This window comes from Tauraco erythrolophus, chromosome 6 (assembly GCF_009769465.1).
Source record: "Tauraco erythrolophus isolate bTauEry1 chromosome 6, bTauEry1.pri, whole genome shotgun sequence".
Lineage (NCBI taxonomy): Eukaryota > Metazoa > Chordata > Aves > Musophagiformes > Musophagidae > Tauraco > Tauraco erythrolophus.
The window spans coordinates 57,369,142-57,441,230 of record NC_141470.1 but is presented as its reverse complement, the minus strand read 5'-3'; the positions used below and the strand labels follow the sequence as shown (position 1 = coordinate 57,441,230).

General features: G+C 41.4%; 1 protein-coding gene across 1 annotated transcript; it reads right to left on the bottom strand.

Annotated features, from left to right (window-relative positions):
- Window positions 1-36,700: 36,700 nt before the first annotated feature.
- TUNAR (transmembrane neural differentiation associated intracellular calcium regulator) lies at window positions 36,701-65,829 on the bottom strand. The gene is made up of 4 exons (XM_086614122.1): window positions 65,791-65,829; window positions 58,239-58,327; window positions 45,630-45,636; window positions 36,701-36,886 (listed from the first exon to the last, which is right to left on the bottom strand). The coding sequence occupies exons 1-4, from the start codon at window positions 65,827-65,829 to the stop codon at window positions 36,701-36,703; spliced, it is 321 nt and encodes a 106-aa protein (XP_086470248.1).
- Between the last annotated feature and the right edge of the window lie 6,260 nt (window positions 65,830-72,089).

Sequence of the window (72,089 nt, the reverse complement as noted above, 5' to 3'; positions counted from 1 at the left end):
GTGTTTCAGAAAAGTTTATAGTTTATCTAAATTTCCTGGCCTTGAGGATCTTAGTGTCTCTAATTCAGGACTGCAATGAAGTTAATTGCCTTGGATATTCTTTTTAATACGAATGTGATGCTCAAATATAGCTAGTAAGAGACCTTGTGTTACTGAATTAATGTGTATAACCACAGTGCCTGTGAGCCCTGGGCATGGGACAGGGAATGGGACAGGCCTCCAGCAGAGTTCACGCAGGCTGTGTGCAGGCTCCCAAGTTGGTGTTTCCCACGTCCCTTTCAGCTCTCCTGGTTCTCTGCTTGTGCAGGTTGAGAACCCTCCCAATCCCTGTGCTCAGGATACTTTTTCCCTGTGGACTCATGGAGGAAAGGGCAGGGAAGAAGGCAGTGTCTGGTGGTTACCTGGTTTGTCCCATCTTGGAGGTGGGGTTCTGCAGAGGCATGCCAGGACATGTGCAGCAGCTGCCTGCTCTCTCCTCTACCTTTACAACATGGCACAAAGAGCAAAACACTTTCCTTGCTTTGCAAAGCTCCCAGGCTGCGTGTTTTGGGAATAGACTTTAATATTTACTTGCTATTACTCCATCCACAGAAGACTACTCTTCTCTGGGGAGCCGCCAACAAGCCTTTAATGCAATATTCAAGCTCATTAACAGCCTGCATAGACAACCCAAAAGAAAGAGGTCAGCTTCGAATATTTAAATGTATGATGTCTGCACCTGAGGAAAAATGCAATAACCAGAAAATATCCATGCTCAGAAACAGTCTGTTTGTTAATAGGAGCTACGCTGATGGCACAAACAAAACGTAAATGAATATATTCTACATTTTAAAAGGCTAAGCTCAAAGTGGAAATTTTTAGCCAGAAAGCCAAACGCTTCATGAAATCTGCTAGGGACTACTATTGCTATTGATTACATGCAGCAAATACTAAACTGGAATGATAATGGACATGGACAGCACTATAAAACTTCCAGACAGACATACAGATAATAGTTTACAGGTGAGAGACTACTCAACTGCAAAAAGTTAATTTAAGATAAGAAAGAAGAAGGCGGAAAAAAATCGAAGAAATTATCATAAAATACTAAATAAGAAAGAAAATATAATAAATCAGTCAACTAAAGTCGCAGATCATGGCTTTGTCCCCAGAACAAAGTTCCCTTATGTGACGCCACTTAACTAATTCTTTCCATCTGATAAGATCACAGAATTGGAAAGGGTTTCAAGAGGCCCTCTCCTCTACTCGTACTCTGCAATACAATCACTTTTGACAGAAGGTTTTTCAGTCTGTTTTTAAACACATCCTGTAATCAAAATTTCATAGCCTTCCCATGAAATCCTACTGCTTCACTAGCCTCACTGCAAGAACGACTAGCACATCTCTCTCTTCCTACAATGTAAGCACACAGAGACTTGACTGTCCTCCTGTACTGGGTTTACATTACAAGGTTTTGGTAGCAGAAGGGCTGGCCTCTGTGAGAAGACAGCAGGAGCTGCCCCCACGGGGGACACAGCCAATTCCAGCTGGCTCCAATGGACCCACGGCTGCCTGAGACCATCAGTGATGCTGGTGTTGCCTTTATGATAACATATTTAAGAAAGGGTGAAAAACACTGCACAGCAGTTGTGAAAGGGAGGCATGAGAAAATGTGAGAGAAGCAGCCTCACAGACATGCAGGTCAGTAGAGGAGAGGAATGAGGCTCTTCAGGCAGCAGAGCTGAGATTCTCCTGCAGCCCGTGGAAAAGACCATGGTGACGCAGGTTGTCTCCTGCAGCCCATGCAGGACCATGGTGGAACAGATACCCACACTGTAGCCCATGGAGATCCCACACAGGAGCAGGTTCCTAGCAGGACCTGCAGCCTGTGGAGAGGACCCAACACAAGAACAGGTTTTCTGGCAGGACCTGTGGCCCATGAGGGACCCACACTGGAGCAGTGTGCTCCTGATGGACTGACTGAACCCTATGGGAATGACCCACACTGAGACAGTTCTTGAAGGACTGTACCCCTGTGAGAAAACCCATGCTGAAGCAGGGAAACAGTGTGAGGAGAACACTCATATGGAGCGTTATGAACTGACCACAACCCCAATTTCCCATCTCCCTGCACCACTTGGGAGGAGGAGATAGAAGAGCTGAGAATGAAAGAGTGAAGTTGAGCCTGGGAAGAAGAAATAGGAGAGACTTGGGGAAAGTGTTTTTAGTTTTGGCTTTGTTTCTCACTACCTTAATCTATTTTTAATTGTCAACGAATTAGATTAATCATCCTCAAGTCTGTTTGCCCATGACGGTAATTGCTAAGCAATCTCCCTGCCTTTCTCTCAACCCATGAGCTTTTTCATCTTATTTTCTCACCCATCCCATTGAAAAGGGAGTGAGAAAGCAGCTTGGTGGGCATCTGGCAGCCAGCCAAGGTCAACCCATCACATCTCCTTACAGCTATCTTTTAAGTATTTAGAGAATATTCTTCTGCCATGTTGCAGACCAGACTTACAGTATCTATCCTCATAGGTCTTAAATGAAGTGAATTTAAACTGAAAGTAGCTTTAGAAACATAGACCATTACTTAGAAGACCATAAGCGGTAAGAGTCACAGATTGCCTAAGCCTTTCCTTAGCATTATTTAGCATAAGTAAAGCTTATCAGAAAGAGAAGACCAGGTAAAAAAACCTCAAAAGCAAAAGTTGGGATTTTCCAGAAGCACATTTTTTAAAATGAGCTTAATTGCAAAAAACAACATGATTATACCCACTTATCATGCATAAACTAGAATGGTTTTATGTTAGTGGTATGGTAAGCAGGAAGAGCTTCTCTCTGAAACAGAGTTCCTTGGGGACTGAGTTCATACTCATACAGAGGTCAGCTGCAGAAATTATTAGATCTTCTCAGAAGCCTTAGTTTTTGAATATTAGGGAAGTTGGCAAAGTTTTCATCTCTAATATACTGGTGATCATTTAGTGATTTCTGAAGTAGACATTAAAATTTTCTAAATTCCTTACTTTGAATTCCTTTTAATCATCATAATTTGTACACATTCATTTCTTAATTTATTGTATCATATTATTCTTCCCTTTTTCCTATTGGAGTTTCTGATCAGGATTTTAAGATAAGGCTTTTTTTACTCTTCACAGCTATAAAAGCCCAGTTTTGAGGGTTGAATTTCTTCAATTCTCCTGCTTTCCACCTCATAGCAAGGAGTCAATACTCTTCTATCTTCACTGTTTTTAGGCTAAGCAGATCCTATTGGTCTTTTCCTCAGATGGCAGCACTCAAAAGTGAGTAATGTATTTGAAGCTTTACCAATAAAGGGTACACTGGAATGAATTGTTTCACATATCTTGCAAGTTTTACTCTTGCAAGTTTTACTCTTGACTATACATCCCAGGATGACATTTCCCATTTTTGTAACGATATGACATGTTTGACCAGAGGTCAGTTTATGACCATACTAGACCAGATTTTTTTCTTCAAAACTGTTGAAGAGAGTTGCTCCCCATCCTGTATCAATGGGGATGATTAATCTCATTTTTATATAATGCCTTTGGCTTATTTTAATTCTATTCTCACTTCTTTTTTAATTTAATCCTATTTTTAAGTCCATTTTCTAATTTGTCAGGGACATTTTGAACTCTGTTCTTATCATCAAAAGAATTTGCTGTCCTTCTTGGTTTAGTAACATCTGTAATTTTAATTTAGGAATGAATTAGTAGAAACTAGTACATGGCAAGATGAATCACTGTTTGAAATCCCCTAAAAGAATCAAGATTTCACTTCATGCCACCTCTAAACTGTAATGGAGGTCACATAGATGAGAATTCAAGGTCACTTTGAACTGATGCAATAAGAAGCTGTTTACTTATCTCCAAAATCTTTGGTGTCTCAGGCTAACCAAGGGTCTAGCATGTGTGAAGGTCTATCTCTTTACCCCAAGGTAATGTGCAAATAACACCAAACAAGAGGGTTTGATTCTTGAGTTTATTCACTACTCATGCTATTGTCTATGCTTCATTTATTTTATATTATTGTATTATTATGTTATTATTTATATTGTTCCATTCCCTGGTAAATTAAGTCTCCCCTTGATAAAACATTTGATTCAGTAGGCATGTATTACATTAAGCAGAGGATTCAGCTAAGTTCTCTAGGTGTTCTGTCTGTCCTTTCCATGAAGTGACAAATGGAGTTGTTTCTAAAAATGGTCATTAAAAGTTTTGTCCATAATGCATATTTCAGTAGCTAAGTTATTCAGCAATATGGAAAAAATGAGTCATTACTCAGAGCTCTAAATTAAAGGGTTATTATCTAATACAGAAGTTCTGGATCAGTTTGGAATGGCTGTACCCGGTCCAACAGGGCCTGTGCTTGCCCATGCTGGCTCCTCCGTGCTTCTGGCAGCCATCAGTCAGCAGAGCTGGAGCTCAGGAGGCTGTCTACATGGCAGTGGGAGGATGGAGCATACTCTTCAGATCCAGAGCTGCCGGCAGAAAGCATCAGGCTCTGATTTGGATTTTAGCTTAAACCCCACAAATTTATACTATTTGATGCAGAGAGCCCAATCTGATGATGCTTCTTTGAAGTAGTTTGAAAGAATTTTGGAGCTAATTTCTGTCCATAGAGAGATTTCCAGGACTTCCAGCTACACAAGGTCAGATGTTATCTGTGCATCAAAAAGATTACACCACAGTGCCATGATCCTGAAAAGCCTTTTATCTTTGCTCTACTCTTATGGCCTCAGTGGATTTAGCAAGGATATTGGTATAGTTAAAGCTGAATGCATGTAAACAACCTCTTGATTTCAGAACCAAAAGATGAATGTACAAAGAGGGGCAAGGGGAGATAATCATGTTGTAACTGTATTGCACCTAAAGAAGTTAGTACATTTTCTGCATTTTTCCACTTTCCCCAGTGACAGAATTTGTCTTGCAATTGGATTTTAATTGAGAGAGCAAGTGAGGATGCTATTAAAACCCTTGGCTTCCCTGGAGCCCCATGTTCCCAAAATTCAGCTCCCCAAAAAGCTGATCTCTTCATCAGACTACAAACAAAAATCGTTTCAGACTCTTTTTTCAGGACTGAGCTAATAACACAACTTGGCATAACTGTATTAGGTCGTGTGCTTGCATTTTTGTTCAAAGAGTATTTTGTCGTTTGAACGTAAGAAAAAAAAAAAAAAGAAATTCAGGGTAGGGAAAGCCGTCTTTGAGCAGCAGACCTAATCTTGGGCTGCTTCTGCCCCCTTGCGACCACTGTGACATGCTTGCTGCAGCTCTTTTCTGTGTAAATATATCAAATTTATTCTTTTTTCACATCCTCAGTCCTTCCCCAAACAGGCTCCTAATGTGCCAGGAGGTGACTGTAGCTACACAAGCTGAGACACTCCCATGCCTGGGCTCTCTACCCAGAGCAAGGCAGAACACTTTAGCCCTGTAGTTTTACTTACAGAGGAAGGGAGGGGAAAAACCACCCAAAAACCTCAAACCAACAAATAAAATAGGTTTCTGATTTAACCTGAAAATTCTGGTCTTCCTCAGCTGCAAAACTGAGGTTTTGCAGTATAACATAATAATGAAAATAATAATGGATCGTTTGTGATAATATAATATAATATAATATAATATAATATAATATAATATAATATAATATAATATAATATAATATAATATAATATAATATAATATAATATAATATAATATAATATAATATAATATAATATAATATAATATAATATAATATAATATAATATAATATAACATAATATATAATATACTATAATACCTGTCTCCACAGACACCCTGGGAACATGATGTTGCTCAAAGTCTCCTTGTTAATGTTGCTTATGTTTATAGCAACTTCCAAACACAGCGCGATTTAACAGACATGCCCTTAAATACCACAAAGCTCACATAAAAATGGAGCACAGCTAACCTGCTCTGTTGTGACTCATTCCAGTGAGCTTCCATCACCAGTTTTGAATATGTGTCTGCTCAACAAACATCAGGGAGCTCCTGCTCTCACCATCTTTCTCCCCAGGACTTCTAGGGAAAGGCTGTTTTCCTCGGGTTTTGGGCCGAAGCCCTCAGGCTTTGTACGCAGGTGCTGCAGGGCTGCTCCCTAACTGCCTCAGAACATCATACGCATATATACACATACACATCAGGTTTCCCACCTTACACAGCTGCTTTCACATATATGAATACAAATACATCAAAGCTCAGGCTATTTAAAAAATATTGATGATTCCTTCTACGCAGAAAGTGGGGAAGTAAAAAGTGAACATTTTTTTCTCAGGTAGAATTTAATTATTTTTTCTTGATTACTGCTGGAGATGACTATCATTTCTCATGCCCTAATTTATGACAGCATATATCTTCAAAAGCAAGACAGGCTCTTTAAATTGATAGTTAGCAGTCTCAGGGCCTTTAGGTAAGCTCCTCCCCTCCCAGCCCCCCTCCAAATTTTAAATATATGGCCCCAAAATCGATAATGATAATGATAATATCACACAATGATTGTTTTATTGTCATATAATCTTCTCCAGAGCCACCATAAACTAGGAACTACTTATTGATATGCAAGTCATATTACCAAAATCCCTTCTGCATGATAAAACCAAGGAGAATAAGGATGGAGATAGGGAAAGGGAAAGCTCAACCACCCCAGCACGGTAACCATCCACCTTCAGCAGCATGGAGGTCTTCCACAGGGACCATTAAAAAAGCTGTATTTGGAGAGAACAGATACTGTGATTAAACCTACTCATCAAATGTTGCACACAACCATCCTTTTGGGACCTCTGCAGGTACTTGAAACCTAGCCTTGTTCCGTTTTTCCTCTTACTGTGATAAATCATTACAGACATTAACGCAAAATATTATGCTTTGAGATTGAAATACCAGCATCATTATCCTGGCTGTCCATACATGAATTGTGTACTAATTGTATTATTCATACAGCATAATTCACTGCAGCTGGGTAAGTGTAGGATTTATATTTTGGTAGTGCCTTAAAATAAGTTCAATTATTGATTTATAGCAAGTTTTTCTTAGTGATTAAAATTTTAAATTCATCTTCTTAACAAATTGTGCTCCCAAGTGGTATCATTATGCCTCTTTGCAAACGAAGAGAGGGCAGCAAGAGGCTGAATGTATTCTTCCTGTCCTCCAGGCCCCTTCCCTCCAGCCAAGTACCATGGGCTCCCTCATTCCCCCCACCCCGGGGTGCCATCGGGGGAGTGGGGTGCTCTGCAGGGTGACCTCAGCGCCAGCAGGTGTCCCTGGCACGTCAGAAATCACCACCCAGACTGGCACCTCGGAGGAATAAGGGAACTTTTGGATAAGTTTGAGCACTGTTTCCCGAATGGGCACAGATATGAAGAGCATCCTCCCTCCCTGCCTCCCCTGGAACAGCCTGGGACAGAACGGAGATGTTCTGTGTGCTCGAGAGGGCAAGCTCTGTACGGCTTTCCAGAACTGATGCAGCTCGGCTTGCTACCAGTGTTCTTTTGACAGGTATTTGAACAGAATTGCATCTGGGAAAACATCCTGATGGGATCTTAGAATATGACAGTGACTGTGAGACACTTTTCAAAGTGAGGTAACCTGGCTCTCACCTGCCCACCCTCAGCGGCGGCTCTGGGAGCAGGCGTTGCTGGTCCACTGGGAATTTCCATGCCAGCCTCCTGCACAGCATCTTCCCTTGATCCTTGTCCCTGGGAACAAGCCTTCAAGCCTAGATGCACGAGGTCAGAGCAGAGGTCCCTCCAGCCCTGCAGCTTGTCTTGGAGTCACCAGTAGTGAATGTTTGAGGAAGAAATGTAATTATAGAGAAACACAAGTAATCTTTGCTTTTTCCTATCCTCCCAGCTCCCAATTCTCAGGCAAGTGTTTCTCATGCCTTCAGAGGTGCCCTTTCTGTGTCTTTTTATGCTTTTCTATTATAAAAACTCCCCACAAACCAAATCAAACCATAAAACACTATTGTCTTTAATGGACCTGTACGGTGCTACACTATAGTGATCAATGGACTTCATGAAATAACATAGATTCACCACAGGATGGATTTATTAAGTTTCCTGTTCCCAGCCCTGCTTCACTTTTCCATTCCCTGTGAGAGCCTGGTTGTACAGAGCACATCCAGCACAGTTCAGGTGAAAGCCTCCAGGAGAGGATGAAAAGAAAAGAGTGGGAACAGTCAAGAGTTTCCTACTGGCATCAGCTGCTGGATCAAATGGCTCCTCTCTGTTGCAGGTGGATTTTCCCTCCCATGCACCCACCTCCCTGCTCCCAGCCCAGCCCAACCTTCTCATCCCCCTCTCCCTGATGGAGGTCTGTGTCTCACCTGTTCAAATGGCCACACTGGAAGTAATGCAGAAACATCAGCCTTTTCTAGCACAAAGAAAAGACTTTGGCGGACTGTTGAAGCACTAAGATCTCTTGAGTTCTTGCGCAGGTTCCTTCAAATGTTTATTTCTCTATTCCTGATTTCCTGATTAATTTATTTCTAGTTGCCTATCTCAAATTCTTTCTTTCAAATCCATTGACAAAACTCATTGCTAACACACCCTACAAACCTACTGAGATTCATTTTATAATCGGGATACAATTTAACACATCATATTGTGAATATAAATCTTACTGTTATGAAATTGTTTATTATTTTATTATAAGAGATTTCTGCAGTGTATATACCAAAATATTTATAGTTAGAAAAACTCTGGTGCTGAGTCGTTATTAATAGATTGTGTTTCAGCATTTATAGATGTGAAAAATGCATTAGGTCACTGAATCTAGCAGTAAAAATGTAGCTTTACTCATGAGGCCTTAAAAGGAAAGCAATTTTTTAACTTAACAGCACATAAGTGAAGCAGAGGTGTTTAGAGTTAAATCATAAGAAGAAGTTGTATTCTCTGAAATGATCATTTGAATTTCTGTATCATTTTCTGCCTGAGGATTTCACAGTGAAGGACAGCCGTAGCTCTGTGGAAACTGACCAATGCCAACTGGAGGCATCGCTTGGTGTTGCACACTCTGTTTCTTTCATTTGACAAAGAATTTAATAGTCAACTAGATGTGCACAGCCTGTCGATGCACTTATCATAATGTGCACATCTGAATCTCACCCAGCTACGCCCCCCCCCCTCCACCTCCCCCCCTCCCCCACTTAAAAGGCAATAATTCCTTGAGCAAATTAGATGCCTCATGGTGAACACATCATTGCTACCCTCAACTAACTCAGAGTTACCATGAGAGATGAAACTGGGCTATGGACCTCTCCATGGCACCTCATTTTGTTTGCAGCCCTTTGCGCAGTTCCAAGAGAAGGATGAGTCAAACAGGTTTAAAATTTGATTGCAACTCATGTCCCAGTGGTAAAGGTTTCAAAAAAGAGACAGAAAAGAAAGAGAGAATGTGGGATTAATCCTTACTTCTTTAATATCTAACATATTTCTTCTGTTGTTAGGCTTTTAGAGGTGCTTCCAGATCACGTTATTCCTTTGGGTGCTGTAATGGCATTTGGAAGGAAGCTCTAATGCATAAAACTTTCAGCAAGGATGTTTTAAAACACAGAGTGATTTTGCACCATTTGAAAAGAGTATCATAGGAAAGATCAAGACATTTTCCTAAAGAGGACTAAACTTGTAAATCAGAAAATGTTATCTTTATTTCTTTAAATCTATATATTACACAAACATTGCTAGAACCAAAGTATTTGTAAACTGGCTTTTCCAAGAATTCCAAGATACAGTTGCTGTTTAGTATTAATTTTGACATGTAGCAAATCCCCAGACAGAGAATGGCTCAGCAACGAGATGCTTTGGAAACAGCAACCCTTAAATGTTTTAGGCATGTCCTCAATACTCACTCTATAAAGGAAACAGACAGGCATATTTGTGCTCCAATAATGCAGCTCGACTGGTATCCAGAATTTTTTTTTGTTGCTGATTTGGTAGAGTGCTGCTTCGGCAGCGAAATTAAAAAGCAGCACAAGAAGCAAATACAAAAATCAGGGAGTTTTTGGCTGAAATCATTCTAGAGAAAATTTTCACTGCAGAATTCCCTTGGTAGACACACAGGCAGCAAAATGTACACAAGAGCACGAAGGCAAGTCATCAAGCAGAAAAAGCCCTCCACTCATGTCGAAGGAAACAGAGATGTTGAAGAGTCCTGCTGGGCAAGTAACAGCCCTTTATGGAGTCTTTCCATTTTAGTTAAAGTTTGAGTCATGGGGATATGGGCATACAGGACCAAAACTTGCTCTTAATCACAGGCAGACACCTCAATAAAGCTCAAAGATCCATCAAGCACAAATGTAAAAAAAAAAATTAGGAACTGGGTTTACAGTAGATACATATTATTTTATCATGAAGACAAGCTTTGCTAAGGCAGTTGGACAAAGGAAGGGCCTCCACTGTAGCAAGAGTTTGGCCATAGCAGAAGTCAAGCGAATCCATGTGAGAGAGAGAGGCATTACTAACAGCACAGCTGCAGGAAACGTTTCTGTCAGAGCTGGCATATTATTAGGTACTCCTAATCCATCATGAAATAGGAAACTATAGTGTTCACACAACTACTTGTTTTGTGTTGCTGTGGCTAAGGGAAAAGAGAAAGCATGGGTGGATTGTTCGGTGGATGCATAGCGCAAGTGAGATAAAAAATCTGATTAATATTTAGACTTAGAGAAACAAAGGTGGTTTGGGACATAAACCGAGCGGTGTTCATGATTAACAAGAAAGTGTTGATGCTTCCTTCAGCGAGTAGATGGCAGCAGTACCATTCTCTGCATAAGCACTCTCCTGTAGACTAGGCTTTTATAATGGGTGAACAAAGAAGAATGGAATTCCTGTTCTGGAACAGGCAGCTGGAGGCAAAAGAAAGAAGCAAAGAAAATAAGCGTAGTTCCTCTAGCAAATTCAGCTCAAGGAACTCAGAATATTGCTATTTGGTATGTAATCAAACATCCATTAAAAGCCTATTTTTTCTTCCAAATAGGACTTCATTATTTTCTGGGCATGAAAAGAATGAATTTTGCCTTAGGTCTGTCAAAAATGTTCTGACCATTAAGAATCTGTATGGAGTAAATAAGAACACATACAGTGTTCTCATACAATGCGGAGGCAATCATCAGGCTGCCGTGCCTGTGCTCTTTCATTTCCATTACTGCACATGGCTTTGCCTAGGCCAGGGATAAGTACATGGCTGACACGCATGAGTCTGTCCATAGCATAGCAACATTTCTGTAGTTTTCTGAATGATATTTCTTTCTTCGATATTCAACTAGATTTGAGAATTTGTCCTGCCATTCTGTCTCCAAAGGTTGGCCCTGCTATCTATGTGTGAATGCTTTTTTCTGCTTTAACAGTCAGGAAATTAGTAGCCTTCAGGGGTTGGAAGCCTGATTGTTGTCTCTCCCTGAATTTGGAGAACTGAAGCTGTGACTCCTCGTCTCCAGCTGTCGGCTCTGCTACACACAGCAGAGAGGAACAGATGACAGCCAAGTACTCAGAACAGCCAAATAACAACTGGAAGGATCTGCCTGTGTTAATCTGGCAGAAAGCAACGAGTTTTTGGTTGTTTAGCAAGTTTGGATAATGCGGTTTATAACATGAGTATGGATGTAATAACTTAACAGCTCAATATAACAATTTGGTGATCTGATGAGTGTGAAAGAGCCCAGCCTAAGCCTTTGACTGAGCACCATGTGCCTGTTTTCTTTACCTAGATCAACTGAAAGCAACCAAAGGACTCCTTCAGACAGTGTAAGGCTCAGGAAAAGACTTCTGTGGTTCTGTCGCTTGAGGCTTTTATATCCCAGATCTCATTTTACACCCCTAAATATGAAATCCGGCAACTGTTAAACTCTATTATCTGGATGTAGACAAGGAAATTTCCATTATGCTAATGTTGCTGATATCTTGAATATTTAACTAAAGAAAGAACTGATCCAATAAGTCTCCTTTGAAAAATTAAAATGAATGGAAAGGCAGAAATCCAGGATAAAGCATGAAAACTGAGGAGGTTTACTTGAACAGAATTGTGCATATGTGCAGGGGAGATGCAGCCTGGATTCTTCTTCATTTTTTAAAAAAGGTATTTTCTGTTGCTTCATTTGACTCACCCACTCTCATTTATATGTACATTAAAGTCTTTATGTAGGTTGATATACTGCCAGAGGTCTACAGGTCGTCTAGAATTAGCCAATATGAGCTTATGGGTAGCCAGTGGGTTGGCTGGGTGGAGAACAATACCAATGCATCCACTGAGAATGAGAAGGATTCACTACATGAACATGAAAAGGGGCATGAGGGACTTTGAGGCACAAGGCACTTCACATTTGTTTCCTTTCGTTTTTTATCTAGTAAAGAAGAACTAAAGTGTAGTTAATCAGGATTGTTCTGAGGTTTGCAAATGGCATTTTACTACATTAACACTGTGTCATCCACATGACATTTTTCTCCACAGTTGTTTTTTTTTCTGAGATATTTCTGTAGAGTGAAACTAAATTTGCCAAAAATTTAGCATGTGGACAGCCCAGACATGCCAAAAGATAGAAGTGAATGGTTTGTTCATAGATAGGTCAGAGGATTCGCGTCCTTTGTTTCTTCATAGAATCATGGAATGGTTTGGGTTGGAAGGGACCTCAAAGATCATCTAGTTCCAACTCCCCTGCCATGGGCAGGGAAAACCCTCCACTACACCAGGTTGCCCAAAGCCTCATCCAACCTGGCCTTGAACACTTACAGGGATGGGGCATCTACAGCTTCTCTGGGCAGCCTGTTCCAGTGCCTCACCACCCTCTGAGTGAAAAATTTCTTCCTTATATCTAATCTAAATCTGCCCTCTTTCAATTTAAAGCCATTGCCCCTTGTCCTATCACTACACGCCCTTGTAAAAAGTCCCTCTCCGGCTTTCCTGTAGGCCCCCTTTAGGTACTGGAAGGCTACAAGATCACCCCGGAGCCTTCTCTTCTCCAGGCTGAACAGCCCCAACTCTCAACCTGTCTCCATAGGAGAGGTGTTCCAGCCCTCGGATCATCTTCGTGTCCCTCTTCTGGACCCGCTCCAGCAGCTCCATGTCCTTCTTGTGTTGGGGACTCCAGAGCTGAACGCAGTATTCCAGGTGGAGTCTCACGAGAGCAGAGTAGAGGGGCAGAATCACCTCCCTCCACCTGCTGGCCACGCTTCTTTGGATGCAGCCCAGGATACGGTTGGCTTTCTGGGCTGCCAGTGCACATTGCCGGCTCATGTTGAGCTTCTCATCCACCAGCACTCCCAAGTCCTTTTCCTCTGTGCTGCTCTCAATCCATCCTCCGCCCAGCCTGTACTTGTGCATGGGATTGCCCTGACCCACGTGCAGGACCTTGCACTTGGCCTTGTTGAACTTCATGAGGTTCTCACAGGCCCATCTCTCCAGCCTGTCAAGGTCCCTCTGGATGGCATCCCTTCTCTCCAGGGTGTCCACAACACCACACAACTTGGTGTCATCTGCAAACTTGCTGAGGGTGCACTTGATCCCACTGTCCATGTCGCCAACAAAGATGTTAAATAACACTGGCCCCAGTACTGACCCCTGAGGAACACCACTTGTCACTGGCCTCCACTTGGACATTGAACCGTTGACCACAGCTCTTTGAACGCAACCATCCAGCCAATTCCTTATCCACTGAGTGGTCCACCTGTCAAATCCATGTCTTTCCAGTTTAGAGACAAGGATGTCATGTGGGACAGTATAAAATGCTTTGGATAAGTCCAGGTAGACGATGTCAGTTGCTCTTCCCCTATCCATCAGTGCTGTAACCTCATCATAGAAGGCCACCAGATAAGTCAAGCAGGATTTGCCCTTAGTGAAGCCATGTTGGCTGTCACCAATCACCTCCTTATTTTCCATGTGCCTTAGCATAGTCGCCAGGAGGATCTGCTCCATGATCTTGCCAGGCACAGAGGTGAGACTGACTGGCCTGTAGTTCCCTGGGTCTTCTTTTTTCCCCTTTTTAAAGATGGGGGCTACGTTTCCCCTTTTCCAGTCAGTGGGAACTTCACCAGATTGCCACGACTTCTGAAATATGATGGATAGTGGCTTAGCAACTTCATCAGCCGGTTCCCTCAGGACCCGCAGATGCACCTCATCAGGTCCCGTGGACTTGTCCACCTTCAGGTTCTTTAGATGGTCTCAAACCTGATCTACAGTGGGCGGTTCTTCATACTTTGCTTATTTTTAACTTCCTATCTTTCTAAAAGATTTAGCGAAATACCCACCACTGTTCGAATTAATTCTAATAAAAAAGTACTATCGCAACCATTCAGCATTCATTGATGCTGGACTGTTGTGTTAAGACTACGTAGCTGACCTTAGTACAGGGATCACCTGAGGATTAATGAAGGACTGCATTGTCACACAAGGAGAAGGTGAAACTGGTCAGTATTTTGTGGAAATCAGTGCTTTCAGCCATTGCCTTACAACACATCAGCATAATCAAATTCATCAGTCATGTATATGCATAACCTGAGTCACACACAAGGTAAGTAGTCGGCCCAGGACTAACACAAGATACCATATCCGAGTTGCCCAGAGTTCTTTCTTAATACCAGAAATTTCTCTTGTAGATTTGATGAGACATAGCAGTGACAACTGCAAGAACTGCAGCCATCTAAGGCTGACCAATGCCTTCTGGTAATTATTCGGTCATTGACTTCTCAACTGCATGGTGTTATCTGAGTCACAGAGGTTTTAGTGGATTAAGCAAGATAACAACAGTCCAAAGGGTAAAAGACTCATAGCTTCCCTTTTACTCATAACTCTGAAATCAAATGAGGAATCACAAAGACAGAACTTTTCCTTTATTACCCCATTCCCAGAATTTCAATTTCTGTTTAAATAACCCCACTGCACCATTTCCTTTATTTCATCTCAATAGAAAAGACAGCAGCAATGCACAACATGCTTACAAACTGGAGCCATGAATTTGGTAGGGCACAAAGAGGTGAAACATATGTTGAGTCCCTGCTGAAGGGATATCTACCATGTTGAAAGAACAGCCTGGACACTGCAGGCATTATTACGACCTTCAAGAAAACAGTGACATACATAGAAAGATGCCCAGTGAGTTTCATTGAGAACAAATGGGTGCAGCAGAAGAGGTCTTTGTTAGGGAAGGGTAGAGAGTTTGGTTTCTGGAGGGACCTAGTTTGGTGCATTGCTTGATATTCAGAAATGAAAACAGCTGGAAAATTTGCTACAGTCTTTAAGCTCACAACAGTCCACTTAACATCCACATAATAAAGGTAGATCCTGCAGGTCTGACTGAAGCATTACAGCTCTTTGGTAACAGCTGTCTGTAAATTATCACCTCCTGTTTAAGTGAGGAAGATATTTATGTTCCTTTTAACCTCTGCCCCTAAAGCCCAGGTGTGCTCACTCCTTCCTCCCCTCTTCCACTCACTCGTTACGTGTCTGTATTTACTTCCCTTTGCATCAATCTATATTATTTAGGTATTATTTGCAGTACTCAGAGATTTGAAACACAGTGATGGCAAATTATTTAGCAAACAATTAGAGGAAGGAGTGCAAACACCACCACTAATTTCCAAAAGTATCTTTAATCACTTGGTGCAGGCTCAGAACCCCAAGCAAATATTAAGATAATTAATCGCTGCCAACATGTCAGTCACACGAAAAGCACCTTCAGTCAATTATGCAAACGCATCCCTCATACTTCAGAAGGTGTGAGCACAGCTACCTGCTGTTTCAGTCAAGGTCACACTTTGAATTCACAACGCTCTTCCCACAGTGTAGAAGTTCAAATCTATTTTGATGGTTCCTTTAGGATTTTCAAGCCTTTGTTGAGCAGCCATTATCAATGAATGAAATGCTCGTTTTACATCTCAAATGAGTACTTCAAATATAACCTTTGAATAACCTCCAGTAATTGGTTGACAGATGATGTACATGTGAGTTTGGATGTAAAAATGGTTCTAACAAAATCCAGACAAGCACAGAGATGTAGAAATTCATGATCAAAAGTCAAACTAAGGCACGATTCCAGAAGCCAGCTGTTCACTTGCTCTGTTTTGCAGAATAGATTTTAGCTGATAGAATTTAAGAGTATCTCATCACATGATGGCCACATATTCATACCTTCAATAATTACTTAAAGTATTAAATTTAACTGCAAATTGCTAGTGTTAAGGGTCTTTGGGATTCCTAACATCTGTGTGTATATATATATTGGGGTGTATATATATATATATTTATACACACACACATAAAAGAGACAACCATGAGGGATGTTGTTGGAGGTACACCAGCACTCCCACCAGGAGAGCACTCTCTGGGAGGAATGCAACTCTAAAGACCCATCTTCATTTTGGTACATCCTCATAAACCTCCCAGGAGGCAGCAAGTACCTAAACGTTCTTGCCCCTTTACTATCTGTCATGCTAACTTAAAGCTATAGTCCCACTTTAGTGCTTTTGCTGTTGAGCAATACATATTTGTACTTATCCATAGATGCTTTTAAATACAAGCACGTTTTAATGCATTTCTCTGAGATGTAATTGCTCTGGCTTCTTAGTGAAGGAAAGCAGCACTACGCAGATAGAGCTGTACAGTTTGTCTTCTGGCACAAGACTACACAAATCCTTGCACAGTTATTTGCACATGGAGCGTTGCATGTATTAGTGCTAAGTAAAAGGACGGGCACAGAAAGCCTCGCTACCTGGCCAGAGGAGAGCATGTCCATGTGGCTGCTGAGCTACTCCTGTGACCCACAAAGGGACAGCACAAGGATTAGATTTCTAGAGGAATTAGTCACCCAAATGCTATTTTAGTGTTACTTTGGCTCTATTTATCACATTAAATCCTCAACCTCCACTGCTCAGGCACTGTCTAGCATCCCAATGGCCAACTCTACGTATTCAGACTCCTTGTCTTTGAGCAACTAATTTCTACCTGTGACAGAAGGAATTTAAAAAAAAAAAAGAAAAAGAAAAGAAAAAAGCTTAAGCATCTAAGCTTCAGCAGCTCAGAGCTGCTTCACAGGGCTCTGAAATGACTATCTGTGCTAACCCTGGAGGAGGCAGCACCGGGAAGTGCAGCATGGCCTCCTCTCAGCACCTGCCCATCAGGCTAGGGGAGAGCCAGCAGCACATCTGTGCTGCCTGTGGCTCAGGCTCAGTTGCACAGTCCTCTGGCAGCGCGTTTGCTTAAGTCTCTGTTTGCTCGGGGCCTCCGCACCGCGCTGCAGGGAAGCCCAGCCCTGGGAGCGCACATCGGAGACTCACGTGCGAAGCGTTTGCTGATTTTTGTGTGTTGTCTTGCTAGAATGCTTTGCAGTTGCATCCTTAAAGTCTGGAGGCCACCCAAAGGAAACCAGCATTTAACCTAAATGCATTTTGGACTCTGGAGCTGATGCTGCGTTTTGGGAGCTAGCTCATGCCATGTGCAATGAACAGTGATTTTATGCCCAGAGCAGATTTACTGCAGGATCCCTTTCTCAGGGTGAAAACCAGCCATGGCTTTAAACGAGGGGACATAGCTTTCCAGCATCTGTATGCTTGTAACTTCAGGAACTGTAAGGGCTCTCTAGAGACAGGTTTCACTGTACATTAACTTTTGCACTATGTCAGCTTTCCAGTGTAGTTGGAGTAGTCCCTATCGGCGCTCAGGGTATTAGGACAAAGCACACCAATAACACAACAGAATTCTCTGGACTAACTGATGAGAGTCAGAAATCTTTCTGGAAGACTCTTCTCTAGTTCTAAAGTCATCCTGCCTCTTTACACGTCACAACAATTTTAAAAGTTTTGGTGACCACTCATGTGGGTGTGAAAAGGTACATTTGGCCCAGAGCCAAGTCGGCAGCTCCCTGTGGAAGTTCACCACTGGGCAGCAGCAGAGGCAGCAGCTGGTACACACAGGAAGACACGCTATGAGGTTAGTGCTGATCTGTGAGAAATGGTTTTGTACATACTGCGGCATAATCAAGTAGTTTTGGAACTTTGTAAAGGAATAGAGAAGAGATCAAGAGAGAAACTGAGCCTCCAACACAGGAGGGACACTAGGCTGGCTTAGGAAGCTCGGCAAAGAGGTCTGCTTCACACATCTATGTGACCACAGCATGCAGTTTCAGGAACAGTGATTTTCTACACTGAAACTGCACATCTAGCCTACAAATTACTCAAAGCCAAGTAGGTAGCACTCTTGTTGGCGGCAGGGAAGGAATAACCAGGAGCCTAGAGAAGGAAAGATACTGATCAAAGTCCTGCTACTCGAAGAACAAACACCATGAGAAAGGAATTCAACTGCCTGAAAACCTGAAGTGGAAGCAGTGTCTCTCCAATAATCACAGAAAACAGGGGCAAAAAGAGGTTTGAGGCACCCTGTTACTGATACAGTGAGGAGGTGATCTTTTTCTTTTAGTTCCCTAGCCTTTGAAGAAGCAAGAAGACTATTGTCACTGTAGGACCAGGCTACAGACTTGAGGCCTCATCGTAACCCTCTAGCAGATAAAGTGGAGTACTATAGGCTACACATTGTACAATCTAGTCCTCTAGTAGGAAGATGACCTTCAGTGAAAAGGAATTATTGCCAGATAAGACCTCATACTTCATATGTACTCTTAGATGCCTCCTCTATTCACTAAGAAAATTACTGCAGTAGAATGAGCACTCAAAAAACTGATTGTCTTTGTGTCTTTTTTCAGTGTCCAGAAAAGTGGACATTTTTAAAACAAATGGAACTCAGAAGGCATTTAATATAGACCATTAGTCTCCGATATTGCACATGCATCATTACGCAGTATTGAAGTGACTACTTCCCACACTTGCACACAGACTTCAACATTCATTTGTGTTTAGGTCTTGCACTTAAATTACATTTACACCATCCTTCTGAAGAGAAGGGATTTTGTAAGGAGACTAGGCTCAGCTTGTACCTGCTCTTACTTCCTTACTGGAGTCAGAATGGTATAAGGAACATCGATGTACACTAAGTTTAATCTGTGTTAAGATGTCCATCTTTCTGAAAGGGAAAGATAGATTACTCTAATATGCAATGTTTTGTAATAACAAAATGTCTCGCCTAAAATTACAGCTTAGTTGGTAGATTTGGTAGAAAGAATTATTCCCATGTAGATTCTAACGTTGTAATTTAATAAATGTTTTAAATAAGGCAAGTCTACTTCCCATGCAGTTTTGCTTTGTTCTAATGAAATATTTACCATGCTGTAATTGCAGTCCATCCCTCAGGCAGAAGGATACTGCCAGCCATGTAATAAATATTCTACTATGCCTCAGATGGTTTTTTTGAAAAGGAAACTTCTCTTGGTAGGTAACAGCTCTTCGATAATGGCTTGTTCTGAGATGACCATCAGGGTTTTTGTCCACTAAGTGGATTTTAGAAACAGCAGGGATGCAAAATGCAGCACACATCATCACATTTTGCTAATCATTTATACATTTGAAAAACATTACTAACTATGCCTCACAGAGGAGAAACAAGCCACATGAGTCAAATCACCCAGTTACTTCTCAACAGCAAAAGCACTTCATAAAATCACTTCCAAAAAAATACAAGAAAATGTCTTGAAAAAAAACCACACAGGAAAGCTAGAGGGGTAATGTGCAGAACTAGATCCTCTGTCCACTGCTGTAGCTCAACTGCTTGATTTAAATCAACTGGGAGCCTAGATCTTCATTCTGTCAATGTCAGAGAACTTTTTTTTTTTCCCCTATCAAAGCTCTTTCAAAGGCATAAAATCTAATTTAATCATAACAAAGGACATCAAAACAAGCCTGGATTTATTTCCACACTTGAAAGTCTGTAGTCAATATCCAATGACAACTACTGTGCACTCATCCTTCAATCACTTCCACAGGTCATTCTCACCAATTCTGCTACTGCTGCCCTCTTCCAGTGCTGCTGATATGGGTTCAGCATCTTCAGGCTCATGTCAATTGTCAATCTCAGTTTCCATAAACCAGCTGTAAGTATTCCTGTAAAACCAAATTACTTAGAATACCGGAAGTCCATATGATGCTGTAGAGAAGGCAGAAAACCTCACAGGAACTCCCATACTGCTTCCTATCTCCATTACTGATCACAGTTTCTCAGTCATGGAAAAGAGCACAGTGGGAACAGGCAGGGAGAGAACAAGTAGCAGCAAGAATGAAGCTATTCAGTTTCTCAGTTCCCTCTTTCAGTCCCTGCCTTTCCTTGCTGGGCTTTGATCTAATACTTCAATCTGACAAATGGAAAAGAACAGAGGATAGCCAGGAGGTAGCAATAAATATGCAGCAGTACTTTTCTTCCTTTAGTTTCCACCTTCATTCATAGCAGCAAAATTGCCTCAGCACATTCCTCCTTACAGAATAGGAAGGAGGACACTTTATGCCAGAGATGTATTTGTTTCCTCTTAAAAGAAAAGATCAGCCTCTCACTTCTGTATTCAGAACTGCATATTTACAGAGTTGTTACATTGCCTACAACAAGACTTTAAATATTTATTGCTCGTGTGGTTGAAAAATAATGCAATCAGATGACAAGCAATCCTCCATAGATTCTCCTGCTGACAATATTTCAAGCCATGGGGGAAAGCACAGTACGGCTGGCTGGCACCTGACTCTGCAAGCAGCTCTGTGGGAAAGGATCCTGCTTGGATGCTGGGTTCCTCCACTTTTGGACAGGGGAACAGAGGCCTAAGGAGCCCAGTGTTTCACATGTCACAGAAAAGACCCACAGACTCTGAAACAGCAAAGCAGGGGGAGAGAAAGGAGCAACAAAATAGTCAGCTTCAGTTTTGAATACTCTTGATGGGCCCCACAGAGGATTACGTTGGCCAGGTCTGGTAGGGCTCTTTGACTGCAGAGTCTGTACCAGCCAGTCTGCCAGCATCGGAGGAGGCGTCCCTCCTCCCCATGTCTCCACGAAGGAGACATCCTGGCCAGCAATGAAGGCAGAAGTCACAAAGAATGGGAAACATTCAACTGTCTTGACTCATCCCACAACTTGACAAATATTTTTCTGTCCAGGAAATACCATCAGTGTCACTGGAATAGGAAGCAATATCATAGGAAGCAGCAGGAGGTCTCAAAAAGGCCATACAATATTTTCAAATGGCTTGCTTGTCATCAGTGCTCACTGTATCATCTCTGGGAAACCACTGATGTAGCCGTCTGAATTAGAAGAACCACTGCTAGAACAGGTTGAGTCTTGAGGACTATCAAACCTTTCCTCATCAAACATACACTGGCTGTACAGAGTGGGCTCCCTCCATGATCAAGTACATTCTGGAAACTGTGGAACACTTTCTGGTCGCTATGTTAAATAGATGGAAGGTGGAGTCAAATACAAAACACACTTCAAAACTTTCAATTAAAAATAGTAACCGGCTTTCAAATTAAGGCTTCTGGCTTTTAGTCATATTTGTGGAAAACAGAAACATCCTACCTTTCCCCTCGTTTGTGATGATTCACATCAAGCCCAGCTCTACAAGGGCACCCAATCTCTATTGAATTGTCTACTTTACATGATGCACGGTACAAGCATCTTTCAGAAACGGAAGCTCTGAACCAAAGACTATTAAACGTGGGAAATTTATCTTTTTTCTAAAAAGATAAGAGGTACCTGCAGAAAAGTGCAGACGCATAAGTAACATATTAATACCTATGACAAGTTGGGAAGATTTCCTGATACTAATTTGATCATTTCTCTTGTAACTGTAGGCAGGAGAAGATTTTTTAATTTTTTTGTCTTACATCTTGGCAAGTTCTACAACTGTTTCCAATTTTTCTTGTTGGGTCCCACAGTTATGAAACTCCTGATTTACTTCCATATAGAGTGAGAGTAAGGATCTTTTTGTGCAGAGCATGTGTTGCCAGAGGCTTGTTGGCTTCTTCCAGGAAAGATGAAGTCATTACCTGTGATAGTCTGTAAATACAGAGAGATGAGATCCCAGCACACCATTCGTCTCACAAACAGGTGGAGATGGACCAGCTGAAGTCACTACAAAAAGGGTATAAATAGCTCTGTTAGCAGTGATGTACCATATACCCTAGCTGGAAGTACAGGGATACTCAAATAAGTGACAGAATTGCTCCATATTTCTCCCGCCCTATCACAAGACAAGAAAAATTATTTTTTTCCAATGCATTTTTACTCTTAGAAAATATGTAAGAATGCAGAAGTGTTATTTATGACTCTTAAAAAGCTAGAACAAGCAAAATATTGGCAAGGACTTCACACATAAAGGGTCAAACCCATGCTATGAATTAGCCATAGAGAATGGAGATGAAAGCATCATAGGTAAAGAAAGATACAATATCAAAACTTCTTAATTTCCCCAAATGCTGCAAAAGAAGAAACCATACAAGAAAAAGCTATATGTCCCAAAGCACATAGGCTAAACACACATCAAAATCAAAAACACTCAAGACGAAGGCAATTTTTCACATCTCTCGTAAATGAAAGGTTATAACAGCCAGAAAACAAGGGCTGAGAACAGCAATGAAGTAATACCAATGAGATGACAAGGGGAGATGGCCAAGAAAACATGCTGGGAAAATGCCAGTGGCAGACAGGATCTTCCTTCTGTTTAAACTAGTTTCATTCCTTGAGACTACTGAGCTGGACTGGGTTAGTTCAGTTGCACTGTGAGAGTAGAGGCGTTCTCAAAAACTTGCACATCTGACAGAAAGCTCGTGTTGCTCAATTAGCCCAATTTTGTCAGATTTTGTACTGGTTTAATGCCACTGGATTTAACTATATTATCTAGGTGAGAGAAAGGGTTTCACAAGCTTGGCCAGAGGTGCCCTCGTGCCCTTCGCTTCGGCGGTATCTCAACCTAAGCAGAGCAGACCCCCTCCCATGTGCCACTCACCACATGCTCACAGGGCAGCAGCCACAGGAGGCTCCAATGGTACATGCTCATTTAACTGAGCATAAGGCACAGATTTTCATGAGTTAAACTCATGCAACAGCAATAAATTACTAATAGTTGAACGTAATGCTGTAGTTTGCTGCAGGAAGATTTCCTCTCTCCCTCGTGTCCCAGGCTCTACTACACAGAAGAGCCATGGGCTGCTTTCTCTGTGCATGAGCAAATCATATCTTCAGGGAACAGCTTTAACAACTTACCTTTCCAGAAGAGTCAGAGCCCTCTTCTCATGGCTAAAGGGGGAAAACAACCCAAAAAATCCAATGACCTGTCTAAAATACCATTTTTCTCCTGATGACAAGGGTAAATTCTATCAATTTTTTCTTCCTTCGGACAAAATACATTGCTTTCTTCCTAATCCAAACACTCCATAGTCCTTTGTCTCAGGTTTGTCCCTGTGGAGATGAAGAAACAGGGAGGAACCAGGAAATTACCGTTGCCCCCTGCTCAGCTGCCTCCATGGACCTCCAGCTGCAAACTCCACAAACATCACACACCTAGCTCTCCTGCTCTGAGACTGCTTCTCTGTGTTTGTACTTTGTAGAAGCTGGCTTTATACATCTTGTTTTCCCCAGCGCTCCTTGCTACCTCAGTGTACAGGCTTCAACAGCCTCTCAGCTCTGCCCCAGATGTAACTGCCCTTCCCAGGCAGGGTGTTTGGGGGGCAGGTTCCCATTTCGGCAAGTGTTTCTGCAGCCGGGAGAGCACCAGGGCCAGCACAGCAGGTCCCAAAGCTAAGTCTCTCTGGCTCTTCACTGGCCAGGAGCTTTGGCCTCGGACATGGGTGCAGGAGGGAGCTGCTCTATGGAACGTATCATTTTAATTGCAGAAAACCTTCAGACTGTCACCTCCTGCTCAGACCGCTTTTCTGGGCAGCTCATTCGCTGCCATGATCTTCAAAGCCTTCCCGCTGCCGAAGCAGTCATTGGCATTGCAACAGCACGACGCTCTACCCAGCGAGGGGAATGACAAACAAACGTAGTCCCCGATTTAATTAATTTACAAAGAAAAATTAATTAAACATGTGTATAAAAGTAATTACATGCCGCATAAAGACACATACAAACTGACACTCTACAGAGGATTCACACTTCTCTGCTTTTTCCCAGTGTTTCTTTAAAGCCTGCTCTTAGGTGTGTCGAGGAGAGTGTATTTGCTCACAGAGCAGGGCCGCCTTCACTAAGAGCGCTCGCCCTGATCACAAATCCCCTTCACCACCAGCATGGCCACATCTGCTATGACGAAGCACATAAGGTCTCAAGACCATCTCACTAGATGTACCTGTGTCTTCCAGAGCTTTTCCAATCCCTTGAAAGAAAAAAACAGCTCAAAAAAGCATCCAGAATCACAAATAGGCAGATTTATTGGGCAGCAGCTTCTTTACAGACTGCTGCAAGAGTTCGATTAGATTAGCTGTGACCCTGTAAGCATGAAATCAGCTTCATCACCAGTCCTGTAAGTAAAGACTAACACTGTGGGAAGAAAGGGATTGTACCATACAATAAACTGAAGCGATACCTTTTTTCTAAGCAGCTTTATAAAAAAACCTCGGAGGCCTCATTATGAGATACTGACACTCCCACCTCCTTCCTGTGGGCCAAAGCGTGTAAGGAAGGAATTTTAGACAGTCCTTGCAATGCAGCACTTGTTGTATCATTACAGTCACCTATTCCACATATACTGCTCTTCCTTTGGGGCTCACAGCATTTCATCCAGAGGCTCCGATGGTCGACCTTCAGTCCAAGGAGTCCTGGTAGCTTATACTACCCTGAAAAGAGCCCTCTCTGTAGCTGCCCTGATACTAGGTGTCCCTCACTAGCCTTTTTTTCTTCTTTTTTTTGTTCCCAGCCAGGAAACATCTGCTGAGGGGTGATTATTTTATGACTGCATGGCATGGATGTATTTCAGGCAAGCTTTAAATCAGGGAGGGAGTAGGAAGAGCAAGGTGTGCCAGGTATGCAACAGAAAACTCCCCACAGCTGCTTTGTCTGTGAGAAATGGTGATGATCAACAGCTGGTGCCACTGGGGATTGAAATGGGATCAGAAGAGAAAATAGGCCAAGGAAGAGGTTCTCAATTTAAATTTGAGACGTATAAAGCAAGAGAGCTAGCCACATTAAGTAAGACTGTTTAGCAGTGATGTTTTGTAAGGAATTGACAGGGCTGAAGTTATGAGCCAGGAAACCAGGAGAAGAGAGTTGCAAAAAAGAGGAAAGGGACTGAGAGGGAAATGAATGAGTGCTCTGGGACATTTGTTCCCTTCTTCTATTTGAGAGAAATACTTCTTTCAAGCAGTAATAACCTTCCTGCAAAGCAAATTGGACTGAATGCTTTAGTACGGCTGCAGGATGCTGCCCTGCTCCAGTGAAGCACTTAAACACATACTTTTAAGCTTATGGGCAGCCCAGAAAGCCAACAGGACCACACACTTTCTTGGAGAGAAATATGAATATAAATTCTCTGCTGGATTCAGACCTGGGAGCTAGATTCTGCTTTCTGCTCCAGTCATGTAACTTTAGTAGAGGCTGGACTGACAGCTGGGAAACACCACCCTGTGTACATGTGAATGTAATGAAATAAATTCTTACCAAGGGAAAGTCACTGAACTGAACTAATATAGGTAACTTAATAAAGATATATTTTCCAAGGTAGTTTTCAAAGAGCTCCTAGATATATGCTGTACATCTTTCTGCTTCTGCCACTCCTTCAGAAATCACAGTTTCTAAAAGGTGCTTATTGCTTATAGGGATCTATACGTTTTGTTCCGTGGAAATTAAATTGATTGACACAAACTGACAGATATTTATTCTTACATCTGGACTATTTTATTTCTTTTCTTAAAACTACTTCTCTGCAATGACATATCAACAACAACATTATCATGTAGGACTTGATGAATAAAAAGAGGCACAGAAGGAAGAAACCATCTGGTTGAAAGTAAGAATATCCATCTTCTGTACAGGGGACAAGAACTATAAATAAAAACTTACTGATCTGAAAGGATATTGGAAAGTACCAGTCAGACTCTGCTTCATTGTTAGCCACACTTCAGTACATCCTCCTGCAAACCCAGCATGGGCTGATGGAGAAACACTCTGCATGCTTACTGATTTCTTTATTTAGTTTCCAGGCAGTGGAATCACAGCACAAGGATCATTGTTTTCAGATCCCTTGTTATATTCTGGGAAGGGACAAAAAGCTATACAAAATTTTTGAGCTCATTTGGTAATTGCAGGGATGTCTCAGAACCAGAACAATTAGATGGATCTCCTCTTTTAAAGTAAGGAAAATTGTGGCATTTTAATTACATCGGCTTTTGATCCTCTTCAGGTTTTGTGGCATCAAAGCAACTCTACTTTTGCCATTGATTATGTTAGGACCCTTTGTTTTCAGTACAACAACAACATTTGAATCAATTTAAATTACTAACCTCTTCTATTCTGATTATTCTTTTCATATTTCATATTCTTTTAATTACGTGTCTGAGGTGGTGGGAGTATTCGAGCAATTACATGAAAAATTTGTGAGCACTGTGGACGAAATATGCTACTGTTGTAATTCCTGCAATACCATGTCATGAAAGAGGTCACAAGTCACAGAAGACTCATATAAGTGACTCTTAAAAGCTGAGCTGGATTTATAAATTGTCCCTAAAAGATCTGAGAACTCAAAACCAAACAGAAACAAATTTCAGTGAAGGAAAGTCTCAGCTGGATTCCCAGGCCTTCATCTCGTGTCCCTCCCACCCACACTGACACATGGAGGTGGCAGGAGTCTGGACAACACAAGGATGCAGAAACCTGGACCCTTGTCAAACTACCAAACACTGAGACAGTTCCTTTGAGGAGCAGCTAAGGACTTTGGGTTTGTCTAGTCAGGAGAAAAGAAGGCTGAGGGATGACCTCATTGATCACTACAGCTTCCTGAAGTGGGGAGGTGGAAAGGGCGGTGCTGAGTTCTTCTCCCTGGGATCCAGAGATACGATGTGTGGGAACAGTTCAAAGCTGTGCCAGAGGAGGTTCAGACTGGACATTAAGAAGTATTTCTTTACCAAGAGAGTGGTCAAACACTGGAACAGGCTTCCTAGAGAGGTGGTTGATGCCCCAAGCCTGCCGGTGTTTTAAAAGACATTTGGACAATGCCCTTAGTAATATGCTCTAGCTTTCAGACAGCCATGAAGTGGTCAGACAGTTGGATTAAATAAGTGCTGTAGATCCCTTCCAACTGAATTATTCTATTCTATTCTATTCTATTCTATTCTATTCTATTCTATTCTATTCTATTCTATTCTATTCTATGCATAAGCAAACACACATACAGGAAAATATGAAGAGTGGGGGACTGCAGCATCACACAACATCCTCGGAGGAGGCAGCATGGTCCAATTCAGGAAGACACCATTTCATTCCACTTGAGTCAGAGCAGTGGTGACTGCTGGGGTTGAGAGTGACACCAACTGCTGCCAAGGGCCCTTCAAAGCTACTGAGAGCCACTTCTTAAAATATATGTGTTTTGCGGAGCGACATTCAGGGGCCTCTTAAGAAATCTCTGGCTGCTTTTCTGTTTTATATTAGGCATTCTTTTTTTTTTTTTTTTTCTCCGTTATAACATTTAAAAAACACTGACAAAGATGTGACAAATTTTTCCTTTGAAATCATAACCTGGACAGCATGAACAGGGAAGCTCAGTACCAGTGGGTGACAGATAAACTCCATGCAAGAACGAGGTGGCCACTGACCATGGCACGACTTTCATGCTGAACAGAAGCTTTTCAAATCCCAGAGACACCCCAGCCACGGTCCCCTGGTGCCCTGGCCTTTGCCATAGTCACTCTCAGCACCGCAAAGCCAGCTGAGCACGTAACTCAATTAGGATGGGAAAAATGTGCATGTTCCCCCTGAGAGCACAAGGGACAATATGGCCAACAGCCAGGCGTGGGTAAGAGGCGGCTGTGTGCTCGCAGGCTGAATTTGGTATCTCTGGAGATTTGTTACAGGGTTGTCCATGACAAGCAGACATCTCATGGCCTCTCACTTTCCACCTCCTTTTAGTGCTTCCGAACTCATGGGAGCAGCAGTCTGACGCACAAGAGTTAGGTGGTGAGGGGCAGTCTCACTTTCCGAAATATTTATGAGTGTGAAAAAAAAAAAATTGCATTTATTGCTGAATACTCTGCTGATTTGCATAGCAAGTTTTATAAGTCAAGTCTCAGCCTCCTGCAATCGGTGCACTCTACTGCTGAGCAGGTTCATTTGTCCACGGGACAGCATCCCCAGGGCGGATGGATCAGCGCTGTGGAGGGAGGCAGGGCTAAGGGCTCCAGCTGCCTGGACGCAGGCTCTGGTTTGGACTCCATATGTAGGGAATGACCATGTCAGGGAGGAAATCGTGAAGCCGAGGTTAAAGCACAAGAGTTGTGGGATTTGTGGCTGGCCCTGGGAGGTACCGTCTATCTCTGTGAAAGTAAGTGGAGAAATGGGGATACATAACTGAAGAAATCAAAGAGCATCAGGAATCGTTATTTGATACCTTCTGCCATGTACACAAGGACTACTGATGATTGAGAGAGTGGGTCTGAACATTGTAAACCAGGTAACTTCCAGTGAGAAGGTGATAATTCAACAAAAAGTTCGCAAGTTTTTTTCTCCACAAAATTTCTTTGATGCCAATGAAAATTCATTCAGGGAAAACATGGTCAAAGCATTATAGCTTTTTGGAACTGAGTTCTGGTTTTAATCTGAAACTATTTTTCAGTCCGAAATTAATTTTCTATTAAGAAAAGTAAAATAGCCAAAACAAAACATGTCTAAAACATATACAACCAAATTGCAACCAACAGTTGTTTCTAAATATCATTCTCTGAACTGCTGAGGGTTTTGCTTCAGCTCAGGTCAGAAACCATTTCAACAAATAACAAATCCTCAGAGGGTAGAAAAGGTATTTTCTCAGCATCTCTGATGATGAGAGGTTACAGCAGTGGGAGGAAAGCCCCATGTTTGTGTGCTTTAACACCCAAACACAACAGCGAGGCTTCTGTGTTGAGTCATGTTAGTATTTGGCTACTGCCTTGCTAATAGCCGTGGTATTATTTTATGTCTTTGCACCAGTGGAGCCAGGCACATTAGTAACAGTGATATTTCAAATTTTGGAAGGTTAATTTCCTGATTATTATTGCCTTTCATCAGGTATAAAGGGGATCAGATACTAGGTCTGTCAGGGTGCACCAAGGGCTGCTGTACCACAGGTGAAGGTCAGCTAGGAGCTGAGCACTGTCTGTGGTCATCAGATTTTTTGGCTTGCTCTTTAAGTTGCAAAGATGGTGCAATGCACTGCTTCAAGGAGTTTGAAATCTGGACTCATTTTCTAAAACCAAAAGAGCCTAATTATGTAGGACTGTCATACTCAGCACATCAGGATCACTTGGGGCTGGTCATACGATCAAGCTTGCGAAATAAGACTCCTTGTTTTGTATAAAAGGCCATATACTTTCTACCTAAACTTGTAGTGAGGTTTGCATAATTGTATGTTGCTCTAAGGATGTGGTTATATTTCTTTTCTTGACCTTTAAAACAGGAGATCAGTATGTTCTAGAAAGAGGCTTATAAAACTTAAAAAGCAACAAAGGACGCAAAATCCATTTGTTGGTGTTTGCACAGCTCAGTGAAAATGTACATAAATATTATTATACAATCAAATGGAAATATGATGAAGCCACTAATGAGTTAGTGTGTTGGCTGATGGTGAATCACATAAAGGAAAATATCAAACATTCAGCACTGAGATTTTTTGACGCAGTTTAAGGAAATGCCCAGTTTCTGATAGAAGAGGTAGATTGAAAATTCCTCCATTGTCTTGATTCTTTCATTGTTTACATTAGACAGGCTTTAGCATCATTCTCATCAATCAGACAGTCTCAAACAGATCAACTGAAAATAAGGTCAATGAGGCAAAGAGAAGTAGCTCAGATACAGGAAATTTAGTATTTTTCCCTGTTTGATTAGTCATATTGTTGCTACAGCTGGACTGTCAACTAATGCCCCAAACTTGAAAATACATATTCATATGCATATAGATTGTAAAGGAGCTTAGCCCCTTAGTCTGAGTTATGTACACACACAGTCTTAGCAGAGTGAGCGTCTAAATTATGGCCTGGTGTGTATTATGCGATGTCAGCTGGGGTGTAAGAATGATAGTTGTGTGGTCTCACTTTTGAGTTTGAATCTGCGAAAAATGTGTGTCTGACATTGTCTTCTTTTAGCTAATGCAAACATATCATATGCTTCTCTGTTTGCTAACATTTGTTTGAAAATGCACAGCTCTAAATGCTGAAGCTCTGTCTCACAGAATTCCTTTAGGCTCCAGAAATAATGATATCAAGCGATTATAAAAATACTGCTAACGATGTGCACTAGATGAGAAGAAAACCACTGACTATCTTCCTGCCCACAATAACAAATTAAAAAAACATTGGCAATGTCATCTTCATTCTTTCCTTATGGATCCAATACCAACATTTTTGCATTAGCCATTGTTATTACAGAAATAAGAACAGTACCTGCAAAACTAAAATTGAATTGATTGGTACAGGAAAAGAAGCAACGCATTAAAATTTGAAAACATATATAGTAAATTTTAATCCATATCTTAAATTGACAAAGCCAGAAATATTTATAAAGCTTTTCCCATTAGGTTTGAAGGAATTAAACATGAGAAATCACTCCCCTGCTACAGGAACATTTTATTACATTTATCCACCACCAATATCAATCCACCATAATACCGTTGCTCCTCAAGAAGGTAAGTGAGCACTGTGGAAAGCAGCCAGCCTCCTCTGCACAAACTCTGGCTCAGGTTGACTCCCATCTGATGTCCCTTGCTAGTGCTAGCCCATTAACACTTTGCTGCCAGAGACTGACAATGACAGGCTCTTGTTACGGTGAGACCGTCATGGTACCAAGGCCATGTTTAAGATATCAGGACCTTTAATCTATTCCTGAAGACTTGGCTCCAGGAGACTTTTGAGTATAACAAAGTCTCGGTACCATAAAACAAGTCTGCCTGAGTCTAAGTGGGGACTGAGCCTGTGGAGAACCCGGACACCCGGTAATAAACTTGCATTTCCCAGGCTATGTAGGATGATGGGAGGGAAAGTGCCTCCATCAGCACTCCAGGCAAGTGACCTGGTTGTTATCAGCAAGAAATGGATGCTCCGGCTGCTATGTCTTGCAGGAGGGACTTTTCTCCCTATTCTGGGAGATTAGGGAGGCCCAAAGCTGTTTTCCTCACCCATGTGGAAGGAAGTTCTGCTGCTGCCAAGAAGAGGGTCAGGAGTGGTGCATGGATTATCTTAAGTTGAATTTGTACTGGATGCAGAAGAAGGGATTCCAGTGCTGTGAACATAGTTTCTATGAACAAGGCAGAATGTCCTTTCACTCTACAGAGCTCAACTTGGGATTCAGGCTTTGATACAAAACCCCGCTGTAGGGGCCAGTTACAGCCCAAACCCACCCCCCGCGCAATCCTGGATACTCTGTCAGCGAGAGACTACACATGGAGGATTGTGTGCCATGTGCATAGCACTGCACGGGTGTATTTTGGGATGAACAGGCACCTTTCTAGGTATCGGCTACATTGTGTAAAAGTTGTGTCGCTGGAAACAGTCAGGAGCTTTCAACTCTACAAATTACCTTTCACAATCTGAGTCAAGTCCCCAGGTGAAAGGCAAATAAGCAAACTTCATGTTTAAGACAAGGAGAGTCTTATGGGATACCAGATGGTTCTTATGATGGTTCTTATAAATGGATATGAATGTACGTGGAGTTTCAGACTGGTGTGGAGGTTTCCATTCTGAACAGGTTTAATTTCTCTTGGATCAGTGGCTGGGAAGGAAAGCTACATTGAGTTTATAAGAGCCTTTGGGAAGAGCCTTCAAAATGCCCAGCCAGGCACGGAAGCAGTGCAGGTTCTGCAGGGTGTCTGCAGGGTATTGCTGGAAACAAAGGTGAATAGCATTTTTCTGTTGTTGACTGTTATGATGTGCTATTCCTTACATTTGTAAATCTTTGTAAATTTGCGCATTCTGCTCCAAAGAAGACAAAGCCTCTCAGTAAACAAGAGGTGCTAACATACATGTGCAGTGTGTTCCTGGGCTGCCAAAAAGTACTCTTGGGAAGCAAGCCAAAGTCACTCGAAGGCCTGGTCAGTGTTTTCTTTGGAAGGTTGCTGCTGGAAATTGCTGCTGAAACATTTTCAATGAGGTTCTTTCTTTCAGTTAGACATATTTCTTCCAGAAACTTTCCAAGGAACAATAATATTTTTTCTCCAAAATACTGGCTAGCCAGGAAACAAAGTACTCCAGCCAAACCTCAAACTATTTAATTAGTAGATTCTGCAGTGCTGCCTCCCTGGGGTTTTAATTCACTTACTTTTTATCCCTGTTCCCCTCTCTGGGCCAAGTTCTCTGCTTATCCCACAATGCACTCTGAAATGTCAGTTATCCCTCAGAAATGATGAGACATCCTGACATGGATGAGACCTTGGGGCATTTAGAGTGAGCTCCGTGATGTAGATTAAATGGAAATCTAAGACACTTGGATTCAAGCAATGCCTCATAGTAAAGATTTATCACTATACAACCGAAGCTGGTTTTGTATTTAGATGTCTACTGAATCAAAATTTAACTGTGGGCCAGGGGATGGATGAGTCTGGGACTTCAACCAGCAAAGTATCCTCTAGATTACCAGACAATGATGTGAAGATGATTACTGACTGTCCTTAAAAGAGTAAAACTCTGTCCCGTAATAGACCTTCACTCCACAATAAACCAAAACAGCAGCTTCCAGGGGCTCCCACACTGGGTACATGTAAAAACTGTCCTAAGGTGTGACAAGCTGTATGCTGCTGCAGAAGTGCAAGCAGAAGGAGCAAAAGGTACGTAATCAAAAAGACTGCCCTGTCAGCCTGCACACGAGAAGATACATTCCTATATGACGACACGATTCCTGAGATGATGAATTTTCAGCGGCAGTTATAGGAACCAGAGATGAGAGCGGTAGCCTGTCTTCTTTCTCCTCACTTTGTCGTGTGCATCATGTGATTTAAATAGTTTTATTTTCTTCTTTCTTGAAAGTCTTCCGTACCCACCAAACAACACACCAGACACTAGCAGGGAGAACGTCACCTTCCTGTCACCTCAGGAAAATATTTTTCATTCCCATGACACAAATCATTAAATTACATAGGATAATTTAAAAATACAATGGTATTCTTAGTTGACAGAAGCAAAAGTTGATGTTTTCATATCTTATTAAGATATTAGATATTAATTTCTTTCTACTCAAATGCAAACGTGAAAGTTCCTGTCACTAATGGAGTAATATTTTATTTTAAAAAAATTACTTTGGAAACTATTTCCATTACCTACAAGTCAAGCCAAAATGAGACTATCACCTTGTTGCCAAAACAGATTTACCATTCAGCACCTGTAATGAGGAATTTTATTCAACTATTTATACTGCAGTTACTGACAATAAGGTATCCATGATATATATGTTTCGTAGTTGAATATTTCTTACAGGTGCATACTGAAAACTGCTCACGTAAAAAAGCAGGAGGGTTTTTTACCACACACAGGCTCCAGCTGGCATTCATCCAGCAGCAGGCCTGTGTGCGGCTGCCTGGCTAGGCACACTTTCAGATCTCTGTATAAAACATTTCCCTTCCACAGTCATTCTTGAAAACACACTTTTCCCATATCAATGTTCATGAATACCAAATAAAAGCTAAAGAAATTGCCCTCAAAGGAAACCCTTCATTTTTATTTAAATGAATACTTAATGAATCTACTTAAGAAGTACTTGCCCCAGGATATTTCTAGAATACCTGTGAACAGAAACCTGTAAAATTAAAATATTAAGTGTTAAACTTTTTATGGAATGGGATGAACTTTTCTTCCTATTTCAGGGTGCGATAAAAGCCCCAAGGCAGAGCGTACAGCACATGGCTGCTGATGGTGCAGGGCAGCAGGCACTTGGACTCACTGCCTACACTAAGATTAACAGGCAAAGTACAGCACACCCACAGCTGGAAACTTTTTCCCTGAGGGTCTTCTGTTGAGAAAGGCAGAGTAAACACAGAGTCTTCAGGCTTTTTGATCCACCAGTTCAGCTTAAGCATGTCTGGGCTATTTGCAGTGCCTGTCTTGGTAAAGATGCTGACCCATGTCTGAAGGAGTGCAACTGTGATGAGAAGCAAAAGTTGCTGCTTTACTTCAGGGCAGTGGGGTTGTTATATGTTGTTTTACAATGCTGAGCTTTAATTCGTGATATTAATAGAAGTACTTAAGGAAATGTCATTCATAAAGCATCTTCATGCCCACAAGAAGATGGCTGATCTTATCATTTGAGGCAGAGAGAGGCAAAGAAATATCAGGCATCAGAACTCCTCTCTTGACTCAGACGCTGTCCTTTCCTAGGATTCCCCTCTAGAAGATGGTATGAACCTCAGGCAGATCTCTTTGGTGTTTGCTGGAGAAGGAGGAGGAGAGGTTCAAGAGAAACACCTGCAGAGAGGATCCTGCCAGTGCGAGGGGCAGGCTAGGGTTAGCCAGGTGCCTGGAGTTCGTGCAGGTGTGCTCTGGGATGTGAGTGCCGATGCCATTGCCACGTGCTGTGATTAGCAGCAGTTTAATTGGAAGAAAAAATGCTGAGTAGACGCAAATATATTTTTAGCCATTATTTTTTTCATTCAGGATGATCAAAAAGCAGAGTTTGCCAATTCCTTAGAAGTACCAATAAATAACTATAAACTAAAAACCAAGATCAGCCTCACTCAGCTCCAATGAACTCTGCCACTAATGTTTCTCATCCTCTCCAAGACCTGCAGCTCTACCAGCACCATCCAAACACAAACGTTTCCTCAACCCCCTCAGTGCTGTTCTCTGCTTGTTCAAACCTCTGTTCGTTTTCTCACCTCTCTCACTCTATCGTGTTTTCATTAACATAACATTATTTTTGCTCTTTTTTCATTGTCTTCATAATTTATTTCATTTTAATTTATTTACTGAACTTTTCCCGTCTCCTAATGGTTTTGTTATTGAATGTGCGATACCACAAGAGATTAAGCACCTTTGTTTATGGGAGATGCCCCTCAGGGCAAAGAAATTCTGCATTTTTGAGACTAGCCCTAGTCTCTGGAAACCAATGAAATGCTCTTACTGATTCCAGAGGGACAGGACTGATCACTAAAATCAATGAGACTCTAGGATCAAACTTTTTACTGCTCCAGCTAACTTCAATAGCAACCTCCCTTGTGCATGTGAGAACACAATCCAAACCACAAGTCAGTAAACAATTAATTGACCTATTTTTTAAAAGGATATGTCAGAGCTAATGGGCAACGTACTTAGGCAGCTTGAGGCAGAACTGAGGTCTCATATTTTTAATGCTTCATATATTTATAGGTACTGAACTCTGAAGAAAAATGGTGATCATCATTATTGTACATTCCTGCCAAAACCAGAGAATTTCACTGCACCAACCTCACTTAAAGCACATGTCAGAGAAGTGTAAAGGGTTAATTATTCTCACATTTAAAATATACTGTGTGTTTACAGTCTGGATTTCACTTAAGCCCCTCACTATAGGCTCTCTAAATTTCTCTTTTCAACTGCATAAACCTAGTCTCTCTTCTTTCAATAAAAGTACTTGAAGAGTGTGACCAGATTCTGAAAGCTATAAATTCTGTGAATTTTGTAATACTTTGTGAGATGCCTCAATATTCCTTTCATTTGCTTTTTTAAAAAAAAAAAAAACCCAACCTATAAATAGAGCTTTCTTTCTGCAACCAGTCTCCAAAGGTCACCTTACAATGTTTTGCTATTTCCCGTATTAAGCAGCAATGCTTTTCAGCTGACATTCCAACTTCAAGTCATGCATATGAGCATGATGTGAGCTGCTTCAGAGTACAGTGAGAGGGCTGCAAACAAAGCTGCTGTATAATTGCTAAGAAAAATAACATCCATTGTCAAAAAGGGCACTTCATCAAACAAAATTTAGCTGCATGAATACAAGTGTCTCCAAATATTTGGTTCATGCTAAAAATATAGCACATTTATTAAAAATATATATTTATAAACATTGATATGAACAGACACAGATGTTAAGCAAATGAGAAAGGAAAAATAACCATGTAATGTATTTCTCCCAACATTTTATCAGGTTTAGGCAGACCTTGCTCAATGGAATTGTTTTTTTCATGATTGCACCATATGTTCATTCTAAATAAAAAGCTTGTCAGATTCAATGGAACTAAAAGCAAAAACCAAGAGGAAAAAATAATTTGACCTAACAGACACGTGATCTGTGCTATGATGCTATCTTTGAGTTCAATCTTTGCGAGCATACAGTATACATTTCTAATTGTATATAGTGTACAGTTTCTTTCTTTTTTTTTTTTTTTTTAATTGTGTTAAAACAACATATCCCTGGTGGATTTCTTCAAAGCTACAGCTTACATAATTGCAGTCATTTTCCCCCAAACCAAAAACCAAAGCAAAAGGAAGAGGGCGGGACGGAAGAGTTAAGCTTGTTACTGTGTGAAAAAGTCTTGTTAAATTAATTGTGCTTCAGCCTTTGCTGCCTGCAGGCAGTGTTTTTATGATGTGTTAATATAATACACAGTCAATTCCGATTAAACAACTTGTCAATAGTCAGCAATGTTTGTCGTCTCTCTTAATGGCCGTTTTATCTGGTCTATTTGCATGCCTTCTAGTCTACAACGTTGTGTAAATATACACAAAAATGATCACAATAAGGTTCAGGATTGTCCCAATAATTCCAAGCATTGCCAAGATGGTTTCTTCTTTGCTTTCCTTTTCTTGACTGCCTTTATCTTCCTCATTTCCACTAGTGATTACCATCTTGGTGGCCAGTTTCTTTATTGTCCTCTTCAGGATAACCTAGATTTAGGAAAAAAACCACATCAAAACGGATTGTTAGTTTGAGTTTCCAAGCTCATATTGAGAGTGGAGCCAAATGCAGGACTTTTCCCCCATAAGACTTTAAGAATTCACTTTAAAAGGATTAATATTTTTACTAGTTATTCAGTAAATGCTTAATTAAAATGATAGTTCAGCTAGCCTGTAAATTACTCATAACCCTCCGTAACACGCTCTGCTTATGTGCCACCAATCATTCATAACGTATATAACTCGTCTGCAATGTCATTATAAAAGTGGTTAGAAAAGCACCAACGAAGTGTGACTCCACTGGTATCAGTGGGAGCTTTGCCTGCATTAGGACTGCAGGAGACCATCTTGTCAAGTTGAGGAGACCCTAGATTTACACTTCAGTACCAAGAATCTGGGAAGACCTCGTTTCTTTTTAGTAGGAAAAAACACCAAAGACAAAGGCATTTTGTGTCCTGATGAGAAGGAAGACAGCAGTGACTTCCCAATAAATAATTCAAAATAAAAGCAAAACCAAAATAACATCCATCTTGGCTTTTATTTTCCTCGTTCTTAATGTACGATGAAAAGTTACTTGCAGTGCAGTGAGCTGAAATGTATCGATCTGCCTGCAGGGAGGATACAGCCATCACCAAAGTAGCAGCCTCAGCTCCTGGACTGCTTAAAAAGAGAAGGTTCCTCAAGTGCAGGACTAGCCCTGACTCCCATCACTGCTGGAGCCACAAGCAAAGAATCTACCTTGGTCTTCCAGCCAGGCACTGGGACCTGGGTAAACATTTGATTGTTCAAATTAGAAGTGGATAAATTCTATTTATCTGTGCTTATCTATTATGCTGCAAATTCCGATCTCACGAGCAAAACACAACGCCCCAGAAAACTGAAAAAGCCTGGCTGGTTTCCCAAAGCCCACTGATCTGCCAACAGCTGGGTTCCGGCGATGCCCTGCTGTTGTCTCTCTAGCTGCAAACCGTATCCCTCAGTGTTTCTGCTGCAGGAAGCAGTGGTAGGATGTAGCAAAAAATGTTCCCCACCAGCCCCTGCCTATAGGAGGCTTTTGGTTGGAGGAGACAGGGGAACAGGCAATTTCCTCATTCCTCTCTCTGCTAACCCACGGAGCAAAACAACTACATCCCATGCAGCATGGATGCACACAGCCGGCAGGGCTCCCCGAGAACTGGACACTGCCTGCATGGGCACATGTACCCCATGACGGGTATCGCCAGAGGGGAGCCCTGACTTGCAGCTCCACCGAGCTCCTGGGCTACGCAACCTGTAGCACAACCAGAGAATGGAAACGATGGAAAGGGGAGGGAGACGTGAGGAAATCCTGCAATGGAGAGACTGAGGTGAAAAGCAGAGAGTTCAGACGAAACAACCGTATTTGGTCAAATCTGCAAGTTGTTCATACATAGGACAGCGAGCAACTGCTGGAAACTTCCTAGAAAGGGCATTGTGCTCAAATCCCAGCAGGTTCAAGTGATTAGTGGTGAGTAAGGCAGAAGCAGGGGTCTGTGGAGATGCCACTGGCCTTTATACTTACACTTGCATTAGCATTTAGGTGTTTTGCCTTAGCATCACCAAGTGATTCAGTGGAAAATAAGAACGAGGCAGTCAGTAACCTGAGGACACTCACGGCAGATGCAAGTCATCAAGAGCAGGGGCACCAGCCAGAGGGATACTGCATCAGACATCAGAGCGCGCTCATCCAGCAGGTCTTTGGGTAACCTGCCCAGAGGCACCAGATACCTCCCAGGGATGCTGGCTCCTGCTGTTCTCCTCCAGTTTCCCTTCCAGCCCTCAGAAACTCCCTGGATTCCTGTTCCTCCAGCCACAGACACCTGCAACTCCTCCTGCAGGACCTGCCTCTTCTAGCAGCAGGGCTTCATCATATTTGTGCATTCAGAGGAGGGTTTTGTTCAGCTTTGCATCTGGTGGGTGCCCTCACTAGCTTATTAATTACCACCATGCAGTCAGTGATATCTTAACAAGCAAATTTGCTCTAGAAGTCACAGGACAGTTCCTACCAAAGCCGTTTACACTAACCTCAAAAATCAAGCGCATCCACTTCATGTGGCATCGGACCACAAACCCACATCTCAAACTATGGCATGCAGTCATTACTTCACTCAAAAAGCCATGAGTCACTTGGATATTGTGTTCTTTTCCCCTTCAGTAACTGAGAGGTTTTCCCTCCAGGCCAAATGTTTGCTTTTCACTGCTTGAAAAATCAAGTGAGATCGCAAATACAATCTGATAAAATCCCAGATCTGGAACTGCACTCGAGGGGAGGATGAAGTCCCTGCTGGCTGGTTCCCATAAAAGCTGAGCGCTCTTAATTCAGCACCTCTAGCTCCCACAGAAACCTGGTCATACTAAAGCATCTTGTGGGGCAAGTCCTTTAGGGTCTGAAAAAAGCCCGAGAAGGTACAATGGGTTTCTCTGTGGTTTGGGAGAAGAACCACATCCTGTGGTTTGGGAGAAGTTTCCCATTCACAACAATCTAAACCCGCGCAGAGCAGTGCAGAGCCCCACCTGGAGTGGATTTGCACATGCCCTGTGTCCACCGACACTCCTGTCTTGGGCATGGTGACTATGCAGCACATGAGCTAGACAATCCAGTTTCTAGGATTAATGTGAGCAGAGGCAGCGTGGGGGCCTCTGAACCCCTCTTGATAACATCCCCAGACTTTTCTTAATGAATCCAAACCGTGCAGCATGAAGTTAAAGTGTCAGACTCCTTCCTGTACGACACTGTAGATCCTAAAATTAACACAAATCTAAAAGGTAGCTAAATAATTCACAAAAGAAAAAAAACATATAAAAAAAAACCCCATATCATACAATATATGTATTAGATATAAAGACAAAGCCTCTATCTTAGGGAATCCTTGAGTTGTAAATTTTTTGGAAGCTAAGAAAGTATACTAGAGAAATACCACCACATCCTTGCCTTGTTATTAAAGTCTTTCCCACGCACCCATTACTGGTTACTGTGAGAAAGGGTGTCCCTGGGCTGCACGATCTCTGATCTGAGGTTGTACAATCACTTTTCTCCTCTTTGTAAGTTCTAACTATTAGCAAGGAAATTCCCATCCAAACACCGCCAATGCGACTCAGACTGCCAGTTTATTTCTGTCCCACTAAGGCACCTTAACTGAAGGAGAAGGTCCTCAGTGTGATGCGGTGAAATATGCATGGAGAAGCAGGTGACCAGGGCCAGGATGAACATGAAGGAATAACAAGGAGGCAACAGCAGTTGTGAATTTATACATGGAGTGATGCACAGTGTGAGTTTGTTGAAAGTCTTCTCTGTTGCCCCAGCCATGCCTATTTGGCTCACAGTATGACGCAGCCTGGGACTGCATGAACTGCATCCTTTTTGGATGAAACTACACCCAAAGAGGTGCTCCAGGAGCTCTTCATGTGCTATAAAAACAATGAAAGAGATTTCAGTCCATGGCAGCAGGGGTCCAGACAAAAGTTTGTCTGAAGTAAAACCCCCAAAACACATGTAGTGTTGGACACTGGTACCTTTAGTTTCCCTGGAGGGATTGCTCCAGCCGGTCTACACTGCTCACTATTTTATACATCACCTAAACTATGAGAGACAGAGAGCACAATGGGCTTGGTATTAAGAGACGGATAACATTCAAACAGGACAAGACTAGGACCAAATACAATTATATTAGTACTTTGCCAAATATAGCTCTGTTGAAATCAAGGTAAGCGTTGACTTTGAACTGTGAGGAGACAAGAATGAAAATTACTTCTCCACCTTTAAGGACTCACCTTGGGAGAAGAGGAGCACTCTCCTAATGGCAGACTCAAGCCTTTAACCTTCACAGATCTCATGCTCAGAGAGGTATTTTGGCTGGCTGATGTTTGTGGGTATTTTTTGCTACTGGGAAAATATTTGCTGTCAGTTTTAGTATAATTACCCAATTAAGAAAGTAGAAAAGTCTTCTGACTTTCTGGATACCTTTTTTCAGCCTTTATCATTCTCTTCTGGAAATCAATTTCATTTATTTGGCATTGTTTCATATTTTTAAGATTTTATGACACATTGCTCCTTTCATATTTTTCTGGTGGGACTTTATGCTTGTCAGAAGCACTCCTTTTCCTTACCCAGAACTGCTGCTAGAACTGCTGAGATAGGAAGGATAAAGAGCACTAGATTTACCAATTCTTTAATGACTGTACTTCTTATTTAATTACTGCTTCATGAGGAAAGTCCTTTCCAGCCATATCAAAATTAATATGTTTCCTACTTAATTTTGTAAGATTTATCATTAGCCTAACATCAGCCTTTTGAAAAGATACATATTCTGAAAGCTACCCATTAAAACATATATATTCCATGTGTTCTGCATTGCGCAGAGGAGAAAAGGACAGTTCAGTGGTTAGGACACTCCTTGCTCTATTCATCGCCTTGCACTACTGTTGACTTCTTATACATCTACAGGAAATCCACTTAGTCTGCCTCTGCCTCAGTTTCTCATCTGTGGGATTCTTTGAAGAACTGCCCAGCCTATGTCAGAAAATGATCCATAACAAAAGTGAGGCCCCACGAACACTTCCAAAAGAGGGAGATACTGACATGAAAAATTTCAAACCCAACAGTGCTATAAAATACACCCACTAGCATCTCCCCAGATCTGTGGGACGTGTTGCACATCACTGTCAATGCAAAGAGCCCAGAGAACCAGGCAAAGCATTTCTAGCAAAAGAAGAGAATTCTTACTCGTCTCTTCACTCTCAGCATGAGCAGTGACAGCTAAAGGTGATGGCTTAGTGACAGGGCTTTGGAAAAGGAAGCAGCAGCAAGTGCACGTTTGTGAATTTACTACAGTGTGTTTGTCACGTCGGAGATACAAAGCACATCCCTCATGAAGTACCTGCACCGACATATCTGTCAGCTTTTGAATGTGCTGGCACCTTGACTTGCTCTTGAGAAAGTTTTGTAATCTTAAATCATTTCTCTTCCAAGTCATTATTTATGAGGTCCCCAAAGAGGCTGCGAGTGGAGGGTGCAGCCAGCAGAAGTGGAGCTCTTGGGAAGCTGGAGGGGAGAAGAATGGTCCGGACTCTGCCAAGGGCCTCAGTGCTCCTCCTGATCCACCTGTGCTGTAATGTATTATCTGGCACTTTGAAAAACAAGAATGAAAACTTCTGAAAAACTCCCAGGGTCAGACGCTCAGCTGGTACAAAGCAGACTCATTCCCCTGAGTTCTGCTGAGCTACCTCTGCTTACACCGGCTGAGGATCTGGCCCCTTTTATTCAATCTTGCTTGAATATCAGCGAGCACAAATTTTATATTCTTAATCCATAATCGCAGACAATCACCAGCCAAATTGTTTTGATATTTAAAATTGTTTACAGTCCCCAGGCAATTAGTTGTGATGACACATTAAGAGATAAGAGAGCTTTAATTTTCTGAGGATAGTTCCACCCTCTGGGGATAAGAAACACACAGAGGAAACTTGTTTTGATTAGCAAACTGAACAGGGCACAGAAATCATACAAAGCAGAGTGTGAGTTCAGATGCTGCTGGAGCTGATACCTTCCCTTATCTCACAAAGAAATGCTCAAATTACCAAGCAGGGAGGAGAGGCTCCTCGAGGATTAAACCCCACTTGAGCATCACGGCCAAGTGGAGTTTTGTTCCTTTCCTCCTAACAAGTTCTTTTAACCTCATTTTCCTCCAAGGGCAGACTTGGGAAAGCTGGGTGCTTGGCTCAAGTCCTGGACAGCCCCCAGGCAAGATGCTGACCAGGGTAGTTAAGTGGGTACCAAACTGCTGCCAGTGGCCTGTGGGAGGGAGGCAAAGTTATCAAACACAAGTTTGTGTTCCCTAGCCGTCCTTATTCTAAGGATTACATTGGTGTATTCTCACTTCTGTGATGACTTTGTATCCACTTACCATCCTTGTGCCATTTTGACTGGGTAAGTCCTCTCCTAAACTCCACTAATGAAATGTGCTGTCAGTTATCAGTCGAGACCCTGCTCAGAGAAACACTGGTGGGTGTAGGGGCACACATTTGCACTTATTTTTAGAGTTGGATTTCACGGAACTGAAATTCAGCACGTAAATGCGAGAGAAGGCCAAAAGAAGCTCTGGGGCCATAAGAAGCTTCACTGAAAGCTCATTCAGACCCAGCAGCTTGCACAGGCAGTGTGCGGTACATACGAACAGCAGATGAATCAAAATAAGGTGAGTAGAAACTAGTATACAGTAAAATAAGAACACCTGAGAAAAGCAGAGATCTGCCGTAAGAGAAGGGAGAAGGAGACAAGGAAGGGTGCCCAGGGAGAGGGGTTTCATTAGAGAAAAAAGATCAGAAAGAGCAGGAATGTAAGCCAGGTTCAATAACACTCCCGGCAGTGAGCAGAGACACCAGTGCCTAAAGCACAGAGATGTCTCTGCGGAGAGAGGACACAAGCACTTACGTAGTCCTCGAGCAGGAAAATAAACCCACGTCAGGCTGCTGCTATGCTGGCAGGTTTTAGTCAGTGGGAAATACATGCTATTTATAGCACTACAGCCAGCATATTTCAGAAGGTCTCAGCAATATGAGACCTTCTATAGAATAAAGGGAAACACTCAGCAGCAAAGAGGTTATTCTGAGAGGGCCCAATTCAAATAAGTAATGCATTATAGGGCTCATCCTAGTCCCTAACATGGGTTTGGTTCATTTTGTTCTGGCAGCTATTTTTTGCCCCTCAGGTGGCTCAGAACTCGGAGGATTGAAAGGACTTGCAGCCAGTTTTGCAATTTTGCCTTCCTTGTCCTCATTTACGTCTCTGGGACCATACACAACTCTGAAATGCTCAGGATACCTAAGCTCTATTATAAAAAGACTGGATATTTTGAATACGAGTATCCCTATCTTAGCAACAGAGCTGCGATCTGTAGCAGAATAACTATGCTTAAATATCAGGCTATTGCTACAGACTGTCTTTTACCTGTCTCTGTGCAGACAGTGCTATCCATAGACTCACAAACAGCCTTTCGCTTCTCTGCTTACAGCCAGGTCTCTCGTACCAGGATTCATAAAGCTTCACAAGTCCTAGTTTGTGAAAGAAACTAACCTGACTGAAATGACAGTAAGTCACCCTTTAACCCATAGCCCTCTTTCCTTTTATATGAGATGCATTATGAACAATGAATTGTTATTGATCAAAAATAGCAATCTATTTAAAACACAACTGGAAAAATCTAGGATTCAGACTCCAAATTTCACAAATCCAGAGATGATGAATTTTCTGGCTAGGCTCAAAGAGTGGTGCGATTTCAGTATAATTCTTGTTCTAGACCAGCCTATTTTGTGTTCACAGTCCATTTTCCTGATACACAGCACTGTGCTTGGTTGCTTGGTGCTAACATTCAGAAGCAGAAGCTTTTGACTCTAGGCTGGTACTGCAGCATACACTTGCCATTTTCTTCTTTTTAAGTACTCAGTATTTCTTTTCAGACCTTTTGGGTCAAAAGAGTATTTTCTCCTTCCCACTCTTCACGAGATTAACTCCTGATACCCTCTATCAGCAAGAATAGAGGAAAAAATGACATGGTCTACATTTATTTTGTTTGCATGAATCCTTCTGCAATGTGTGCAAATGCACTGGTTCTAAAAAAATAACTGATGATGTGTGTGCTACATTTTCAGACAATTTACTGCTCTGCTGCACTGAAGATTTAGTACTGAAAGATAAAAGTTGCATGTTGTGGACACAATGATGGAGTACACATCTCTTAGGCTTTCTCTTCATCTAGTGTTTGCTGAGCCCCGTCCTGCAGAGTGTGAGAGGCTCCTGCCCCCAAAGCAGCAGCTGCAATGGAGAAGGAGAAGAACCGAACACCAGCCCCAAATGGGTATTTTGTGTCTAACCGCTGCTCCTTTCCCATCAGTGGGGACAGGACAGACAGAGCTAGTCGCAGTGGAGATTTCCCAAAACTGTCCTGTAAAGGCCAAAGACTCTGTGGTGTTAATGGGTGTAAAAGTGGCCAAATGGAGCCAGACCACAGTCCAGCTGATCAGGTGTCCCCTTGCCATTAGCTGATGCCAAAGATGCACAGCGCAAGCATATAGTAATGCTTACCCCACTGTACCTAACCAGAGTCCAGAAATCTGCAGGTCAAGGGCTTCTTCCCACAGAAGAAGCATTTTTGGGTTTAATGCCCCTTCATAGACTTGTTTTCTCTAAATTTGTCTAATTGCTGCTTGAACTCATGCTTGTTTCATAGAATCACAGAATCATAGAATCATAGAATCATAGAATCATGTTTGGGTTTTTTTCTCTATAGAGTGTCCTCTAGCAATGAGCTCAACAGACTACTAAGAGACACCTGAAGAAATATCCACTTGTTATTTGAACCTATTATTTGATTCCTCATTACGTAATCTGAGAAACTCTAAGTAATTGGCTTTTATTCTACAGGCCACCTAGAATGCTCTAAGTCTCTTACCATATCCCTGTAGTAATTTTTTTTCAAGACTATTGTCCTTACTTCAGAGATTTTATAATTTATGCACACCAAGGTTGGTAGAAGGGACACTTCTCATTCAAAGAGAAAAATAAAAAGGAAAAAAAAAGGCTAACATCCCTCCCACACCCTAGAAGTTATGACAGAATAAAGATTTGAAGTTTGAAGTCAGAGATCTCTCTCTTAGTCCTTTGTCTGTCTTTCCTGAGCTAGAAAAGCAGAACAACAAAAAAAACCTACAGTGAGCACACTTGAATGCTGGTATATTCAGTTAAAAACAGTGCTGATAAAAGCCTTAAAATTTGCATTTTTGCCCAGATAAAAGTAGCATTAGCAGGCATAGCTACAGGAAAGAATGATATGTTAAAGTATCTCTTTCCATCATTCCAGATCTCAGCACCTCATTTTCTATCTCAAGGACATCTCCTGGGTTCTCTTTTAGGAGCAAAAATACGTTGAAGCCCTGTAAAGGAAAAAAATACAATACTCAAGTCTCAGTGAAAGACAGGTCTCTGTTATCTGCCAGAAGGCACGTAACCTCTGTCATAAGCAATTTGAAGATCTGCCCTCACCACTGCATGCTGGAATGGAAACTCAGTTGCTTCAGAAGACATTTAAGAAATATTAAGAGATGGAAAAGTGACACAAATTAATTTTTTGCTATATAATACCTTTACATTCAACCAAAGCCAGATGATAATTTGGCCTGTAACGGATCTACCTTTACCTCGGAAATGATCTCTCCTTACAAAACAAACGTACCAGAAGAGCATCCAGAAGCCTGAAGGATTTAAAACTAGAGCTTCTCTAGAAGACAGACATTAGTTAGTGGGTACAACAATCTAGAATCTTTTACTTCCAACTATATCTTTATTCCAAAAATTAATTACCACTACGTTAAGTGACACTGCAAATAGTTCTAACCAACTGACACTTTCTGATTTAGGAAAGTTGAGTTCAGGCTTTTTTGTAAATTTTAAAATTACAGCTCTTTGGTCTGAAATGATGCATGCCAGCCATTTATCTCAGGGACAGTATGTCGTGGGAAAAAAAAAAAAAAAAAAAAGAATGATGCTTGGAAACTAATCATTGCTTTATCCATATAGAAACCTGACAACTTTTCTTATGAAATACTCAAGTATCTTTACTGCATTGGCAATTTTGTCATAGCTGAGACAGCCTGATGAAAGTGCTGAAGAAGGTCTTGGTCTCGTGCATCTGAAAATGTGTTGATTTTCAAATGATCTGTTTTATAAAAGAAATTACCTCCATTGCAATTTTCTTTCCTGTTTAATTACTCTCCTAGCTCAAAGCATCTTTGCAGTACTTCAATAGGTGGAAATGACATTGATGGTTGTCAAATATAAAAATTTGGATAGGAAAAGGTTTTCAATTTGCTTTTCAAAAATAGTTTGGATATATTTTGTAATTAATTTACAAAGACAAGTCAAAAATGCTACAATCAAAGGTGATCAACAATGAATTCAGTCTCCTTCTGTTCATGTGTTATCAGGTAGGTTTTAGCTAAGCACTATTCTGTCCACCAAATTCCAGCTTCAGTCAGAGCACAGTGCATTTGCGATAGAAGAAGAGAGAAAAAAGCTTTTTCTTGTAGGATTCTTGATGTTTTTTCTGCAGAATTAAAAGGTGACAGGAGAGTCTGAGATGAGGAGCAGCAGTCTTTTGTCTACCTTTGTGAGATGTTGCTCTGAGGAACAGGACAACACATTCACACCACACTTTACAAAGTTGCTCCCCTGTTTTGTATTTCTGGGAGACTGCCTTGAGCCTGGAGGCTTCAATATCTGAAAGCGGTAAGTACTGGCCTTTGCAGTGGAAACCAATGGGAGCTGCAGTATATACTGCCAGGTACTCTAAAAAAAATGACTTTGGGCACCCACAATTACAGACATTGTAATCTGACTCTTTTTCTGCCTCAGGTTACCAGCTGTACTAGAGAGTAATGATACCCAGAATTGCTATTAAGGTGCTGTAAATGGAAATAAGTCAGTGTTTGCACATGGCAAGGAGCTGCACAGTGGAACACCCTGGAATGCCCCAGCGGGAGATAATTTTGCCTTCACAGCAGAGTCTGAGCTATGCATTGAAGAGTGAAAAGAAAATCAAGTATCGAACTCACAAACTGTGTCATCTATTATGCGTGCCAAGCGAGACTCGGATCCTGGGCAAAAATAGTCTGTGACTGATGCACCTGTGCAAGGTGGCAAATTAATGGAGTAGAGACAATTTTCCTTACAGCATTTCTTAGCTTCAAGTGCTGAGCTGTGCAACCTTGATAACGTTCTTTTCACGTACTGTTTTGTGTGTAATTATTACCTGTATCAGCCTAAATTTAAAAATAGAGCACTTCCCTATTGAACGCCTTTTTTAGGACACAGTCGCAGCTGACTCTTAAAGTTGCCAGTAACCTGCAATTCATGCTGAAGGCTACTGGCACCATGACAGCAACACCATCCAAACTCTGAACATTTTCAAAGCCTCTTTCAAAGTCCTGGGATGAGCGTTCAAAAATGGAGGCAGGCAAAAATCCCTTGCAGCTTTTAAAATATTAGACCTAATAAAACAAAATAACAGATAATTTGAGGAAGAAGCTGGTTTCTAAACCAAAGTTATCAAAGTAGGATAACACTCCAGGCAACCAACTCCCACACCTTTTATCATCATCATTAGTCATTTATATTGCAGCAGCATGCAGCAACCCCTGCTGACGTCTGGGCTAGAAACCAGACACAGATAGCGAGAACAATACCTAGCCCAAAAAGCTTACAAAATTACAGCAGTACGAAGTATGGGAAGTGGGGGGAAAGAACAGAAGGTTGAAGCGAGTTGCTGAAGGTCGATTTGCACAAACCCAGCACAGCCAGGAGATCCAGGCCCTCGATCCAGAAGAACATCTGCTCCTCTGGCTTGTGCTGAGAGTAAGCATGACGTGCAAGAGAGGCGGCAGCTCCAATTGTGCAGGTCCAACCCTCCTGGCGAAACAAGATGGCTGTGGGGAGTAGCACATTTGGGAGTAAGGGGACACCTCTCCTCTTCAGTGCTCGGGCTAGAGTTCTGTGGCACAGCAGAGAAGTGGGATTCAGGAGTGAAAAGGTCATGATGAACTCACCAAATGCTCTGGCAAGGCCATTAGGATGAGCAGTGAAGAAAGGAGCACAGGAAGGGCTGGATTCCCGAACTCCTGTGCACTGGCACACTGTTATATCAAGTGCTCGCTGTTGCGAGTTGTGGATATTACAGTCATAGAACAGTTGAGGTTGGAAGGGACCTCTGGAGGTCACCTGGTCCGACTCCCCTGCTCAAGCAAGGCCACCTATAGTGTTTCCCAGGACCATGTCCAGACACCTTTTCTGTTATCTCCAAGGGTGGAGACTCCATAAGATCTCTGGGTCAGTGCTCGGTCAGTAACACTTTTCCTGATGTTCAGAGGTTTCCATTGTTCAGCAAAGGATGTTACCTTGCATATGGAGCAAAGCCATTTGGATTCACTTTTTGTCCTATAGTTTATTCCTATTCTCTTTAAAATGATACCAATGATGTGGCTATAGATCTAGAGAGATCATCGGCATATGTCTTCCAACTCTGTACAGTATGCCTAACAGCCCATGTTCTTTCTCTGACTACAGTGGGTACTGTACTATATAAGGAACATATTTTGATAGCTAATGTAATGCAACATACACATCACGTTGCCTCAAGGTCATGGTAGATTGTATCTGTTTATGTGATGCATCTTGACATACTCTAATGTAGTGCCAGTGATTTAAAACAATGCCCATATAAAATACGAATAAAACGAAGAACATAGCCACAAAACTAAAAATATTTCACTGCTTTCTTATATTAAGAGTATTCAGTAGCACATTGGCAATTCTTCTTAAGGATTTAGGGAGAGGAATGTATATTTTGCTACATTTTTCTGCAGTGGACACCAAGACAAATTCTGTTCACAAAATCTTGAGTAAAATTACTGTTAAAAGGAAAGCTAATCTGGATTTATGCCCTGGAATAGAGAGCCAAATTTAACCCTGTTGTTTGAGGGGTTTTTAAACATATAATGGATTCTTTAAAAATATTGCTTGAAATAAAGAAACTGCTAACAATAAATAAAATATTAATAGTATTTGAATTATGCAAAATCGGTCATTGGAAATGATCGTGTTTAAGTCCCAGTGTCCTTATAACACACAGGGAGGGAACTAAGTCTCATTGAACGGGTGTGATAAGCAAATGAATAGAACATGGCTAGAAACAGTAGGTTGGTAATGTTTCCTTCAACTTAATTTTCAGAATAAGTGTTAATCTGTTATGAATTGTTGCCCAAGATATTCTGCTATTTCACAGACCTGTTTTCTATTCTAGCAGCTGTCACAACACCACTATAGGACTGATGCTCTCTCAGTTAAGATACCTTGCTCACATTTGTGAAGTATCCATTTGGCTCTACTCCTATTTTTAAAGCCAAATGGTCCTCTAGGGAAATGTTTACCTGTTTCTTCCCCTTTCATGCTGTAAGGCAGCTTCAAGGTGTGCTGAGGTGAGGTGGCTGGGAGCAATGAGCATACTGGTAAAAAAAAAAGAAAAGCTTGTGGTCATGGACCACCTAAACTCCATGGAAGATGGCAGACCTGCAGTGGAACAATGTTCTTTGGGCTCTAGTGAGAGGAAGAACTTTCACTCATGAAGAAAAATTTGGAAACAAGCACTAATCATAAAAGAGAGATTCAAGTATTGCCAGTTCATGGCATTTAAGGAAATTATAACATAGAAAAAAATTGAAGATCCTACATGAGTCACACATCTAGGATTAAAAAAAAAAAAAAAAAAAAAAAAAAGGCACTTGGGCTAAACTTCTCCAACGGCCATTTGAGGACTAATTTAAAAGACTGAACTAAATATTACTTCTAACCTGAAAATTCTGATCTGAATCATTCATACTCTAAGAAAAACTTCTGGATTCTCTTCACTGTGTAGGAAAGAAATGGAAGGCTGCTTGATGGACAAAAGTCAGTGCTGGTTCAGTTCTAGACAGAGAAATTCTAGTGAATACTTACAGACACTGGTAAACATAATTAACCTATTCAATGATATCATTCGTACATATTATGATTTCAGAACCTATCTGTAATGTAAATTAAACAGGCAGTTGTACTGATTTGTGTTAGATGTAAAAGGAATGAGACTACGTGATTGAAAAATTGAATGTGTAAAGTGCTTTAAAATACAGAGTCACTCTTCCATCCATCCATCCATCCATCCATCCATCCATCCATCCATCCAGAAAACCTGAGGCAGAGCAAGATGAAAAACTTTATCTAAATTCATGAAGCTGCCTGCTGAAGCTCCAGAGAACCAAACTGTTCTCAGTTTCCAGATCAGTACTCTGTTCTTTGGACCACATTGTCTCTCTGGACCATCTGGTTTAAACTGATGGAGCTCAGCTTCAGTTCATACCGATTGAAGTCTTGCAGCATAAGCTTTTTAACAAGTCACTTTGCAGCACCAACAATTTTATTCAGCATAACAGAAACATAGAAATAGAAACAGTAAAATATCTTTTGACCTTTGCTGTTGGCAACAATCAAAACCATGCAACAAAAAGAGCAGAGAGGAAATGTAGGACATATGCTCAAGATGATGAAAAAAATGTTTGGGCATATAACACAGTACATTGAAGAAAATATTCCAGAACAATTCATCCTGCTGAAAATACTATTCCTATAAGGCTGCAAGGGTCAGTGTCATCTTAGATTATGCACTGTACAATTGCCAGCCATAGGAGAAGACCCACCCACAGGCCCTACACTCTTGTGCAGGAGGTCACTAAACACTAGCAATTGATCTACAGCTCTAGAGACTCCAAAGAGTGGCACAAAAAACACCCCAAACAAAAAAAATGTGGAGATTTCCTTTTTTTTTTTTTGCTATTATACATACTATTTTGCTAAAGAAGATTATTTGAGAATGACACTGTTCTGTGAATTCGGTATTAATCAATATCAAGGATAAATGAAAATAAACTAACCCAACTCCTGATAGACAATCATAGAATCATATAATGGTTAGGGTTGGAAGGGACCTCGAAGATCATCTAGTTCCAACCCCCCTACCATGGGCAGGGAAACCCTCCACTACGCCAGGGGTGTACATCTACAACTTCTCTGTCCAACCTGTTCCAGTACCTCACCAACCTCTGAGTGAAAAATTTCTTCCTTAGATCTAATCTAAATCTGCCCTCTTTCAATTTAAAGCCATTGCCCCTTGTCCTATCACTACACGCCCTTGTAAAAAGTCCCTCTCCAGCTTTCCTGTAGGCCCCCTTTAGGTACTGGAAGGCTGCTATAAGATCACCCTGGAGCCTTCTCTTCTCCAGGCTGAACAGCCCCAACTCTCTCAGCCTGTCTTCATAGCAGAGGTGCTCCAGCCCTCGGATCATCTTCGTGGCCCTCCTCCAGCAGCTCCATGTCATTCTTGTGTTGAGGACTCCAGAGCTGAACACAGTATTCCAGGTGGGGTCTCACGAGAGCTGAGTAGGGGGGCAGAATCACCTCCCTCCACCTGCTGGCCACACTTCTTTGGATGCAGCCCAGGATACGGTTGGCTTTCTGGGCTGCCAGTGCACATTGCCGGCTCATGTTGAGCTTCTCATCCACCAGCATTCACAAGTCCTTTTCCTCAGGGCTGCTCTCAATCCGTTCTCTGCCCAGCCTGTACTTGTGCATGGGATTGCCCTGACCCACGTGCAGGACCTTGCACTTGGCCTTGTTGAACTTCATGAGGTTCTCACAGGCCCATCTCTCCAGCCTGTCCAAGTCCCTCTGGATGGCATCCCTTCCCTCCAGGGTGTCCACAACACCACACAACTTGGTGTCATCTGCAAACTTGCTGAGGGTGCACTCGATCCCACTGTCCATGTTGCCAACAAAGATGTTAAATAGCGCTGGCCCCAGTACTGACCCCTGAAGAACACCACTCGTCACTGGCCTCCACTTGGGCATTGAACCATTGACCACAACTCTTTAAGTGCAACCATCCAGCCTTCCAGACCAAGCCTTCCATCCAGCCTTCCAGACCAAGAAGCAACCATCCAAAGATTTCTCTTTCTTTGAAGTCATTTTTCTCCAGAGACTCCCCTGCTGTTTAACTGCATTCACACAAGCCTGTCTAACTTAAGAACTCAAGCTAAGTCCTATTTTGCTTATCCTATCAGTCCTTAGCTTGTCCAAACAATACAGGTAACATATCTAACCCTTGTTCTCCTTACAGGGTTGAGACTTTGTGTCACCCTCTAAACCAGTCTTTTTCACACCGAAGCTGAAAGACACATTGCACACGTCACAAGCCTGATAGGGGACATCATTTTGTCACCCAGAGACTTTTTCTGTTGAGTTTGGCATGGGCATTGCCTCAGTCAGACCACAGACCTGGCTCTACATCTCTAGAAGCCCTTCTAGTTGCAGTCTGATATTGGAACCATACTTTTCAATTCCTTAGATCTCCAGATGACAAGCACACTCCAATAATTCACACAGAAACTCTGCACAGTGACTGGTGACTGAAATGCAGCCAGCTCTTGAGTGATGCACAGGCAGTTAAAAACCACAGAGCCGTGCCAAGCAGTCCAGAGGAGAGGAAGGGATGAAGACTTTTTTCTGAAGAGAAAGTGTATGGCAAATATATATAGGGAAATGTCTTATTCCATGAATCAAAAGATGTAACCTTTCTTTGCCAAAAACTGGAGAGCCTAAAAGCTCATAACTCTACATTAGTACAGCAGTTATATTAGCTTTCCTGTATTTTAAAAACCTAAGACAAAAGTTTAGTGCTTCTGACTTTGCTTTTTAAATAGAAAGTGAGAGTTGCACTAGACAAACTCCAATTTAAAATCTCAGCTGGGCTGACAGCTGTGTTGAAGAAGCAAGCTTTTTCACGGTACAAGCTTGTGAGTTGATTTTGATAATGGACATTTTCTTTCCATAGATCCAATATTTATATTCTTTTTGTTATTCGAAAACCTGTCTGGGGACCCATAAATTTGCCTACGTCATAATTACACTTGCCTACATTTCATGCCTATAATCAGACTAGGACCTATGGCAGCAGCCATAGGAAAACTGGACAGTCTGTTCTGTATGGATTAGTAAGAAAGACTCCACTTATTTTTCCAAAAGGATAATCTATTTTATGGAGAAGAAGTTAATTCTGTCAAATTTTCAGGAAGCTAAGGTTTGGCCAGGAGCATTTTTTGGCTTATTTCTGAAAAAAAAAAAAACCATTTAGAGGACTACTGAGTCTGTCTTCCCAAGCTCATGACTCTCTTTCTTCCAGTTGCTCCCAATTCCTTTTTCCTTTCTCCAGTCCTTGCTTCAGCGGAGTTTCCTTGGAGGGTACAAGCTGAAGCAGGAGCTGCTGACCGGCAGGGAGTGGTTGCAGGTAGCTTACACAGCAAAGCAGCGTTGCCGTGGCTCACTGTGGTTAGGAGGGAAAGGAAGCTGGATGTAGGTTGGTGGAGTCCTAAGAGAAAGCTTAGGGTTGTACAACTCATAGCTACGTTCAAACCCCCACAAACAATCCAAGAATTGGGCTTTTTATGGAAAGCCACTGGCGGTGGTTTACTTTGAATACTGCTGCTTCTTGGACTACAAATGTCAAAATCATATCTGTAGCGATGCTCTACTGCAGGCTGGCCTTGGGAAATCCTTCATAAAAATCTGTCAGTGAGGCTGGGTAACTTCCCTCCTCTGATGAAGTCATCAGCTCTGGTCAGGGCTACGCTCTCCGCACCCTCCCTGGGGCTAAAGTAAACATTACTGAGGAGAAAACTGAATGACTTACACTTCACCACCTGCAGGTATTTGCAAATAATTAAGGAACAGAATAGATTACTCCTAGATACCTGCATGAACACTGTCCTCTATGAGCGTGAGGACTGTGCCACCCTCCCTATACTTCACATCCAGTTAAGTACAAACTCTTCCACACTATGCTTGCAATAACATTATCACCGTATGGTGTTGCCTGTCGCAGGAAGGATGGCTGAGTGGACAAAGCACCAGGTGGGGACTGGGGAGTCAGGGCCTCTGGAGTCCCGGGGGGCACCTCGGTGAGCACAGGGACACCTTTTGTAGGTGGGAAGTTGGTCAGCATGAGCAACCCAGGCTCTGAGAGACTGCATCTCCATCCTCCCCACTCATTAGCGCTCTGCCCCCAGGTACATGCTGCCAGGATGATGGTGTGCGATGCCACCAAATATTTCATTGAAGCACCAGATTTCTGTCTTGTCAAAGCACAGTATGGGCTGCTTCTCCCTCACTGTTGCCAGGTAGTAATTGCTCACCAGGAAACCAAGGAGTTGCAAAAGTGACTGCTTTTTGTAGGTGACACATACATTACCATCTCTCAAGAGCCATAATCGTCTCTGTTGCCTTCCTTCTGCTTCCTTATTCCTGACATCTTGTAAATGCTAATTTTTTTTTTCTGTGTCATTTTGCTGTCAAAACTATAAACACGAGAATATTGCTAGTCATCTCATCAAAGGAAGATTTACAGATGTTTGGTCATCATTATTTTGTTATAATTTTACACATTTTTTTTTAACAGCACAGCAAACAAGATATTTAAAACCTCTCAAACATGGCTTATAAATTCCTCCTGTTCCAACTTGCAGTCATTTATAACTGACATCAGCTGTATCCCTGCTGCAATCATAGGACTGCTGCACACAACCGTGCCCAAGGTAGCTCCAACACAGTTGGGTGGGAGCAGAAGCCTCGCAGAAAGTACAAGGGGCCTGCACCCCCACAAGAAGCCGCTACCTAAAACCACAGCCACAGTCCTGCCACATCCATTAGATGCATCCTGAAGCCCCCGCCCTACCATCTTTCCTCTGCTTTTACCTTAATCCAGCTAGATCAATGAGGGCTGGGCACATTTACACAGGTCGTTTAGTAAACAAACACCCTAAATGGAGATGTGCAATCATTTCATGAGGATAAAGAAGAAATCAGGTCCTTTCACTGTCAATCGTTTTCATGTTTTGTGGCTGACAAACAGGCTGTTTGATTGAAACTAAACAAGACGTGTGCTAAATCTCGGAGATACCCAGTTGCAGAGCAGCTCTGCTAATACCAGTGGAGATCTGCGTGCAAAGGCATTGTGCAGAGACACGAGATATACCTTGAGTATTCGCTGAAGCCCTAAGTATGTAGATAACTGTCTGAAGAAGGAAAAGAACAGAAAGAAAGTTTCAGGTAAAGAAACAAAAGTGCAAATCCACAGTCTTTATGTTTTCTAACACAGCAACTTGTACTGGTGCTGATGATGAAACCAATAAGTGGTGTGACCCAGCTGTGGAAGAAATCAGTGGCACAATTCTTGCTGATTCCACCAGGTACTGGATTAGGTTTTGACAGAAAAAGTTGCCCGGACAAGCTACAGTGGCAGAAACAAAAAATACTTTCTCATAAGTTAATCACCCAAATTGCTGGCAGATGTATCGATGCCTTATCCCTGTGTTAATCCCTGAAAATGACCCACATAGTAGGTTATCAGCTCTAGTACCCTCAAAGAAGAGGACCACGTGACAATGAAGATTCACAGAACGTTCCTTTCTTTGGGCTGTCCTACTCTCGTTTAATAACAGCTTGTACTGAAAACAGCCCCTGCCTCATGCTGCAGCATTGCTTTTGAGCTTAGATATTCTAGGAAAAGTATAGATAGACCTACAGAGACATCAGCAAAGATCAGTGGCTAATGATCTTCACTGCAAAAAGCATTAAAGATAATGAAAGTATCAATCATTCATACCAAAAATCAATATAAAGGTTCACATGTAATGCTGATAACTGGGACCAGGTGGGTGGTAAAGCTGCCAGTGAAAATTAGTCACTCCCCTTTTGGCCACTTGCTGTTTTTCTGTGTGCTTCTGGAGCTCGTTATGGAAGCTGCATTCACTTGTAAGTTAATTCTCTAAAAAGTCTGTTTCTCTTACTGTTTGTGTGGTATCTGCCACTGTCAGGCCCTGATCCGAATAACTGATAGTAGGTGCAGTCTATGTGACAAGCACAGGACAAAAAAGCTCCGAAATTTCTGACACCCTCTCTTCTTGGGTAGGATTCATGTTCTCGGAGGAGCTCATGCTAAGCCTTGCAGCTGTTCTGAGCACCTGCAACTCCTGGAGGTGTAGCAGGGCCAAATCCTGCCAATGGCTCGCAGAAGTAGCTTCTGCTGCTGCCTCTTGCCCACAGCCAAGCAGAGCACCGAGCTCTGCTCAGCCTCATTGCTTCCCATGTGTCCTTCAGGACCTGAATTGCACACATTCTGTAATAGATCCAAGAGGTTTCCTTTGAGCTCACAGTCCTGCACAAGCACAGATCGATGTATTTATTGTATTCTAGGTTATGTGGAAAAGCATCAGCCTTGCATATTCGTGCTGTATCACCCAATCAGTAAACTAGAAGAAGTAGGGCCAAATCCTCAGAGGGTTAAGCCAGTCAAGCTACATCAGCGAATGCCATCTGAAAGTGCAGACATTGTTTGGCATATATCTTACACTGTCAGGAGGAGCAGCCAGTGAGCATTGCAGTACTTGACCTGTCAGCATGACACAGATCATTTACATAGCTTTTTACAAACATTAACAGATTAATCCTCACCTTGGGACACCCAAGCAAGGTTCAGTAGCCCTGATGAACAGATCTGGAAGCTGACTCACACAGTGGTTGCAACCTGATTTCCAGGAGAACCCAGCATTTTTATGTCTCATAAAAGCACAGGAGGGGATGGGACTTCATACCTCCAGAGCAGGAGAAAAAAGTGTGAAGCAGACAGCACCGCTGTGTCTGTGGAGAACTGACGCTATGGCGACTTTCTTAAGTGCAGATTTCCTGGCTCCTCTTCAATTCATATGGCTGTGACAAGCTCAGGCAGGATGGTAGCTCTCACCCTGACACAGAGGACACAGGTGCATTCATGTGCAAAGCACTGCATTTCACACCCAAAGTGTAAAGCAAATCAAGCAGCTGAAGTGGAAAAGTCCTACCTGGTTGCAATTTCCCTACCCAAAGAGCTACCCAAAACATCTCAGCTCATTGCATTTCAGTGGTATCTGTTTCTAAAAGCGGTAGCAGCTATCATATACTAACACATGGGTCAAAGTTGAGTCCTGTGCACAGGCTTGGGCTTTGCATTGAGAAGTGGTAAGTATCTGTGATGGATATGGCCCACGAGATCATACTGATAGAGCTCATAGACCAAGAGAGAAAGTGGAACATGGTCATGGCCCATGAAGCTGTGCTGGCTCTTGTGTTTAAACACCTGGGAGACATCATTTATGCACACATCAGTTGTGCAGCTTAGAGCTCTGTTCTTAGAAATATCACCGAGGGCTGAAGAGTTGTCTATAAGCCACACAGACTGCGAGATCAGGTCCTTGAAGAGGCAGGACAGGGAGTGATCCCACAGTTGTGTCTCTTTGTAGGAGGGTCATGCGTGTATGCACAGGTGTGAGAGGCTCAGTTCACACACACCCGCCAGGGACAGATGTACTCAGATACCCTGTCACAGGGGTTAACGATGTGTGTTCACATGGACTCAGATAGACACAAAAAAGGACAAGGGAGGATGCATCTGTACTGGCAACTGCTAGAGATGGGTGGGCAAGGAGGATGTGCCACTGGATTCTTAAGATATATAGTAGTTCATGTTTTGTAACTCGGGAAAAAAGTTTGGGATTTACCCCTGAGAAACTGATGCCAGGAAGGTCTCCTCTGTTTTATGAAGGAAATTGCTTATTGATCCTGTCTGCATCACATTCACACTGTACAACTCCTATGCTTAACCTGCAGGGATCCAGAAAGGATCTCCCTTCATGCACAACTTGAGTTCTGCAGGGAGATGCTGCACCTCCACGTGAGGCTCCAGAGAAGGGCTGTGGGTAGGAACAGGTTGTGAGGTAGGGACCACCAGTGTTTCTGATATTAAAATCCCTCTGACGCCCATTTGGTGTGCCTTCTTTATGTAATCACAAATCTACTGAAAGCCAGATGAGAGATCACAAATGAATTTGGAGACAGATTCAGCAAAATTATTGTAGGATTCTCTCTGTAAAATTAGGCATGGTCTATTTACTTTTTTTTTTTAAAAAAAAGGAATATAAGGCTTTAGTGATGTTTTTGATCTATGTCCTCTTGTGAAACATTGCAGATGTGACTTGTGGTCTTTTACTAGCTTACTAAAATTCAGTGAAGATGACTAAAAGTATTTTGTGGTAAGCATGAATGGATGGAGAAGATGGTCTGTGGGCCCTTCTGCATTAAACATCCATTGCATGGTTTTCAGGGTGAGGACAACAACTAGACCAAAAGATACCAGTGATTCCTTACAATTCCATTGGAAAGCACGTGAACAGATGCAGAATTTGAGGGATAACAATTAGCAGAAACAACAGACTAACCCTTCCTCAATCAGCTCTGATGTGCTAGTGATATTAAAAACATGTTAGAAGGTACATCACATTGCACACTCAGGACGTTCCCAGTGACATGACATATTGAGCATTACACAAAGTCATGTCAAAGATGCTGTTACCAGTATCTCAGACTGGCTCCAAAGGAGCAGGTACAATGTAGATTGTCACACATTTCCATAGCAGTGTTTTGAGAACCCATCCGGCTGTGCCAAGCTCCAGAGCATTTTGATGCAACTTAAAGCATTCGATATGGAACGAAAACATAGGAACCCAAAACAATTGGATATGACATCAGTGAAACAGATGACTCTTCCAAAGGGAAGCTTTGTTTTCCAGCTTTGACTAATACAGAGAGAGAAAAAGTGCTACGTTCAGCAGTACAGAAACAATACTATCCTAAGGGCCATTGCAGTCATCCATTAAAAGCCACTTTCAAGAATGTTTTAAAACATTTAAAACATTTAAATAAGTGTCCAAAACCCTGCCTTCTCTTGCTAAGTATTTTGTACTGTATCTATATTCAGTGAAAAGTTACATTTGCTGTGAATATCTGAACAAAAACCTTCCAATCAGTTTTTGGTTTAAGCACAAAGTAAAAAAGAAATTCCAACAACACCCAAGTCATAGGTCTTAACAAACAGTCTTGCCATCTGCTTTCTCATCCAAAAAGTAAATGATTTTGATTTCAAGCATCAGACTTCCTTTCCTTAAAGGAAAATTTCTAGTATTCTTAGCATAGTCCAGTAACACCTCATTTTACAGACAGTATTGTTAGGTTTTGAGATATGTCAAAGTGAAGTCTTAATTTTTCTCATCAAATATATCACAGTTTCATATGGAGGAGAAAGTGATACTTTTCAATATCTAAAGACATACGCATAGAATGATGAGTTCCAAATTTTCAGAAGTCAGAAGTTAAGAATATGCACTGCATTAATATACCCTCATTAAATGGGTAACAAACTATTAAGGCATGATCGATATTCACGAACATCACATTGTTTTCTACTACCACCACTCTTCTCTGTCTAGCTTGGTTGAAAACTGGAACAAGTATTCCTTCAATCTGTTTGCTCGTAAAGAGATGTTCCAGGCATTCCTTATGCTTTTTGAAATCTTTTATTTCATCAAAGCTTACTGATCTCTTTGGCTCATCAACTTTTCTCCAGGCCTTTTGTTTCTGAGGCTCTTACCATGAATTAAATTCTTTATTTATGTTCATGGACTTCAGTGGTTCTCCAATGTTTCTTAGTCAACTAAAAACCACCTTATTTGTCAATAGTTACCGTATTATAATCATTACATTTACTTTCCAGATCTATTAATGTTGTAGAAAATATAAAAATATTATAAACCACATGTTCAGATCCTCAAAGGTATTTGGGTCCCTTAGCGCCCCTGGTTTAAAAAAGAACTGGAAGCTATACAATATATTAAGTCCTTAAATACCAGCATGTATTTGAACTTAAACACTTTTATGTATTCTAATATCCAAGGTTCCATGGAAAAATTGCCAGCTTAACTGGATAAGCCTTTCAGAACCTCTTTTATGATATTTACAGATAACATTAGGTCTAGTTTAGGATGGAGGGTTGAGGTAAGCTGGAGACAACCCTATGTACCATCACTGCTGATGAAAATAGAGTGCAGGTGATCCTTCTGGCTGCCCTGAGCTCTGTGCACTGGAAAAGAGTATTTTGAAGCAAGTTATGTAATTGCTTACTGTAATGGAGTATGTATTGACTAAGGCATTCCTTTCTAACCCTCTTCTATTGTAAGCCAGTAAATAGTTTCTCTCAGAAAAAAATAAGAGTGTACTTGATGCAGTAGGGTGCATCTTAAGTTCTCTTCTTAACATTTCTCAGGAATAAAACGCAAGTGAGATGAGGTTTCCAGTGGAAGCCCTGCTTTTAATCAAGACTTTCATACTCTTCTACATTAACATGTCACTGGGTAATTGGGTAAGTATGGTACCTGTCAGCATCCAGAGGTGTATCTCCCCTGGAGCTGCATAAATATGACCAGTGTGGGGCAGATACCCTTAAGCTTCTAGGATATTCTGCTGCAGAACTCATTCCAAAACTCTGGCACATTTGCAAAAAGCTTTTTTTCCTTCTGATCATGTACAATATTTTCCTGGGTTTGTACTAAGACGCCAAGGCAGATTTTTTTCTGTATCTTCAGAAGTCTTTTCCTTTTTCATGAAGAGCATAAAAAGCTGAAAGATTACCTTGGTCAGAGGAGGCGTACTGGGGTTAACAAGAATCACTGTTGGACACTGTATTCTCTGTGTCATCTTTTTGCGCACAAGTGCTGGATTTGTAATGACCTATGTGAATTCTAGAGAGCAAATCATCAGTCTTTTTACATTTTAACTGGATTTTTTTCTGTGTTGAAATTTGATTTATCTACCGAGAGCCCTCAAAACCATTACATACCCCCATAGCTATCCCTAAACCTTGATGGCATAAACAGATACATGTACATCTCCCAGAACCTGTATGGCATGTTTAGGATATTTCTATTTAGTAATTTTCTGTTCAATCTAGGATCTACTTCCCCTGTGTAATAAAGCAATTACATAATTAATGGTTACATTCAAACAGAATGGCTCGGGAGAGAAAAAAGAATTTTTAGGACAATTGTGTCAGACTGGAAAGAAAGTACGCATCAATAATTCCCTTTCACATTTGATACTTCAACCACTATTAACTTAAAAGTCCAAATGCAAGTCATTAAGCAAAAAAAAAAAAAGAGAACAAAACAGAGCAACCTTGCAGAGACAGTGATGAACTGAGAATAAGGACATTTAGGTTCAATTCCGAACTCTTCCCTTGCCAGTATAGCTTTGGGCAGTTTCTTTGTTCCTCAGTTCCTTATCTATTTAATAAGGATATTAATACTCGATTAATTCTACTCCTTGCCTGCATGCCTTTTGAAGGCCTCTTGAAGGTTTTTGTAGTAGAAGCTACTTCTTCGGGTATCTGTAAAACTCTCAGCAAAATGGAGACTTGTTTTTTGCTGAAGATGCAAGAAGAATTAAAGGAGGGAATAGCAATCAGATCTTACATCTACCAGAGACATGATAAAAACTGCTATTTATTATCATTAATATGGGGCTATACAGTACGTGGTGCTAAAGATGGCCCTTCAGAGAGCTTCTAATTGAAGAGCTGACCTGTAAGAACCAATAAATATTGGGACAGCTATTACAGACCTAGTTACAAAATATACAATAAAACATTTCTTCATCAAACAATAAAAAAAATAAAATATTAAAAAGTGCAGCAAATTTTCATCGAGAAAAATAAACAGGTATCAGTACAATTTTTTGTAACAAAAGAAAGTCTGATTAAAAATGTTAAAATCAAATGTTGTGTCTTTTTGAAATAAGTGTTTCCATATATACGGACTTTAAGAGATTTTCATTTTTAAAAAACACGTCTTTTCCATTTTTTATTCTGGTGTATGAAAAACACAGATGCTGATCTATGGAAACTACTTGTCAGAGAAATATTCTTTCTCTGGGCATTTATGTTTAAACAACAGAAGATTAAGACCCATTTGGTTTTGTTTTGGGTTTTTTTGTGGGCCTTTCAAAAATCAGGTTTTGCTGGGTCTTGAATCAAGACAGCTCAAGGCATTTCAAGTACACAAACTGCTTATGTGTTGTATTATTAAAGCACATTTTTCTTCACTAGAAATAGTTGCTGTAAGAGTGGAAAGTATTTCCACTGTTCAGTGTAACTTCTCTGATAACACAGATGGTTCAAGCTCTAATTCACATATTTTATTTGAAGAAACAGTTCAATGGGCTGAAATGAAATACATGTTTTCATGTGTTTTCAGCATCAGACCTTTATTGAAGAGTATCTTGAAGAAAATACTAATTTTACTTGCTTTAGAATTGACAGAGAAAGCCAAACACAGCTGTTGTGCAAATGTTTAAAGTAAATGATTAAAAGTGTCACTAAAGAAAGAGTTCTAAGTCACAGTAAATCATTGACAGAAATGTCTGCTAAAGACAAAGAATATCCTGTATCGTGCAAAACCTTCTCTCTCAAAATCACACATTCTTTAGAAAACAATCCACTATTCTTGCTACGTATATGTTGCTATTATAGGGATAAAAGAAACAAACACAATAGCTTCCTATTGCTGCATTAGTGTACTAGACACATTTTGAAGGTTGCTATGCTTGCTTTTTCTAATAATTTTATTTCTTCCATAATGCATAACCTAGCACTAAAAAAAATTCCTATGCACTGTATTCTGAAGAGGAACTGTTCTTTAGAAATTACAATGAAGGAAATATTACTTGTGTAATATATATCCTAATAATATAGATATTTGTAAGTACGCAAAATCACACAGGGAAAGAAAATTCAGATGATTTTGTGCTTCTGATTTCAACATACACCTATATTTTGCAGGAAGTTTACTATAATTATGACTTCATAATTTTGTGTTTCTATACCCTAAAGATAAATATGTTCCTGGATCAAGTAAAGAGCTAAATGTCATGTATTATGTAAAAAATGAACTTATTTAATGTGGTAGAAAGCTTGGTAAGTATTCTTGAACCTATAATAGTGAGTACTTTTATAAGTTCAGTGATATTTAAAGGAATTTTTTTTTTTTTTATGAGTTGTCAGAAGAATTGACGATACCCAGTAGCAACGTTAATACTGTCACAAAAATAAATAACACAATGAATGATTCCAATAAGAATATACTTCTCTTGGATTTGGAGACCACTAATAAAAGTAAACTTCTGTATACTCTGATAATTCTTCACTAACAATGTATCTGTACAGTTGCATGATCTTTAAGAATGTAATTAACCTATTTTTCTTGTCCTAATTACAAGGCAAAAGGATTCACATGGGTAAAAGGAAAAATGATTTTGTTTAGAAGGGAAATACATTATGCCCAAAGCCTAATAAATCTGTTGCCATGACAATCAAAGAGCCTGGCCTTATAAAACATTTCATAATTTATTCACATGAGTAGTTCTTACTCATATGAGTTGTCCCATTGATTGAAATAGAACTGCTGATGTGAGGAGGGATTTGCAAAGGGAAACATGAATTTAGGAGGCAGTGCTTGTTCACATAGAGGAATGAGGGGACTACTTCCACAAGTAAGAGCTTCTTTCAGCAGTGAAGATTGAAAGATTATATTTATGGGTTGTGTTGTTCTTCCTCAGTTTTCCTTATTGGTTCTTATAGCAGTCACACATTTTAGATGGTAAAACACACAAAAAATCTACTGCAATGAACATGTATGTGTATATTGAACCTTTACTTCTCAAACTAAGGCTGGTCCCTCTGAACCCTATTGAAAAACTGTCACACTAAAGGAATGTTTTTTTATCGTCTCTTTCCTCACTGCAGTGATTCGAAAAAGCTGCATTACCATTCTCTCTCTAAAAACTGTCTTATGGAATCCTTCATCATACAAGGAGGAGATGTATTGGGAACTATCACAAAATTCCATCTTTTGAATAGAATTTAAGCTCTGATTCTTGTTCATGAGTCCTGGTGTGGCTTGGCCCGGCCTTTTTACTTTGGCTCTTTGCATCTCTCCCATCCTCAAAACATGCTGCCAGGAACCTATCACCTCCATACCCAGCTGGATAGCCTGTGACAACCACCACACAAACCTGCTCCTGGTCTATTTCTAATCTCATCAAAATCAGTGAGATTTGTGAGAGATTACCTTCAGAGTAGGGACAGGCCCTTACCACAGTTTGCTCAAAAGGCTCTCAACTTTCCTTCTTCCAAACCCAGTGATCGACCAGAACGCATAAGAAAAAATACATATGTCACGTCACTGTTCTTTCATCTTTTAGTTCTACCCTAATTTCTGAAACAGAGATCTCAGTGAACCAGGATTTCTGGAAAACTAATCTGTTGTTCCGTCTCAGTACACTCACTATATAATTCATCATCTGCTTGGCAATTTCCATGCTAATGATCCCATATTTTGGCGAGTCGGGTATTTAGTTAATAACGTCACCTTGCACTCCCCTAGCACCTTTCATCCACGAAGATGAAAGCACATTACAGTTGTTAATGAAAAATATCTTGCAACATCCACTGAAGCCATTTATAATAATTCTCAACACCCTGCTAATACATGACACAAAATACTTGATACGAGAACATCTTGTACTGGGTTTGCTTATTTTATGACTTGGGTCATCAAAAGTTACATTGTCTTAATTCACAGTGGTCATTTTTTGGCTTTCTGATGTGTGTAAAAGGATCTGCCTCCCACTGTATCTAAAACACATCATCCAAGTCTGCATTTGATATTTGTTTCCCATGGGAAACAAAATAAAGTAAATCTTCTGTACCTGCAGATCTCGCAGACATTCAAAACCTTTCTGTGGCTTTTATTACTTATGCAGAACTATTCTTACACTGATATAGGATTTCTTTTACCTTCTATTTTTGCCTTCTAGTGGTCAGTGCACGACTGAGGTGCAGGGAAGGTATAGCACCATGACCCCAGACACACAGACAGAGCGAGAGAAAGAGGAGGCAGGAGGAGGGGAATGGAGGGAGGGAAAAAGAGAGAGAAATGTCAAAGCAAATTCTTAAACATCCTCTTCAGCATGGAAATACGTACAATACAGATACTGATATTCCAGTCTGAGGGCAAACGACAGCACAGGTGTGCATAAACACACACACACGCACATACACATTGCCACAAAGCAAGGGAGAAAGACAGAAATGATCTTACAAAGCTGCTGCAGTAATCAGGACACTTGCTCCTAGAAACAACCATACAAACAAACGTTCTTTTGTTAGCTTTCTACATTTTTTCAATTTTCATTTAATTATTGCTATTATTTTTACCTCTCACCATAGCAGAATTGTGGTTATTATTAAAAGTAAGAAAAAAGGCCTTACCATGCAGTGCATCAGGAAGAGATGAGAAGCACAGACCATGCTGCAGAGATTAAGCTCAGCATGGCATTCAGATATCCTTTGGAATTGAAGAAAATTGTCCAACCCATTCTTCCTAACAAAGCAGACAAATTTTCTCTAGGCTTGAATTTTTCACCAGAAGCCAGATCCTTACAGTACATTATCTTTTCTTCTTCAGGAGATATATTTCCTCCAGTTAAGTTTCAGCTCCGCAATGCCATTTCCAATCAGCTTTAAGAAGTTCTTCATTCTCAGATTCGTGGTGTCATCAGAGGACTCCAAAGAAAATCAAAGAAAGAAAGAAAGAAAAAAAGAAAATAATACCTTACCAAAGCCCTGAAATTACTATGCAGAAAAGGAGAAGAAAAAAATCACACAACCCCTCATTTATTCTATTATCTATGTGTTTCACAACAATCAGTACTATCTCTTTGGTCTCATATATGCAGTGCTGATTACTTGTAACAAAGGAAGAGGCAAAAACTTTCCCAATTCACACATGATGCATTCTCACTACTGCTGCTCAACTGTGCACTACCAAACAACCCTTCTCATCCTGCGGAATCTTTAAAACCATCTGACAAAAACATCAGCCGTCCCTTTCCCTTCCCAAAGAACACGAATACTAGAATTTCTAGAAAAGCGTTGGAGAAAGCTTGACAAATAACCCCAAAACACAAATTAGCTCTAAAAACAAAACACTCAAAGCAGGAGAGTTCTTGAGCAAGGAGATACCTTGCCTGAAGGATTTGGGGACGCACACACTAAGTCGTCATAGAGAAGGAGGAAGGGATAAAGAAGGGTGGCTAACGAGGGGTATGGAGAGGGTGGGGTGAGACCGACTGGGTGTGAGGCAGGAGCGGGATCCTGAGTCACCCTCACCCTCCTGCCTTCTCGCCGAGAGCAGCTCGGGCTTCCCCTGCACTTTCTGCAAAGCATATTAATTGATTCTGGTTGCTGAGCAACTAACTCTGGGGAGCCACATCGACGGCTCCGGCTCCGGCACAGCTTCAGCAACAGCAGCAGTGAGAGGGGACGGTCTCCCCCCACCCTCCTCCTCCTCCTCCCGGGTCCCGCTCACCCTCCCCGGGATGCCCTCGGCTGCCCTGCGGGGAAGCTGTGCAAGGACAAGGACAAGCGCCCCTCAGTGCGGCAGCGAGAGGAGGTGTGCTGCTCCCCCCCTGCCCTGTGCGGCACTGGCAGGACCCGGGCGAGCAGCCCTGCTCCACGCTGCCAGCATCGCTGCAGCCCCAAAGGGCATCCTCCCACCATGCTTGGGGTGCCCGGGCCAGGAGGACTGGCGCAGCTGTGGGAAACCCACCCAGGCACGCAAGAGGTAGGGGAACCAGGGTGGTGAGATTCCCTTCTGAGAAGAGAAGCTGGGTTAACCCTCGAGTTCTCCCGGCACACTGCAAAGATGTGGTTAAAATGACAAGCAACTGCCATGGTGATGCCAACTCATGGGTTCAAAAGTGAGTTTCCAGTTGAAGCTGTGGCCACTTCAGCTCGGTCCCTGCAATAACAGGGTAAATGTGTTGCTTGTTTCTGACCCTTTTATCATGTTGCACTTCAGGCAGAGCAGACACTTCTCTGGCTGAAAAGGGCACACAGTAAACCAAAGCCACCATCCAGAGGAATTGCTTGGATGTCTTTGTCAGAGAATGCAAAATGGAGCTCTTTCTTTGACATAAATTTGTCATTGCTTTAAACAGTGTTTTGTTTAAGTTCCTCTTAGGAGAGAAGTAGCAACAAGGCCATTTAGGTTTGACCCATGAAAGAAATGAAATAATCGGGTAAGTGGAGCTGGCTCTGAGGGGCTCCTCCTAGAGTGCCTCGACTGATGGCCCCGTAGGCAGGACATAGAGGATTTCTGCAAGGTTGGTGCCAAGTGGATGGACCCTGAACAGGGCCTGACCACTGCCCTTTGTGGCAGGGCTTCCACTGACTTCTGCGACTCTGGAGCCTGAAAAAATCTCCAAAACTGCACAGTGTCTGAAACAAGACATTTCTCTTGTGCTCTCATTTTGGATAAATCCTTAGTCAGATCATGGCATTTGTTCAGCACTGACTAAGCTGTCTCTCCGTTGCACAGGTAAGATATAAGAAATTAAAAGAACTCCAGATTTCTCTCCCTGTGACCTGGCAGTGAGTGCAACACCAGATCTCGGCCAAACTGCTCATGCATGATTATTGTCAAAGACCTGAGCTAGATCAGCTCTTTATTTCTGTTGTAGTGATAGGACAAGTTAAAGGGCAAGGCCCTGAGAACTGCCTTAGCTTGCAGTCACAGAAATAAACAGAATTGTATGATTCTCCCCTTGAAAAACTCTAACTTATAGCTCGTGTGTGCCATCTAAATGGCAAACACTGGGTCTTGGTGAAAAGGGGACAGGTTATCCTAAGCAAAAGAGTAACTTTTCTGACAGTAGTTTAGCCCCACTACACTCTGCTTCATGCTCTATAAACAAAGATCTACAGTTTAGCCTCATTTTCTTAGCAAAGCCAAGTGCTTCACGTATATTTAAAGCTCACAAAGAACCACTAGATCAGGTTAGCAGAGCTGCTATATGAAACAGATAGTAGAATATACTCAGTTCATCCAATATGTCTATACGTGATGTGAGCATATACTGGGTATTCTTAGTCCCCCAAGTACAGCATTCAGAGAAATGTGGGAATTTCAGTATCGATTTAGTAAATGAAAGTCATTTAGCCTGCTACAACAATTCACCAAGATATTTCTAAGAAAGAGAACCAATGGTTCACTTACTCCATGAAAAGGTGTTTCCTGAGGTCTTCTAACATATTAAACGTAGGTTAAACACACTACAACTATGCATAATAAACATAGACTGTTCTTGATTTATATGGTCACTGATTTATGTAATTAATTTGGTATAATTGATTCTCCCTTTATCTCTTCTTCTGAGATAAAATGTCTTTGGGCATTTCTTTTGACTATCTCTCATAGTATCTCATCTTTGTTCCTGGATAGGAGTAAATCCAACAAGGTTTCCTCTAGCAGTGGTTGATGGAAATAATGTATTTTATTGTGTCACTGCTCGTACATGACATATTGCTTCCTTTAGCTCACAAGTTTACTTGCTTGCAACAAAGTGCTGAAGAATGACAAAAAGCAGGTTAAAAGGGAGCTAACCCACCTCTGTCTCACAGCAGGATCAGTCACACACATGATAGTCCTGGGAAACAGCTTTCTAACCACTGCTTACAAGTCTGCTTTCTGGAGACTCCATGCTTTTAAAAGGCAATTTATTCCAATGCCTCACTACTGTAACCATAAAAAGGGTATTTCTGAGCTCCATTGCTGCAAAATTAAACATTCTATCTCTTGTCCTGTTCACAATGGTCAAGGAAAAGATCTCCATTCCTCATTACAACTACCTTTTATGTATATAAAATTCATTATATCTCTTCTCAGTCTCTTCCCTTTCTAGATTAAAAACTTATCTGAGCCTTTACTCTTCTGTCACTTTTTAAGAGATGGTTTATCACACACTGACCTCTGTCCGGATCACAAGAGTGCAGAAATCTGAGTGTGAAATTACATGTGTACAGGCATGCATATTAATGCATGCAAAAGTAAAAAGAATCAAAGAGACAGTGTCTGGCTTAGGAAGTGAGTCACCTAACAAAGGAACAGGGAAACAAGGGAGACTGCTTCATCTACCTGTGCTAATTAGGTTAAATAGTGTTTTAATATTCCTTTTTTCTTTTCTGAATGAAATAAGGTGATAGAAAGGAGGAGATTAAATAGAGCTAGGTTGTGTGTGTCTCTCAACGACTCCTTCCAACCTGTGGAAGAAGATGGTTCAATTTAAGGGCATAAGGGAAAAAAGACTACTTTTTCCTTTGAATTTGTATAATAATTTATTAAATACTGAACAGAAGAAGGAAGTTGGATCTCAGGTAGATGGTACATGAAAAATATAGATATAGATAGAGAACAGATTAGGGGGGCGTAAGTGCTTGGGAGTGATGAAAGGCTGGAAAACGTATGAACGTTTAGACTAAAGGAATAAAGAGAAGTGGAGAGATTTCCCAAATTCTTACAAAGAAATTATTAAGCGTACATGAACATATTTCACAATATACATAATAAAGAAAGATTTATTTCAACATGATAAGCTGTAGTTGTTTTATCTTTTCCACTTTTACTCCTTTGCATTCATGCCAGTGCCTGTTTTTATCCTCAACAGTACAATCTTTAAAAAGTGTGACAACAAATTATTAATATTTTAACATGCCTTGTCTTGTACTTTATTTTTACAAGAAGGAATAACAAACAGTGTTGAAGCTCTCTATATTGAAGCAAATATCATAAAAAGTGCTAGGGAAGGGCAGTTGAAGGGCAAAGCAATAAAACAAAACAACTGTAGAAAGGAAGCAAGTCAACAACTGGTGATTCCAAAATGAAAGCAAAGTGTTTGGCATGTAAGAAGGAGCCATCACATTATTAAAAGAAATTGTAGGAGAGGTAGATTTGGAGATGTCAACGTTTGGGCATTTTTATTATTTTTTTTTAGAAAATGCAAAGCTGCTTAGATAAAATTCAGTCTCTACAGAAAGCAAGTACAGCATCTCTCACTTACACAGGGCTTGAATTTAATCTCATATAAATGCTTTTTATTATGCATTGAAAAGCCTGACTAACGCATGTGTTCTGTTTCTATTCGATTTTCTATTTACCTTTTCTCCTTCCACCTTTCTATCCTTTCAATAGTAGCATTATCCTCTTTGAGAATATGAGTGTCCTGTGAGCCTAAGGACCAGAGGAAACTAGGACTCAGCCAGCCCTCATCCCCTGGAGGAATGGTACAACTGGTGTCCCATCAAAACCATGTTGGTTACTGCAGCCAAATCAGAGCAGCAGTATCTCTCCATGTTCACGCCCTGTAGTCAGATAAGGCTCGTAATGCAAGACTTTGGGCATCAAAATAATCGGGAGATGCAACGAGCCATGGCAACTGGTTGGGCAGAAGGCCACTTCAGATCTTAGACTGGCTCTTCTGTGTTGCTGAGACCTGATAATAAGAGAAAGTCCGCAGGAAGACAAATTTCTTTTCGAAAAAGAAAAAAGACCCTTCTGTCAATATGTTCTAGTCCAGGGTGTAGGAAAGGACCAAGTAGAAGGATGACTTTTGAAGAAGGTGAGTGAGGGCTGCCGCAAAGCACAAAGTGGTGGCCCAGGCTAGGGAGACGGTGCCTTTCTCTGGCTGAGTGTGCTGCAGGGAGGGAGGGCAGTGAGGGTGGACAGGCGCCTCACTGTGCTGGGCAATTACTGTCCCCTACCTAGCCTGAAGCAGAGCAGAGGCCCTTGGGGACTTGGAAGATGTGGGCACAGGCTGTCAGGCTTTAAGAAGCTGAAGCAGAAAAATCTCCCAGGAATCTCCCTGTGAGTGTGAGGAGCAGGGAAGACAAGGGAGCTGGAAGCGGAGGTGTGCCAGCATTGCTCCTTGGGTGCTGAGACCGCCTCAGCAGCCACTGTCACCAGGAGATGCCTTCTCACAGGGCAGCGCAGAGGGCCACCCATGTGGGCTCTGAACTGAGTGGCAGAGGAAAAGTCCTCCCCAGTTCACCCAGCTGCCTGCCACAGTATTTCCTGGCCACTAGAAACAAATTAAATAACTTGTTTACCAAAACATTGGCTTTCTTTCCAATTGTAGTTTAATACTTGATACAGACCATCACTTTATTCCTGCAAGCTGCACCTTTTCCAGTAGCTGCCATCTGAGAATTAAATCAGATTTTTAAAAGTGGTATTGTATGTGAAGAATACAGTAATTTTAACATAAATACAAAGATATGCACAGATCATGGAACTTATTTAAAGTATGAAATAAAAAGTATAACCCAATTATGAACCAGATTTTAATTTAAAACCTGTGAAAATAATTTGAAAATAAGTTTACTGAATACGCTCCTCATTTTGACCTTTCATTATCATGTGTCTCAATTACTATTCAGTCAATTGCAGCACAAACAACTGAATTGATTTCTTGCCTTTTTAGTTTAAATGCCATAATGCATGCATGAGAGTTTGAGCTTTAGTGAGTGCATTTCCAGATCATCATCAGCAATTTGTCTGGAAATCTAACCGTAAGAAAGAGATCTTCATTAAAAAAAAAAAAAAAAATAATCCAAAAGCATGACAGAGGATGTACACACAGTTCCATCTATCTGCAGTATACTTAGCATCCCTAAAAACTATTTCAAACATACTTTAAATATTATATTACTGTAATCATTATTTTCAATATTCT

Excerpts from the sequence above, each read along its gene's own strand:
- TUNAR (XM_086614122.1), bottom strand. The coding sequence starts at position 65,829 with ATGGTCTGTGCTTCTCATCTCTTCCTGATGCACTGCATG. Across the intron at positions 58,328-65,790 it reads TCTTCCTGATGCACTGCATG|CCCTTCTCTGGAGCCTCACG; the intron begins GTAAGGCCTTTT and ends TCCTACCCACAG.